The sequence below is a fragment of the Corylus avellana genome, chromosome 10 (genome assembly GCF_965113065.1).
Source record: "Corylus avellana chromosome 10, dhCorAvel1.hap1.2, whole genome shotgun sequence".
NCBI lineage: Eukaryota > Viridiplantae > Streptophyta > Magnoliopsida > Fagales > Betulaceae > Corylus > Corylus avellana.
This window is the reverse complement of record NC_142499.1, coordinates 19,267,944-19,332,867: the sequence shown is the minus strand read 5'-3', so window position 1 is coordinate 19,332,867 and position 64,924 is coordinate 19,267,944. Positions and strand designations below refer to the sequence as shown.

Sequence of the window (64,924 nt, the reverse complement as noted above, 5' to 3'; positions counted from 1 at the left end):
ACCCAGCCACCTACAGTGGCGCACGGCCAACCCCCATCCAGATCAAGGGTGGCCCAAAGGTGGCTGGGGGTGGCTCACTGGCCACCTCCTCTACCAATGGGGTGGCTATCGGTTGGCAGCCACCCCCCAAATTTTTTTTTTAATATATTTATTTATTTTTAATTAAGAATAACACGTATAATCATTCTATTGGTGATGACGTAATACTCAAGTATTTTGACGGAATTTGATTACATGGATTAAATTGTTATTTTGGCTTATCCTGATAATCTTTGAATTATTATCATTATTTTTTTATGCTACACAAATGAATTTTGAATTTATCACAACCATATCGACTGATTTTGCATTTATATATTTTTTAGTTTAAGTCATTTTTAACTGTTTTTTAGTTTTTTTTTTTTTTTTTTTTTTTTTTTTTTTTTTTTATTCACCTTTTATTTTATTAAATATATTTGTAAGTTTTTTTTTTTTTATTTTTAAATTTTAATATATTTATATTTTTTGTTTTAATTTTTATTGGGTTTTTAATTTTATTTTTTACTGAAACTGGGGTATTGATGCATTATATATATATATATATATATATATATATATATATATTTTAATTTTAAGGGTATTATATGTAATTTTTGTTTAAAAATTTAGGTTATTTGGGTCATTTCAAGTTTTTTTAACGCGGTTGACTAACAGAATGGGATTTTTGGGAAGTAAATGGTAATTTGATGTGGTCGGGTAGTAAATGTGGTAGTTCATGGGGGTATATCGACATAGCGTGGTAGTTCATGGGAAAAAAGGTAATTACCCTAATTTTTAATTTTTTTTTTAATTTTTATGTAGATTAATAATATAGAACCCTAAAAGGCTAGTGATATTAATGATAGCTCTTAATTCATCCCAATGACTAATCCTAACCATTCGAATTAGGATCCTCTCTATTTCATTTGAACTAGATAATCTTCAGTTAATTATAGTGGATGAGTATTTTTGTCTACTCAAAAAATAAAAAGGCAAAAATACCCATTTCACTATAACTAACTGGATATTATCGAGTTCATTTGAAATTGAGAGGATCCTCTTCCTAACCATCCATGATAGTAAACCAAAAAAGAGTCAAACACCCATAATCACAGTGAGTTGAATCTTCATGCATCTACTCAAAAAATTGGACAAGCTAAAAGGTAGGACGGCTTACTTACCAAATGTAGAATTAATAGGAAGCAAATAGACTAGCTAGGAGGGCTACAAGTAATCTTGGAAATTTATGTAAGTACATTACTTAATTATATGATTTCTACCAAAAAAAACGTAAAGGATGAAGATTTTTCACATATATATGCATGTTAACTAATCCTAACATATTATAATTCATGTCAATCCTAACCATTCATGATAACAAACTAAAAAGAGACAAATAGCCGTAATTACTTACGGCTTACGTACCAAATGTAGAAAAGTATAGCATGCCAATTTTTCTCCTTCAAGGATTTATGGCCACCTTTGACTTGTGAAAGGCAAGTCATAACCAACACAAGATAGAAGCCATCGCCACAAACTAACCCCATTCCAGCAGCAATTTTTTTTTTTTTTTTTTCCCTCAAAGCAAGATAATTAAGGGAAATTCTTCTTCTTCTTTTTTTTTTTTTTCCCTAATTAATTTATCAATTATGGACCGTCATATAAGTTTGTAAAAAAATTGTGGTACTCTAAGAACATGTTTGACATTGTGTTTGAAAAATATTGCTTTTAGTGGCCTAAATAGGTGTGCGTATGAGGGGATTAAAAGTGTGTTTAACACTTAAAAAGTCCATTTGAAGAAAAAAGTAACCGTTTGGTAAAAAAAATTGAAAGTGATTTTAAGGGTCAAAAAAGTCAAAAAAAAAGGGGCTAAAACGTACTTTTGGCAAAAGCTTAAAAATGAAGTTTTCGCCAAAAAATTATAACTTTTTTTTACTTAAAAGCTCTATTTTTCAAATACAATACCAAACACGCTTTTAAGGGCTGAAAAGTTAGTTGCAACCATTTGAATTACTCTCTTATGACAACCCTATAAATATTCGCAAGGAATTCAAAAGGCTCATACCAAACGAGAGACATGGCCGCCGGCACCGGCCATGTTCTGGTGCTACCATTTCCAACACAAAGCCACGTGAACTCCCTTCTGCGTTTCTCTCGAGAAATGGCAAAACATGGCCTCAAAATCACGTATGTAAACACGGAGATCATTCACAAGCGTGTGGTGAGTGCAATGCCCGACGGCGACGAGGGCAGCCTCTTGGATTCGAACATCAATCTCGTGTCTATCCCAGATGGCTTGGAAAGCGACGATGAAAGAAACGATCTGGGCAAGAGACTGGAAGCCTACTTGCGCACCATGCCAGCAAGGCTCGAGGAGCTCATACGAGGTATTGACGCATCAAACGGCGCCGACGATAACAACAACATTACATGTATTCTGGCCGATGGGTCGATGGGTTGGGCCGTGGAAGTCGCCAAAAAGATGGGAATTAGAGCCGCCATCTATTGGCCTACCGCCGCCGCTTGTCTCGCCTCGGTATGGAGCGTCCCAACGCTAATTGATGATGGGATTCTAGATGATGATGGTAAATATTTGCTAAATTCTGAAATATGTATGATTTATTTTTCATGATAATATGTCATTAATTTCTTTCGCCTTGCAAAGGATTCTCAACCGGAAAAGTAGAGCTGATTCATCTGTCGCCGGGCATTCCCGCCTTCGAAATGATACATCTTCCATGGGCCAAGATACCCGACCCGACCGCTCAGAAGGATTTATTTCATTACATCGCGCGAAGCACGGAAGCTTGCAAAGTAGCAGATTGGTCGCTTTGTAACACAGCTTACGAGCTTGAGCCTGCAACATTTGCTCTGTTTCCGAATCTCCTGCCCATTGGTCCGGTGCTGGGAAACGACCAAGCTGGGCAATTCCGGCGACATGACTCGTCTTGCCTCAACTGGCTCGATCAACAAGCAACTCGCTCGGTCGTATATATTTCCTTCGGTAGCTACGCAGCTTTGGACGCTAGCCAATTCCAAGAACTGGCTCTTGGACTTAAGCTCATCAATAGGCCTTTCCTTTGGGTGGTGGATCAAAGAAACATCGACAGGGCCAAGAATGCATTTCCAGATGAATCTCAAGGAGCTTCTACGAAGATTGTCGATTGGGCACCTCAAACGAAGGTCTTAGCTCACCCCGCCGTTGCTTGTTTTCTTAGCCACTGCGGCTGGAGTTCTGTCACAGAAGGTATTTTCAATTTAACAATTTTCATTTATTTTAAAAGCTTAAGTTTATAAAAGACATTAATTTAATTAGTTAATTTATATTATAATACATTTCCTTACGTTATGGGCCGGGCTTAAAATTTCACTTATATATGCTCATTATGTTTCAAAATTCTATCGATTATACTTTTAAAGTTTAAAAATTTGCAATGTCGAGTTGCCAAGTTTTGAGCTTTACAATGTCGTACTGTTTGATTTGAGGTTAAATCCGATTGTAAAAGAGTGAAATGTCCCTTATACTCTTATAATTTTATTTATTTTTTAGATTATCCTAGTTAAATAATTATTATTATTATTTTTTTTTTAAAAAAAAAAATTGCAAAAAAGGGTATTTAGAGAATTTTCACGTCCTTAGTTAGGATTCAACAAAAAATTCTAACGGACGGATGACGGTGCAAAGTTTTAAATTTAGCGACTAAATACTGCAAAATTTTAAACTATGAAAGTATGATTAAGAAAAAGTTGAAACGATACGGTTTGAACTGAATACTTTGTTCTGATACCATATTAATTTACTATTTATCTAAAAAAAAATTAAATTAATAAAAATAAATGAATTAAATAATTTAATTTATATTCTTACTAGGTATAAGCAATGGCGTGCCTTTTTTGTGCTGGCCTCAATTAGTTGACCAATTCCTCGACAAGAGCTATATTTGTGATGAGTGGAAGGTTGGACTGGGTTTTGAGATCGCTGAAAACGGCATCGTATTGCGGGAAGAAGTGGCGAGGAAGGTGGAGCAACTGCTTAGCAATGAAACTATAAGAGCAAGAGCGCAAGAGATTAAAGAAATCATATTGAAAAGTAGGGCAGAAGGTGGCCAGTCTTCAAAGAATTGCAACAACTTCATCAAATGGATCAAGGAATAGAGATGCCAGCTCTTTCTACTAATTGCTAGTAATTTAGTCGGTGATCAATTTCCTCACCCGTGGGTAATAATAAATCAGGAAATGAATAAAACTTGAATATATATATATATATATATATATATATATATATATATATAATCTACAATTATATGAATCTAAGCTTTAAAAGTACAATTATATATTTGTATTTTCACAAATTCTACATATAAAAATGCATGTCCCAAGAAGTGAACGATTCGAAGGGTCATGACTTCTAATACTGGCAGCAATTTTCTAGTTTGCCTCAAGTTTTTGAATTTTTTTTTTTTTTAAATTTTAGAAATAGTTGTGATTCTTGTGTTTGTTTCCTTTGCGACCTATTATATTGCATTGCATCAAAAGACCTTTTGAATTTAGGTTTTTTTAGGCAAAATGCAATGAAAACTATAGAAATATTGATGCAGCGTGGCGTAATGAATCATAAAGACAACAATCTAACCAAGAATTACAACTTCCTCCCCACCAGCTCTTTCTATCACTCTCTGCAGAGACTCAAAGTCAATTGAATGGTCAGTGGACTTTTTTCTTTCATTTTAGTGCACCCTATTAAAAACTTTTCTGGCCTAAGGGGAGGATATGGGCTTGGATTCATGGAAAGCCGATTTGTCCCACACAAAACTTTTCAGGCCCAGAAGAGAATGCCAACAGAGAAACATGAATTGGGTGTAGGGACAGAGCCAGCTATAAATTTGGGCGAGACTCAGGGCCAAAATTTTTTTGGAGAGGGATCAATTAGCAAAAAATACCTTAAATTATTATTTTTTTAGTTTAATTTTCTTTTCTTTTTTTGCCTTAATTTTTTTTTTCTTGTAATTTGGGGGGACCAAAGCCATTGCCGGTCGCCCCCTAAATCCGTCTCTGATTGGGTGAGTGAAGATTAGCCTAAAGTCCAATCTTACTAAGAAATTCTAAAGAGAAATCAAATAAGGGCTCTTAATCCAATCCTTAATTAGAATGATTCCTAGATGATTTATAATTATTACAAATAAAACTCCTATTTCTAAACTGATTTATGAGGTAAGTGTTAATCAAGTGGTCGTAGTTCATTGGGGCGAAATGATAATTATCCCTAAAATTTACAAATTAATTTATTTTTTTAAAAAAATATGGGTTGGTTGCTGGTTGGTAGCCACCCCCTTTGGGGGACGAGGTGGCCAAGGAGCCACCCCAGTGGCTTGCTGCCACCCATGACCCACTGGGGTGGCGCGCGGCCACCCCTGGCCACCCTGGGGTGGCTTGCGTAACACCCCGCAAGTGGGGTGGCTGTTGGGCCACTCCCAGATTTGGCTGGGGGTGGCCCGTGAGCCACCCCTACGCCATGGGGGTGGCCGTGCACCAGCCCCTCCCCCGCCCTCATTTTTTTTTCTAATATTAAAAATAATTTATATATTTAATATATTTATTTACTTTTAAATGAGAATGACATGTATCTTCATTATATTGGTGATGACGTGATACACTAATGGAATCCGTTAACTATTTTGACGGAATTTGATTACATGAATTAAATTATTATCCTGATAATTTCTGAATTAGTATTATTTTTGTTTTTATATCACATAGATGAATTTTTAATCTAGACAACAACATTAAGTGATTTTGCATTTATATATTTTTTAGTTTAAGTCTCTTTTAATTTTTTTTTTTTTTTAGTTTTTAGTATTTACTTTTTATTTTTATAAATAAATTTATAAGTTTTTGTAATTTTAATATATTTATATTTTTTGTTTTTGCGAGCGGGAACTTAATTTTCCCTCTGAGTCCTCAGCTCCCGCCTTGGTACTTAATTTCTCCCTCAATATATATTTTCCGATCCCTAGCCTCTCCCCTCTCCCTCAATACATATCGATCCCTATCTCTCTCTCTCCTACCACTACAAAAAAAAGGGGGTTTTCTGACGTGTGCTACAGTGTAATTTTTTTGCCACCTCAGCAATTTTCTGTCGTGTTATATATAAAACGTCAGGAAAATTTTTCCTGACGTGTTACTATTCACACGTCAGGAAAAATCTCACGTGGCAAACACCACAACGTCGGGAGGTTCATTAATTTTCTTAAAAATAAAAATTGAAAAAATTGCTGACGTGTGAGGACGTACCACCTCAGAAAATTGCTGACGTGGCATATCGCCACGTCAGAAAATTCTGACGTGGTGCTATGCCACGTCAGTAATTTGCTGACGTGGCATTTCGCCACGTCAGAATTTTCTGACGTGGCGATATACCACGTCAGCAATTTTCTGACGTGGTAATTTGCCACGTCAGAAAATTCTGACGTGGTGATATACCACGTCAGCAAAATTCTGACGTGGCATATCGCCACGTCAGCAATTTTCATATTTCTAAAATCAGATATTTAATTGGTTTTATTCTAAAATCAGAATATCTAAAATCATTATATATATCAGATATTTATATTAAAATTATATAAAATTATCAGATATTTTAATATATATATATATATATATATATATATAGCTATAATTATACCTATATATGATATTATAGGTATATATATATATATAGTAGGTATAATTATAAATATATATATATATATATAAGGCATTCCTGGCCGGCGTACGTCAGGATGGGACGCTGAAAGGCCAGCGCGCCATGCCTCTTAATTAAGAGGCTGGCGCGCGATTTTTGAGTTCTATTTTTTTTTTTTTTTTTTTTTTTTTCTTTCCCCCCAGCTGGCACTTCCGCAAGCTCTCTCTGTTCTGCAGCCTGCTTGTATTCCCCTGTTTTTCTTTCTTTCTTCCGAGCGCCATTGCTGACCTTGGAGAATTTTTTTTTTCTTCTGCCCAAACTCTTCCTTTATTAAGCTGAGCATTTTTTTCTCTTCTCCACCGGGTACTCTCTCTCGTGTAAGCTATATATAAGAAAACGCTCACGATTGCACTGTAAGAAAAGGCCCGCAGCGCTGCCCGCCGCCCGTCGTCCTCTCTAGCTACCTCCATTTTTAGCTGCTACACGTACAGGTATATATATATGTACATGCTTCCTTTTACTTATTTATTTGTTAGGTTTGGATTTGGTGTTTGCATGCTAGCAGGTTGGGTGATGTTTGTGCTAATCTCGTATATGATATTTTTTGTTTCACTGCTTTGGTTCATTATATTATGTATTTAGGTCTTCAAGAGTCCTTTTGTATATTTTTGTGACTTTATACGATATTTTTGTGAACCCAAAACAAATCAAATATATCAAACATTTTGCATATATAGGCATTATTTTGAATTTGAGTGAATTCTCATGCTGAGCATGCTATGAAGATGAATCCATCTGCAGTGAATCCATGCTATTCAGTGAATGTTGAAAACTAGGAGGTAGATTAGATTTTCATAGAGAATCCATCTGCAATCAAAGAGAAATGATATTAGATTTTCTTCCAGCCTTTATCAATGATCCTGAATAGTCACATAAAGCATTTGCAGCTACTATACAGAAAAGCCAACGAGCCCCAAATTAATGTGTGTGTGTGTGAACCTTCTAACACTTGGATACTTGGAAACGTAAAAGAAGGATTGATCACAAAGATTTGTTTTTTATAAGTAGGATTGATCACAAAGATAAGCGTCTTCTAAACCCATGGCACATCAGCTACATTGGAGACAAATTTTTTGGATGACAAATTTAAATAAAAAGTTTAGTTGCCCTATTGTGAATTGTCCCACCCATAAGACATTAATTAGAACTCATTTAAGCTGATCAATATGATATATATTAAAGTTATATATATATATATATATATATATATATATATATACCAGATACTTCACTCAAAGTTGTTTTATGCATTATGTTTTGGTAACCTCTTCTTTTTTTTTTCTTTTTTTTTTTATTCCTTTTAAAATTAATCTGACTTTTAAAAATTATTATTGAATTAAATTTAGTAGTAAGCTTAAAGCCATATCAATTTTAAATAGATATAAGAAAGACTTAAATTTACTCATAAATGAGTGAGAATTTTAAGAGAAAAAATGTTAAGCTTACAAAATACTAAATGATGACTACTTTTAAAAAGGAGCAAAAAAAATAAAGGGTTAAAATTATTTGACCCGAAAAAGGAATCTTAAAAAGGATTATCAATCATAAGGCATAGCAGCAAAATGTTCTTAAGCAGTCACATGATCAAGCATTGATCAAGCGGATCCCAACTACCTAGTTAAGCCATCACATGATTTGGAGTAATTTTTCAGCCTAATTATCACATGTATTACACAAAACTACATTAAAAGACCTTGTAGGGTACATCACTCTTATCAACAACCACAAGTTAATTCAGTTGGGGAAAGAGAGAGAGAGAGAGAGAGAGAGAGAGAGTCTCAATGTGCCAAATCATGTATATCAAGTTTGACTTCTATAATTGAAGGAAAAAACAACAACGTTCGAAAACTCATGACATCTTTTTCCATTGGAGCTCCATCACTACATGGTCAAATGGTTTAATCAACGTATCAACTATATATGCATGAGATATCTTAGTCAAGCATCCATGTGTACTATAGCTCACACAACACCAACGAAGAAAATGCCTAAATTAAGCTCCTAATTAAACGAATGGCGTAACATTTGTATATTGTTTAGGTTTTGCCATATTAATTTGAGCCATGCTATATATATAAATATTGACTTTGTAACCAATCTAGATTAATTTTATTTGACTAGGGTCCTCAACATCTACCAAATGCATATATATGAACTTTTGGGAAAAAGTTATAGAACCTGAATGTGTATGAAGAATGGTAATAGCTAAACACCATCAAATAATGTAAATTAGATGGTCCCCATTTGGAATAGCTATTAATTCGTTTAAGTTTCATAAATTTTCATGACAAAAACAATTTACCAACAATAAAAGCATCTAATTAAGTTTGCATGTAAATTCCAGTTAATATGTATTGGTTTATTGAATACTTTTAAGTTGCGTATATTTCTCTGTAATGTCCGTAGACAACAATGGACAAGAGTTGGATGACAAAGCCTAGGGGTACGAAGGAATATAGAGACGGTTGTAGATTGTTTGTTGACTTTGCAGTTGGGAACTGCACAACACCTGATGGTAAGATTTACTGCCCCTGTAAGGTGTGTCGCCTTAACCGGCGCTATCCCCCAGGCGTAGTTCTCGCACACTTGACAGGGGGAAAAGGCATACTTCCTACATATAAAGATTGGATGTTTCATGGTGAGAAGCCTGTCCGGGACCATGTTGAACCGTCTTCGTTGAATCGTCCGGCCACATATGAAGCAGGTGGAAGCGGTGATCAGGGTGGAAATATGCATGCTAGGTTGCGTGATGTGTTCGGCATGCATGATATCAGAGAAGGCAACTGTGAACCTCAGGTCGTTGTGCAGGGTGATGAAGAGATAGTAGTCGAGGATGTAGAGGAGGTAGATGCCCAAAAGTATCACGAGCTGCTTAAAGAGGCAAAAACACCGCTACATGATCAGACCAAACACAGTAAGTTGAGCGCAACTGTTCATCTTTACAACTTGAAGTGTGTTGGTGGAATTAGTAACAAGATATTCTCATCTCTCCTTGAGTTCATCAATCAATTGTTGCCTGCGGATAGTGAAGGTTTGCCAGTTAATACCTATGAGGCAAAAAAATATCTAAGTGACATGGGACTCTGCTATGAAAAGATTCCTGCTTGTCGTAATGATTGCATGCTATTTTGGAAGGGCAACAAAGAATTAGATTCATGTACAGTTTGTGGCAAATCTAAGTGGAATGATGACATTAATTTGGACGAGGACGGTCAACCAATATCGTCAAGTAAGAAACGCCCAGTAAAAGTGTTGCGGTGGTTTCCACTCATACCAAGACTACAGAGATTGTTTATGTCGCAGTATACATCGCCCCATATGAAGTGGCATGCAGAGAACCGCACAAAGGACGGCAAATTGAGGCATCCGGCCGACGGTGAAGCATGGAAGTCATTTGATCAGTTGTATCCGGAATTTGCAGCGGACAGTAGGAATGTAAGGCTTGGACTAACCTCTGATGGATTTAATCCTTTTGGGAACCTTACTACATCACACAGCACTTGGCCCGTAATGCTTGTGCCATACAACTTGCCTCCTTGGATGTGCATGAAACAAACATCTTTCATATTATCCCTGATTATCCCAGGCCCGAGCTCACCTGGAATGGATATAGACGTTTACCTACAGCCCTTAATTGAGGAGTTGAAGGAATTATGGAATGTAGGGATACGCACATTTGATGTTTGCACTAAAACGTACTTTATGTTGCGAGCACAATTAATGTGGACAATTAATGATTTCTCGGCATACGCAGATCTGTCAGGATGGTCTACAAGGGGAGTAAAGGCATGTCCTTGCTGTATGCAATCAACCAGGTCCCGATGGTTAAAACACGGCCACAAATGGTGTTTTATGGGTCATAGGCAATACTTGCCCTTAGATCATCCGTGGAGGAAGAACAAAAGTAATTTTGACGGCAACCAGGAACTACAATGTCCTCCAGATGTGCTTAGTGGGGATGAAATCCTAAGACAGTTAGAGGGGATGCCATTTGGGGATGAGGATGCCGGCAAGTCAAAGCCAGACAGTAGTAAGAAGCAGGGAGAGAAGCGGAAGAAGAATACTCCCAACACAAGACCAGAAGCGAGCAATAATGTATTATGGAAGAAGAAGAGTATTTTCTTTAGGTTGCCGTATTGGAAGGATAATTTACTACGGCATAACCTTGATGTGATGCACATAGAAAAAAATGTGATGGACAATATTCTTGGCACAATACTCAACATAAAAGGGAAAACAAAGGACAACCTTAATGCTCGTAAAGACTTGCAAGAGATGGGATTGAGACGTCTACTTCATCCATTTACGACGAATGGAAAAAACTATTTGCCCCCAGCATGCCACACGATGTCCAATGAAGATAAAATCAGTTTCTTGAAAGTGCTTCGGGATGTGAGGGTGCCCGATGGTTATGCATCGAATATTTCCAGATTCGTACGACTGAAAGACCGTACGATGATAGGTTTGAAGAGTCATGACAATCACATTCTGATGCAACAACTTCTACCTATTGCTTTACGTGGGTCATTGCCAGGTAACGTGGTCAGACCTTTGGTTGAGATGAGAACATTCTTCTGGGGCATATGTTCAACTACGCTGACACTAGATAATTTGAACCGACTCCAGAGTGAAGTCTGCGTGACTTTGTGCAAGATGGAACAAGTATTTCCCCCAAGTTTTTTCACGAGCATGGTTCACGTTGTCGTGCATCTTGTCCGTGAATGCATACTGGGTGGACCAGTTCAGTATAGGTGGATGTATCCGGCTGAGAGGTAAAGTTTGATCGTTAAGTTATTATTATTAATTTTTTCCCACAAATAAAAGACAGTGAATCACTACAATTGTTGATTGATTTTTATATACAGGAGCCTTGGGGGGTTCAAATCTAATGTGCGCAATAAAGCGGCTCCCGAGGGATGTATTGCAGAGGGCTACATAGCAACTGAGTTGGTGACATTTTGCTCGATGTATTTGGACGACACACCGATGTTCTATAATAAGGCCCAACGAAACCCTGACGGTTGTAAGGGGGCGGGAACACAAGTCATCCTCAACCGTATTACACTGGCACAAATTCATCGATATATATTGTTTAACTCAGACGAGTTCTTACCGCTACGGACATAAGTCATCTCTCTAGCACTTACCATACCATTCCTTGTACAATCTTAATTTCGACAAGCACTATATCGAATTTAATTTCAAATTGTAGGATGCACATGGAAACGCTTAGAGGGCGAATAGCGGACAATCAGTTGGAAAGCGAACATTTCGAACAATTTGTCGATTGGTATCGTGAATACGTAAGAATAATGTGCTCTAACTAGTTAAATGAGGTGTATACATGTTTCCCTTAGAAATCCTACATACACCAATTTCAATTCATATATTGCCCTCCATTATACGCAGGTCAATAGATTGGACGACCTACGCAGACAGGAGCTGGGTGAGAAACTGGTAATGCACTGTAGGGGGCCAAAGGAAAGGGCAGTCAATTATAACAGATATGTGGTTAATGGGAAGTTGTTTCGCACTCTGCCAGCTGATATCGGGAAAAGGACTCAAAATAGTGGTGTGTGTGTGCCGAGTACTGATGGCGAAACTTATTACGGGAAGGTAACCCAAATAATTGAGGTTGAGTACTACGATAGGACAAAGTATGTTTTGTTCAAGTGTAATTGGGCGGACAACACGAGGGACAGGGGGTACAAGGTTGACGAGTATGGCATAACGCTTGTGAATTTCAAAAACCTTATCCACACCGGAGAGAGTATTACGGATGAGCCGTTTGTGCTAACTTCACAAGTTGACCAAGTATTTTACGTCGAAGATGAAAGAAACCCAGATTGGGCTTGCGCTGTAAGGACTAAACCTAGAAACGTATACGATGTTGGTCAGGGTCAAGGGTCCGACGATTCTAGTAGCAACTACCATGAGATTGAGCCCCTCCTCTTGAGTTCCAATCATGATCATGTTAACGCACCTGATGATGTCGATTACGTCCGACCCGACTTAGAACCAATCGAAGCGTATGTCATTTAATAAAATTGAAAACATGTTTATCTTTTAAATGAAATGTTTGTATTAATTTATAATTGCTTTTTAGGTTGGCCATTAAATTTATATGTAGTTTGTGTTGACGTTTTATATAATTAATTGAGTAACTAGTATATGTTTAAAATTTTAAAAGTGTGATTACTTTACATATATTTGTACGTATTTAATTATTTAAAAGACTAATTCGTTTCGCAACGTATTTTGCAGGGAGACATGAGTTGTAGGGGAAAGAGAAAAGCACAGCGGCAACCTAATGTACGGTTGACATCCGCCGCCCATGATTTACATTCGTCCCCCCGGGCTAATATGGAGCCAGAAGGGTATAGACCGGTACTTCCACATCATGTGGAAGAGCACACCGATGCAGGGCGGGATGTGGGATGTGGTGATGACATTCATGTAGATCCTCAGCGTTCTGATGTGGCAGAGCCGGGCACATCTACACCGTTCACGCTTGACTTCACGACGTTGAGCGATATGGGGATCGTTTCCCATGGCCATTTCCAGCGGCACCCATACCCCAGTAGCGGAGTACATGTGGATGATAGTGATGAGACACAGCCCCCGGATAGCATTGAGGGTGATGAGGATGGTGTCGCGCATGACAGGCATTCCGATGATGCCGCTACACCCCCGTTGACGGTGGATGAGGTTCGGACGATGAGTAAGTACATGTGTTAAAATATCGGAATATGTATTTTATTTCATTTTAATATGTGGTTAGTTTAATTAAATAACTAACTTGTTCAAATTTTTAATGTATTAGGTGTAGATCAAGATGGCATCACCCACTACCATATATTAAATGTCAAGTCATGCCACAAGTTGTGGGAGATCCCGGATGGCCAGAGGATCGTGTGCGAGTATAACCCTGCGTGGCAGCCTGTGGGACAAAGTGCTTCCAAATTTAGACGGATGACCGGAGTGTTCGTTAGGAGCAGTACTTATGTCCGGATTAGCGACGAGTGGAAGAAGGTATCAGAGCGTAAGAAGGAAGATATTTGGGATGCGTTGATGGTATGTTATAAGACAATTAATTATTGTATTTATGATAATGATTTATATATTCATATATTTATCTCAAATAGATGGACAATATTGTTAATGTATATATATATATATATATGTGTGAATATATGTAGAAGCACTTCTATATCCCACCTGACTGCGATATCGCGGCCATAAAACGGGACGCTTTCCTTGATATGCGAAACAAGCATACGACTTGGAGGTATGACTTGAAGCATAGTCTTCACATCACATCGGACGATACTCCGGCGACAGTGAAGGCTAGGGAAGGAGGACAATTATCCACGTACAATAGAGAGGACGTGGATATATTATTGGAGAAATGGTGTTCGACAGAGAATCAAGTAAGTCACATTTTAGTGAGTTTTGTTTAGTTTTATTAAGATGAATGTGTAGCCTAAAATATTAACAATGTTAATTGTGTAGGAATATGCTGCATATATGAAAGGAATTCGGTCGAAGAACAAGGAGCCTCACTGCACCGGATCAAAGAGCTATGCCAGGGCTACACAAGAAGAAGTATGTTTTTTGATCAGATATATGTATGACTTATGTTGATTGTGTTTATGTTTAAATTTTTGGGGTTTTTTTTGTGTATGTAGTTCGTAAATACGGGGATTCCGCCAACACGAGCGCAGTCTTACATCAACACACACGTGAAGAAGATTGGCGGATATCCAAATGACTTGGTCAAGGAAAGATGTGTACGCTACTAATGTTCAAGTGTTTTGGTTAATGTATATTTATTTGTAATTTTATTTAATATTTATAATTGCTTTTGTTAATGTGTACTTTACAGGAGAGGATGAAGGAGTTGCTTCCCACTGACTCAGCTGCTACACAATCTGTCACCGAGGGCACCGTACGGTGGGCGCCCGATGATGCGTATGCACAGGGGATGGGCAATAAGCCGGAGTATGCAGGTCGGGTTCGCCAGGTTGGAGCAGGTATACTACCTGTGCGCGGTAGCATCCACTCCTACTATAGACCAGTCGCGCCACGCTCACAGCCTCCCGGGAGCTCTGGTGTCCCAGAAATGATAGAAACTGCACTACAAGCTGAGCGGGAGAAGCACAAGCAGGAGATGGATGCGCTGCTAGAGACACAGCGAGAGCAGGCAATGGCGCAGCAAGCTGAACGGGAGAGGCACAGGGCAGAGATAGCTGCGCTGTTAGATGCACAGCGAGTGGCGGTTGATCAGCAGGTTGCTGTGCGGCTAGCTGAGACCCGGGCAAGTATGACCACTTTGTACGAGGCACGTTTTCGTCAACTCGAGCACATGTTGAAGTCGAGGTCCTCATCCGATACGACTCGAGTTAAAGATGTAACAGAAAAAGAATCTCCAGCCCGTTTGGTGGTGAAATCGTTAGTGGGGAGTGAACCAGGTAATGCAATTTGTTTTTTTTTGCTTTGGGTTTTATTGAGTATATATATGTATGTATGAATTTTATGACGTTGCAAAATGTTTTGTTCTTCATTGGTTTGGTGATACATTAGGTTGGACAGTAGGAATGTTTTTTATGCTGTTAGTGTTGATAGCGACCTCGATAATGTTTGTTATTATTTCTACTACTAAACGTTAGCATTGTGTTTGTGTCTAATTTTAGAAGGAACTTATTTTCCAGTCGGAAGATATATATATATATATATATATTGCATTGATGATGATTTATAAGTGTACTTATTGCTTCCCGATAAGAAAGACACTTATTGCTTCTTGATTGATTGTTTTATAATCTCCAGGTATTGCGGAAAAGTTGTCGAATGAGGAAGCCATCGACCTAGATTGAGCCTTGTATGTGAGTTCGTAGTTGGTAAACATATTAAGGGCATTTTGTTATTGTTTAGTTGTGTGAAACAAAACAATATTTGCTCACAATAGTTATTGGAAGTATATGATTGACGTATTGACTGCATGTTTGTGATAGATATTTTGTGATAGATATATCTATATGATAAATAGTAAGTTGCATTAAATGGATGTTTAGTCAATACTTCGTTTGACGTTTAATATATAGGTTGGGTCTCTTGTAACAATGTGAAGTTTGAAGTTTAATATATAGGTTGGGTCTCTTGTAAGTATGTCAAGTTTGAGGTTTAATATATAGGTTGGGTCTCTTGTAACTATTCCAATCGCTATGTATTGCCTGCATTTTACGATTCCGATCGAATGTTATTGTTTACTTTAATGATTTGTATGTGTTGTCTGAATTATAAGTTCCTCACTGTTGCTTTATAAGTGGTCAAGAATTATATAGGTGGATTGGAATATAAGAAGAATATATATGGCCATTTAGCATGTCAAGTTTAAGAAGTTATACATTCTTGAATCTGATTTATGAAGCTAGGCCATGGAGGAAAGGTTATACTTTATTTAGTATTGTCTTACATAGAATAGAGTAGAGTAGAGTAGAGTAGTTCTTTCTATTTGTAGAGTAACATCTTTCTTTGAATTTATTTCTTACCGCAGATTGTGAAGAAGCTTGTGGATGTTGTTGTCAGTATACATCAAGCTATCTGGGAAACTTTTGGAAATAGCGGTATGAGGAGGTCATGGATGGACATAGGACGTATTAGATTGGTTTGATTTGATTTGATATGATTTTGATTTTGATTTTGATTTTGATTTTGTTTTCGACTTTGGTTAGACATATTGAATTGACTCAATGACCTATGATCGAATTCTATTATATATGTAACTGAATTTCTGGACATGTTATAATGATTTTATCATGCCATTTGTTTTTGTTCCTAGTATATCCTTAGGAAAGATGACATGAGAAAATTGGTTTTTTTTGTACAAATTAAATTGAATTCAAGCAGGAAAATCTGGAGTAAATTGAATTGTATAAACTGTATATATTGAATTTTGGAATAAATTGAACTCAGGAAAACGATGTTGGAACAATAGAATATTGTTTGTTGGATTTTGTTTTCGACTTTGTTGGATCTAATTGTTTGCCAATTCAAATGGAAATGTTTCAGATTTTTTGATTATTCCTGAATATTTGCAAATGTTTCGAATAATCTGGAATTAATCTGAAAAATCTGTACACATTGAGAGAAAATTTGCACCTGCTGTGTTTCCAGGTTGTTTTCTTTGTTCCATCACAAAACAACTCTGATTGATTTCCAGAAATGCAATCTGGAAACACAGTGAAAGCAAATGCATGAAAGTAGGAAAAATCACCTGCAATCTCGAAACACAGGAAAAAATGTCTCGAAACACAGTAAATTGAATTGTATAAGCAAGTGCGTGAAATCATCTGCAGGAAAAAAAAAAAAAAAAAAAAAAAGGCCCAAATTTCTGACGTGGCGGAAACACCACGTCAGAAATTTCCTGACGTGGTGTTTCTGGCACGTCAGAAAATTTCTGACGTGGCATTTCTGCCACGTCAGAAATTTTCTGACGTGGCCAAATCGCCACGTCACAAATTTTCTGACGTGGTATTTCTGCCACGTCAGAAAATTTGCTGAGGTTTCAAATCCTAAACGTAATAAAAAATTTTGACGTTGCATTATGCCACGTCAGAAAATTTCTGACGTGTTGAAAATGCAACGTCAGAAAAAATTTTCTGACGTGTCAGTGGGTAACACGTCAGAATTTTCTGACGTGTTGCCTACTCACACGTCAGGAAATTTTTTTTCCTGACACCTACGTTTCTGACACTCGACACGCGTCAGAAACGACCCGTCAGAAAAATTTCCTGACGTGTCGGACACTAGAACACGTCAGGAAACTCATGTCAGGAAAAAATGGTTTTTTTGTAGTGTACGCCTAGTGACCTGCGCTGCCCACCAGTCCCCCCGGCCTCTCTTCATCTCCATATTCCTATCTCTCTCTCCGACGCCTAGTGACCCGCGTGGTTGGCCATCCCACGGGCCATCTTCTCCAGTCGAAACCAGCCGGCCTCTCTCTACGGAGGTAGTCCCCCCTGTCTCAATCTCCATATCCCCATCTCTCTCTCTGGCGCCCAGTGACCCGCACGATTGGCCAACCCACTGGCCATCTTCTCCAGTCGAAACTGGCCGGCCTCTCTCTACGACACCAGTCCCCCTTCTCTTAATCACCATATCCTTATCTCTCTCTCCAGCACCCAGTGACCCGCACGGTTGGCCAACCCACCGGCCATTGGTGTGTTGTCGCAGGCAACCAAAAATAAATCCTATACTTCTAAAAATACATGTAGTAGTGCGAGTAAGGGTTGTTCCCACGGGGAGTATTTAGCCTAGTTTTATGCTACGTGAACACGGATGGGGGGTTTGAGTATAATGAAAACAATTTTAAAAAGAACAACTAAGGAACAATTTAAATTCAAATATTGAAATCAATCAAAAGAATAAACATTGGTCTAAGTCAACATCCACCATCGGAATTTTACAATTGATCATCGATGCAAATATATATCAATTCATACCTTGAATATTCACCATTGGAACTATTTTCGTATCTCTCCTTAGTCGCAGTTAATTAGAAAACAAACGATCTAATTAACCTTAACTACGAAACAACCCAAGACAAGGGCTAAAGGTTTAATCTAGTAGCAGCCTTAAGAATTAGAGAGATCGATGAAGCTAAACAACACAAGCACAAGCGGTTGCATTTAATTTCGTCGAACGTTCTTCCTAAGATCTAATAATTTCTGATGCAGCAAATCATTAAATCTTAGTTGCTTCACAAATTGGAGGGATCAAACAATTAAGGATTTGATATCTAACCTAGCAGTAGATTTTAACGAATAATAAACTAGTAGGCCTCCTAGTAATTAAACAAGACAATCATGAAAATAAGCATAGAAGAACATCCGATACTCAAACATAAATTGAACAATAATAACAAATTAGATCTCATAGTTTTATTGATTCTGAGGCTTCCGTTTCCTTCGACCAATTGTGAAAGTTTTGCCGCACAGGGCCATGATTAAAACTCAAAGGAGAAGTTAGAGAAGAAGGGAGAAGATGCGTGTCTAGTCTGATGATTCTCCCCCTCTTTATACACGTTCATGCCCTATATTAGAAGCCTACAAAATCTCCTAAAAAAAAAATTCCAAATTTTATCATAAAATAACAATATCCAAATCTAACTAATTAAGGAAAATATTAAAAATAAAATAAAGGCCAGTGATGGTGGCCTTCGGGCCACCCCTGATCTGCCTTGGGGTGGCCCAAAAGGCCACCCCCACACCCTAGGTGTGGCCCGAAAGGCCACCCGCTCCCCCAAGGGTGGCTGCCAAACTGGCAGGCCACAACCACTCCTCTATTTTTTTTTTTTTTTTAAAAAAAAAAATTAGTGGATGAAAGATTGAGAAATTTTGAAGCTATTGGGTGTGGGTGGTTGTTATAAACGCAAAATTTGAGCACCAATATTTTCAAAATTGGATAGGTTTGAACAAATTGTGTTATCGTTCAAACATCGCTATTCACGCATGAAAGACATCAACGTTTGAACAATAAAACGCCGTATTTTAGTAACGTTTTTCAAAGACGTCACTAATTGGACCTTTTTTTTTTTGGTAGTGAATTGAGATGAATCTTCATGCATCTACTCATGAAATTAGGACCTACAAGCTAAATGGGGATAGTACAAAAGGCAGGGCAGCTTATCAATTTTTTTTGGGGTAATTACATTTTTTCCCCCATGAACTACTAGGGGTGCAAAGGCGGGCGGTTAAAAACCGCCCGCTAACCGCTAACCGCTATAACCGCCAACCGCCTAACCGCATTAACCGCTAACCGCCTAACCGCTATAACCGCCTAGCGGTTAGCGGTTAGCGGTTATTGGGTCTACTAACCGTAACCGCTAACCGCTAACCGCCTTTTATATAATATATTTTTATAATTATAATTATAAAAATATTTATACATATAACATAATCACTTGATCATTAAATCACAATTTTTTTTAAAAAATAATTAAATAACAATTTGAGTATTAATGTATTATCACTATAATTTATATGATTATATCATATAATCACTTGATCATTAAATCACAATTTTTTTAAAAAAATAATTAAATCACAATTTGAGTATTAATATATTATCACTATAATTTATATGATTATATCATATGAGATTGATCATTAAATCATTTGATTATATAATAACAAATTATACATATATAATATGACATAACTCATAAGTATACCAATTCATACTAATACAACAATTAAATATCTAGAGACTTATTTCCAATGTATGTTATAAACTTATAAGTCTATATATATTATAAGTCTATATAAGTCTACATATGTATATGAATAATATAAATGTATAATATCAATACTTAATCATATGATTCAATGACAATTCAAATACTTTATTCAAGACTTCAAGTGAATCATATTATTAATGTACAATGATGATATGATTCGTATAATATCAAATTAAGTAATTGACATTGGATTAAACAATGACCAATGTGTTACTTATAAACACAATTTAAGTATTAATGTATTATCATTATAATTTTAGTAATTTATATATTATCACTATAAATGATATGATTATATCACATGATGACTTAATCATTAAATCATATGATTATATAACAATAAATAATACATATATAATATGACATAACTCAGAAGTCATAAGTCTACAAGTTAATCATATAATTCATGTACAATGATAATCACAATTGATTCAATTGAATTAAACAACATATTACTTATAACTACAAGTCTACAATTTAATTAAAACATTATTAGATACTTTAGGAATTTAGGATTTAGGCGTTTGAACATTACCATTTACTATTAGATATTAAATTCAATTTAAAGAAAAAAGATTATAAGTAAATATGATAAGAATTTAAATAATTAACCAGTTATGATTTAATATTTAAGGAAATTTTTTTGAAGTACAAGTAAATGTAAATTTTGGGTCAAATATTTTTTATTTTTCAATATGGGTTCTTTTTATAGCAATTCGGCCCAAGAAGATATTAAAAATACAAGAAAAAAAAATGAGGGTAAAAAAAAGCCCAAAAAGCCCTAAAGAAAGCCCAAAAAGCCCAATTTTAAAAAAGCGGTTAGCGGGCGGTTATCTATTTCGCTAACCGCTAACCGGCGGATAACCGCTAACCGTTAACCGCTAGGCGGTTAGCGGTTTAACGGTTAGCGGTTATGGTTAGTAAAATCTACTAACCGCTAAGGCGGTTACGGTTAGCGGTTATTGCCACTAACCGCTAACCGTAACCGCCTTTGCACCCCTATGAACTACCACGTTTACAATCCAACCACATCAAACTACCATTTGCTTCCTAAAAACCCCATTCCTTCAGTCAACCTAGTTAAATCGGATGGAATATTCTCTTTCAGACGTTAAATCTCATTAAAAAGATAGAAATACCCCCAAATAAAAAATTAAACAAAAAATATAAATTTATAAATATATATATATTTTTTAAAAATTAAAAGAAGGCCGACCCACCCTAATGGTGGCCAGGGTGGCTCACCGCCACCCCTGGACCCACTGGGGTGTGGCGCATGCCACCCCTAGATCTGGCTGGGAGTGGCTCATGAGCCACCCCTAGGCCATGGGGGTAGCCACCCACCACCCCCGACCACCTCTAGGGTGGCTGGGGGTGGCGCGCGGCCAACCCCTAACCAGATCAAGACCCGAAGGCCACCCCCACCTTAGCACACAAGCCACCCTAGAGGTGGCTAGGGGTGGCCCATGAGCCACCCCTAGGCCATGAGGGTGGCCACCCACCATCCCCAACCACCTAGGGTGACGCGCGACCAACCCCCATCTAGATCAAGGGTGGCCCGAAGGCCACCTCCACCTTAGGGGTGGCACACAAGCCACCCCCAGAGGTGGCTGGGGGTGGCTCGCTGGCCACCCCCTCCACCAATGGGGTGGCTATGAGTTGGCAGCCACCCCTCAATCTTTTTTTTAATATATTTATTTATTTTTAATTTAAAATAATACGTATCATCATTCTATTGGTGATGACGTAATACTCAAGTATTTTGACGGAATTTGATTACATGGCTTAAATTGTTATTTTGGCTTATCCAAATAATCTTTGAATTATTATTATTATTTTTTTTTTATATCACACAAATGAATTTTTAATTTATCACAATCACATAGACTGATTTTGCATTTACAATTTTTTTTTTTTTTTAGTTTAAGTCATTTTTAACTGTTTTTAAGTTTTTTTTATATTGACCTTTTATTTTTATAAATTAATTTGTAAGTGTTTTTTTTTTTAATTTTAATATATTTATATTTTTTGTTTTAATTTTTATTGGGTTTTTTATTTTTATTTTTTTGAAACTGGTTACTAATACATGAATAATATATATTTTTTACTTTTAAGGGTATTATATGTAGTTTTTGTTTATAAAGTTAGGATATTTTGGTCATTTCAAGTTTTTTAAAGCGGTTGAGTTACGGAATGGGGTTTTTGGGAAGTAAATGGTAGTTTGATGTGGTCGGGTAGTAAACGTGGTAGTTCATGGGGGTATATTGACATAGCGTGGTAGTTTATGGGGAAAAGGGTAATTACCCTAACTTTATTTGATTTGATTTGATTTTTTTTTTATTTTTATGTAGATTAATAATATAAAACCCTAAAAGGCTAGTGATATTAATGATGGCTAATCCTTACCATCCGAATTAGGATCATTTCTATTTCATTTGAATTAGATAATTTTCAGTTAGTTATAGTAGATGAGTATTTTTGTCTACTCAAAAAGTGAAAAGACAAAAATACTCCTTCCACTATAACTAACTGAACATTATCCAATTCATTTGAAATGGAGAGAATCCTGTTCCTAACCATCCATGATAGTAAACCAAAAAAGAGTCAAACACCCATAATCACATTGAGTTGAATCTTCATGCATCTACTCACAAAAAATTGGACAAGCTAAAAGGTAGGACGGCTTACTTACCAAATGTAGAATTAATAGGAAGTAAATAGACTAGCTAGGAGGGCTACAAGTAATGTTGGAAATTTATGTAAGTACATTACTTAATTATATGATTTCTACCAAAAAAAAAAAGGTAAAGGGTGAAGATTTTTCACATATATGCATGTTAACTAATCCTAACATATTATAATAATTCATGTCAATCCTAACCATTCATGATAACAAACTAAAAAGAGACAATACCCGTAATTATTACATACGGCTTACTTACCAAATGTATAATTAATAGGAAGCAAATAGACTAGCTAGGAGGGCTACAAGTAATGTTGGAAATTTATGTACGTACATTAATTACTTAATTATATGATTTGTACAAACAAAAAAAAAAGGTAAAGGATGAAGATTTTTCACATATATGCATGTTAACTAATCCTAACATATTATAATTCATGTCAATCCTAACCATTCATGTATGATAACAAACTAAAAAGAGTCAAATACCCGTAATTACATTGAGATGATCGAATCTTGATGCATCTACTCATGAAAATTAGGACGTGCAAGCTAAATGAGGGTGGTACACTAGGCAGGGCGGCTTACCAAATTTTTTTTTTTAGGTAGATTAATAATAAAAACCCTAAAAGGCGAGTGATAGAACCCTAAAAGGCTAATGATATCAATGATAGCTCTTAATTCATCGCAATGGCTAATCCTAACCATCTATGATAATAAACCAAAAAAAAAGTCATACACCCATAATTACATTGAGAAGAATCTTCATGCATCCACTCACATAATAAACCTAGCCAGATAGGTATAAGAAGGAGGTATTACAGACTTTATATATAATTTGCAATTTGGCACCCTCACCACAATACATTTGAATGCATATTGTGAGTGAGGAATAGAGGAAATTCAAAATGGAGTACTTGAATTTTGTGTGTTTGATTGTTGCAGGTTTATTGAGTGGATGGGCTTTTGTATTTAGGTTTCTCAAGAGTGTGAACGAGTGGTATTATGTTGGCAGGATGGGAGAAGTGGCACTCTCTCTCCCACCAGGTGATTTGGGATGGCCTTTTCTTGGGAACATGTTGCCTTTCATCAAGTCTCTAAGTGCTGGTGACCCTAATTCTTTCATCAATAGCCTCGTATCCAGGTCTCTCTCTCTCTCTCTCAAACATTGTTTGGAATATGTTGTTCTCTCTTAAAGACTTCAGACAAGATCTAGATCCCACTTTATATGTGATAAAGTTGCACGAATGTAGTACTAGTATTAATTCATAATATTCTAACAAATTCTTCTTCTTTTTCACTTTAGATAACTAAGCTTGCATCCATATTTGAAGATTAATTTCAGATTATAAGTTTTGGATACATTTCGAGACATCTAATTATTTCAAAATCCTAGATAATATATCTATAAATTTAAGTAAGAAAAAGAGTATACTTTTTCATAATTCTTCCAAATCATTTTTAGTTAAGAATTTAATTCACCCAAACAAACTTATATATTCAAATTATGAATTAATCAAGTGATATCTTATTCCCTCACTAAAATTTAATACTATTCATCTAAAAGAATCACAAAATGACATATGTCTTTAATTAATTGGAGATACAGATACGGGAAGACAGGCATCTACAAAACCCACTTGTTAGGGAGCCCAACTGTCATCGTTTGCTCGCCCAAATTATGCCGGCTTGTCTTAACACATGACGAGAATTTCAAACCTGGTTATCCTAAATCCACCAGTATTTTAGCAGGGAGAAAATCCCTACATAATGTTTCAAGCGTAGAACACAGGCGTCTGCGCCGTCTGCTCACAACTCTCATCAACGGACACCAAGCGCAAGCAATATATGTCGAACATATAGAGGACATTGTTAGTAATTCCTTGGATGAATGGGCTAGCATGAACAAGCCATTTGAGCTCTGCACAGAAATGAAGAAGACTATCTTCAAGGTCATGATGCACGTTTTCATGGGTTCTGTTAGTGATTCTACTTTCTCAACAACACAGAATCTGTTTAATGACTTTTTTAAGGGAATAGTTTCCTTGACCATTGATATCCCGGGGTTTGCTTTCCATAAAGCACGCAAGGTAAAATTTCTTTGTTATATGAATCATTTACTTAAAACAATGTATTCTTGAAATTCACTACATCATTTCACGATTCATCTGTTGATCATGATACTTTAAATAAAATATGAATGGAACGAATATTTTAGTTAGGATGGAAATCAAGAGGAAAACAAAGAGAAGATGGGTAGAAAAAATTGTGTATAAATTTTTCTAACCCCCTAGCTTATTTGTAGGCATCCATGCAACTCTTCATGAAGAGTTGCAACCCAATGAATAGTAGCAATTGTATGAAGAGTTGTACCTCTTCTCTTCTAACTTTCACCTTCCATGAAGAAAGTGTGAGGATGACCACATTGTTACAGTGTGATAATCTCATTCACATCACCATCTCCCACTTGATCACACTATAACATTAGGTAATAAACTTAATTAAGCATGATTAATTACTTTGGTATTAATACTTTTCCCATGTCAACTCTCATTTGTGAGCCTCCACAGATCAACATCAGATCATGGCCGGCTATACGTATGCACACTTTGCCATTTCCTTATCTAATTATACCATTTACCATATGCTCTCCCACTGACAACATATTAGATGTGACTTTCTTTCACTATTTTCCAAGCAAATGACATCAATTCTCTATTGTTTGGAACATAGTACATAACCATACCATAATTGATGACTTCAACCATAAATAAGCCCATGTGTCGACCTGGGTCGAATATTCGATCAAGTACTTCCTCTAAAGTCCTTATTCTTGAGGTTTTTCTTGATACACCGTATCAATGTCTTTTACACTTTCTCAACATAGATATTACCTAATCTCAACGTGATGCCTTTTACTAAAATTTACATTCATCAGAGTTTTAATATTTGTACCTCATTAATGCCATCTGCCTCAATTGATCAATCATTTCCCTACCATGCAGAAATGCATAGCATCGTTCATCCATGCATTTCTAGATCCTTTCGACTATGCGCTAACTTATATGTAGCTATCACCTAGGTGTTTCTTAGTCCTATTGACACCCCTCTAAATTTATCCAGAGACAATTCCTTAGTCATAGCATTGGCTACCATCTTAGTTGAGGGAATAAAGTCAACTTTAATTTCATCGCTTTCCACTATATTTTTAATATAATGATAGTTTAAATAAATGTCTTTGCCTTCGGAGCTATGTGTTCCACTTTTTACTAACAAGATAGTGGACTTAATATCACAAAATATATTGATTGGTCTGCTAGGTATGCCAAAATTTAAATTGTTGATAAAATGTTTAATCTAGGCCACATTACTTACCATTGTGATGCACAATATACTTTGCAACACAATTACTTTTCATACTTAACCAAGAAATAGTCATTCTACCAAACAAGAACCCATACCCGGCCACGAATCAAATTTGTGTCATTTGCATAGCCTACAAAGTCAGCATTTGTATATCCTCTAATTCTAGATCAACCAATCCATAACTTAATTTCTATATTACCATTATCCTCCCTCATAGGGTGGATATTGTCACCTTTTCTAACCCAAACTTGCTTAACTGTGTATGGTGGCCCTATGACTTTTAACCTGTCTTTGTTTCTTTTTTCCAACACATCAATCTTAGTCAAGACATCCATAACTAACCTGGACAACCCCTTTTGATTTTCCTTAGAATAGGAATTCTCATGCACAAGGTCATGGGGTCTCAACAAGAAACAATATGGTCGGATATGACTAACCTTACCACAATGATGACAAGTAGAAACAAACCTAAAAGTATGTTGTCTTCTAGGAGGAGGAAGTGACTTGGGCATAGGCAAACCATCATCAAGAACAATCTTCTTACCTTTATTAGCAGTAGCAGAAAATAATGTGATATTACTTTTAGTGATAGAATGGGTGTCTCAGGTAGAAAGAACATAATTAAAACCCAAATCTCCCTTGTCACTATGAGGTTTTTGTAAATTCAACAGACACTCAAGTTTTTTAGTAGAAAACTTTTTTCAATTGATTTTTGGACATTTGAAGTTCGTTCTCAAGTCATTTAACTTTTTCATTTAATACACAATTTTCATATTTCACTGATTCAATCAAAGCATGTGAATCTGACAGTTTAGCAACCAAAGGCTCGTTTTCATGCTCAACATCATTTAACTTATTAAATGTCAATTTATTAAACTTTTTTCAATTTGGTTCATTCTTTAAAAAGCTTATTATAAGCCACATACATATCGACATCCTCATCGGAATCATCATGAGATGACTCATTTTTTTTAAAATGCACCCCCCTTATATGCGATTTATATATATACATTTTTTTTAAAATGCACCCCCCTTATATGCGATTTATATATATATATATATATATATATATATATATATATATATAAAAGGTGAAGGTGGTATGAACCACGTACTTTTTTCGAGAGCTGTACATAGAAGTATATATTTCTCAAATGGTATCCTATGACCCAATTAAATTAGAATTTTTTTTTTTTTTTTCTCAGCTATGAATCAAATTATTTAGATTGATAATGGCTTAAATGCATATCAGGCAAGAAAAGAGTTGGTGAAAATCATTCAATCTATCTTGGACAAAAAGAGGATGACGGCTAAAAGTGACGATCAACACAAGGGAAAGAAAGATATGATGGATTTGCTAATGGAGGCTGAGGATGAGGATGGTCAAAAATTGGAAGATGAGGATATCATAGCTTTGCTGCTCGGTTTCTTCTCAGCTGGTTTTGGGAGCACGACAACTAATACATTACGGGCAATAGTAAACCTAGCAAACCATCCTGAAGCCCTAAAACAAGCTAAGGTAGTTGGTTTAAATCTCAAAGGCCAACATAGCTTCTTATATATGGTTGGAAAGCATAATTTGATATAATCCATTTTCCAGGAAGAACAAGAGGAGATCACGAAGAGAAGGCCATCTACCCAGAAAGGATTGAACTTAAAGGATATTAGACAAATGGAATATCTTGCCAAGGTATGGAGTTTTGACTTTTTCATTCCTTCTGTTGATGCTCTTTTCCGATGAAGCATTTCATCCATTTATCTGACTTGGCGTAGCTCATATCATAAAAAATATAAAATATAGGGTAAAGTCCACATACTCCCCTCAAACTACCACTCAATTGACAATGTTCCCCCCAAATTTTTAATTGCGACAATGTACCCCTAAACTACCAAAATATTGTCAATATACCCCCCAAAGCTAGCAAAAAGATCAAAATGTCCCTATATATTTATCAATATGACAAAAATACCCCTAAAATTCAAAAAAAAAAAAATTAAAACAAAAATTTTAATTTTTTTAAAAAAATTGTTTTAATTTTTAAATGATTTTTTTAAACCGAAATTTTTATTTTCAAAAAAATCAATTGTTATTTTTTTAGATTTTTTTAAAATATGTTTTAAAAAAAACGAAAACTTTTTTTTTTTTTAAATGAAAATATTTTAATTTTTTTTTAAAACGGAAATTTTTATTTAAAAATTATAAAAGAAAACATTTTTAAAAAAAAAATCGAAATTTTTTAATTTTTTTTTCTAATAAAAAGATTTTTTTTTTTTTTTAATTTTAGGTTTTTCCATAAATTTTAGTATTTTTTTAAAAAAATTTTACTAAGGGTAGTTTCGTCAATGAGGGGGACATTGACAATGTTTTGGTAGTTTGAGAGGTACATTGTCGCAATTTAAATTTTGGGAGGAACATTGTCAATTGAGTGGTAATTTGAGAGAGTATGTGAATTTTCCCCTAACATATAAAAGTTAAATTCTATTTTAGTACCTATATATGCTTTGTCTCGTTATTAAATAGTCATTTCGGTTGGCAAAAGTGTCATAAATAGCACTTGTGGACATCTTATAATAGCTGTCGATACTTTCGTCCATAAGCTTAACGACCAACCATGTCAAGTGCTCTCCCATGCCACATCAACATTATTTGAAAATTAAAAAAATTTAGTGGTGGAAGAGATCTACCCCGCCACCCACCTGCGGGGGATCGGATGTCACCCCTCCATTTTTGTTAGTATTCTAACAAAGTACGTAGTTAATGCCACATGGCCACTAGGAGACTAAAACCAATAATATGTTGACATGTGACAATCTAACATAAATTACAAAACTAAGAAAACAAAAGGCAAAATTTATTGCTTAAAAAAATGAGGATGAGGCTGGCCTCCCGTCATAAGAGAGGGACAACCTTCTGTGAGCAAAGGCCAGCCACACATTTCTTTCTTTTTTTTCTTCCAAAAGAATTTTATTTTATTTTTTTGTTTATAATCCATAGATTTGTAATTTAGGTTAGAATGTCACCTGTCAATATATTATTGGTGCTGATCAATCTAAGTGGCCACGTAACATTAACTTTCTTGGGCTTGGTCTGTACTGGCTCTAGATGACTAGACCTGAGAAGTGCATGACATCAATGACTACTTTTTCCTTCTTTAATAGAGAAGTAAGCCACACAAATCTATTCTATAAAATTCAAACTACAACAATTAATTTTTTTTTCTTTTTTAATAGAGCGCAAACCACATGCATGGATTGATTTTGCAAAAAAAAAAAAAAAATTCTAAGATAAGGGAGACCTTCTACAAGTGTGTTTCTAATACTCATGCTTAGAAGCTTAGTAAAACCCTCAATATGTGTACCAAGCTACAAACTCTTCTCATTTCATGATATCTTCTCATTTCATGATACAGGTAATTGATGAGATGTTGCGCATAACAAATGTCACAGGGTTATTCCGAGAGGCAAACGACAATATTAGCATCGATGGTAAGTAGACATGGCCAATATTTCTTCACTATTTATTTTCCTCTTGTTTATAATATATTGCTCATTAGGCAAAAGTTATTTATTTTCAGGCTACACAATACCAAAAGGATGGAAAATTTATGTCTGTCTTGGACCTATTCATATGGATCCTGAAACTTATGAAAGCCCACAAGATTTTAATCCGTCAAGATGGGATGTAAGTGGTATACTTAGATATGTAAAACATTTTTTTATTTTTTTTCAATTATTTGGTACATATTATGATTTTTTTTTTTTTATATATTTCTTTGAAATATTTCTCGAAATAATTGAATAATTATTTCTCTTGTAATAGAATATACAAGTCAAAGGAAGGACTTTCCTTCCCTTTGGAGCAGGAAGCAGATCTTGTCCTGGAATGGACTTGTCCAAGCTTGTCATGGCCGTTTTCCTTCATTTATTTGTCCTTAACTACAAGTGAGTTTCCTCAACCTTTTCAATATGGCCAACTTTCTCTTCTTCTTTTTCTCCAAGGGAATGAAACATCATCACGAACAACATATATATGCTCGATCTATTAGACCTCCCTAGAAAGTTAGTTGGCAAAGGATCGGAATTACTTCAATTTTGTTAACATAATCTTCTAACAAAGTATCTTTATATTTTTTTATTTTATAAATATTTAGTACTTTCTATTCTTAAAATGGTTTACTATTACGAGTGCAGGCTCAAGCGACTTAATCCAGAATCTCCACTACGTCACTCAATGATGGGACCAATGGCCGAAGACAACTACCTCGTTGAAGTTATAAAGATCCCATAAACCATCCTAATATCTACATGTGATGCTTTGTTTTGGGTCATGTTTTACTTGCTTTATTAATAAATGCCTTGCACCATGTAATAGTGTGCATGAAAATGTTGTTAACTTATCATATATATAATCATATTAGCCTTCTATTCCAAAGATGAGATGCCTTCAATCTTATTTACATCCCTTACATTTAAGCTTTTTGAAGTTCTTACTTGAATTGGGAACTTGATACAATATGATGTGAAAAACGCTTAACAGGTTTAAATATCACAATTTTATGCGGAATTAACGGATATTTAAATCTAAGCAAACAATCACCAAAAACAAGTAAAATCAAACACAAAGATTTTGGCGACGAAGAGGAAACATTTTAGAAAACATTCTAAAAGTAAAACTTCTCTGAGACAGCAAAACCCAGGAAATCACTATCAAAAGATTATCTAGAGATTACAAACACTAGGAACACTTACACTTTTTTGGCATAATAGGTAGGGGATGTCCGGACAGGTTAATGGGCTATCCGGACAGGGCCTTGAGGAGCAGAAACACAGTTTTTAGAACTGCTGTCCGAATAGGGACTACAGAGGGTGAAAATCAGAAATCATCAGCAATTTGAAAATTTCGTTGGTTCTTGATCAACAAGTTCAATCGATGGGTGTTTGTGGTCCGATTGAGCTGAAACTTTGCAGGGACAATCATGACACATGAATCAACATTATGAACGGTGGAGATATGATTCTGAACATTTTATATCAATGTTTGAGCCCATAAACAGTAGCCTCTGCATTTTGGAACCGAATTGAGCCAACAAAAATACTAACAAACTCCCCCTTTGGCAATTCGGTGACAAAACCTAGCAGAATCCAAAGACAACCAAAATGTAGGATATCCATGATAAATGGTTGTTGTCAATCCAATTTTCTTCCCCTTTTTGTCACAAATTGACAAAAGGATTCTTGAAACACTTCACAAAACATATCAAACGTATGGAGAACAGGAATAAGAGTGTCATCAACACAAAAATACTCATGATCAAAACTTAAAAAAAAAAAAAAAAAAAAAAAAAAAAAAAAAATACAAGAAGTATAAAATGCAAGATCATGAAACACATAAACAAAACTCTCCCTCAATGCATGACTTAATAACAAGAAGAAACTTGAAATGAACAAGACTTCTCCCCCTCAAAAGTCCAATGAACACACATGATACACATATCAACGATTCATGTATAGCACAATGAAAATTTCAAATATGCTCCAAATATGCAAAATATATATGAGACTAGAAATGACAAGAAACTCATATTGCTTAACACAAGCAAAGAAAAATGTTACATTCAACTCATGCTTGTGTGGTGTGTGTGTGTAAGCCATTCAAAGAGAAAAATGGTCAACTTACAAAATGAGGAGAAAGTTTCACCACCATGAGGTTTTGACAAGTATATCAAATCAAAAGTCAAACCTTATCATACTAGGGCCTAGTCACTCTCATCCTATACATTTCTATTTATAAAACAATTTGCACAAGTTTGACACAGTGAAATAAATTCATTTTGGGATATGATCTTTTGAGTTTATTTGTTTCATTATTTTGTTTATTTTTCTCTATGAGAAAGTGTCCTTACACTTGTGGTGTTGATCACAAAAGAGAAAGCATTAATTTATAAGCCCTAGGTTCAACTAGCAAATTTGAAAAATATGACTAGTTAAAAACCTCATATGGTTACCTAACAGACCTCACAAATAAAGTGAAACAAAACCTCAATTTAAAGCTTAAATGTGCACAAGGGATAAAGCATAGGCAAAATGTACCATATAAGCTCATGCTTTAGGTAACTACAAAAACAAGTCCATTGGCACAAATTTTCATCTCATGCATATTAAGAACATTCCAAGACGCAATGAATTAAATCCATAAAAGCAACATGAGAAATTAATGAACTATCTAGGTGCGTAAGACAAAATAAAGAAAAGAACAACAACCAAAGTAAAATATTTTGTCTTTTTGTTATTTTTCACAAAAGAAATGCACACACACAAAAGACAATTTCAAAACAAATAAAACAAAAATGTAATGCAAAACGAAAAACAACATGCTCTAGGATATGCAAAGATATGCAAGAAAATCAATCCTAGGCATGTGAATGACTCACCTAACATAAGGTGAGATCATCACCACTCCCCCTCAAGGGGTGAATGGTATCATCCTTCCTAACCCAAACTTGAGAAATCTTAAGTCTAGACTTATGACTTTGCTCAAACTTATCTAGCCTATATAGCACTTTTCTCATCATTATAACCAAACCCTCACTTTCTTTCCTAGAATAAGAATTTTCATTTATATGCACATGAGGTTTCAAATTAAAACAGTGAAGTCGAATGTGACCCACTTTTCCACAGCGATAACATGTAGGGATAAACCTTTGAGAAGGTAATTTCCTAGGAGGATGCACGACTCTAGGTGTAGGGTAAGATGCATGAGGCTCAATGTAGATTTTATTACCTTTCTTACCTTGAGGAGTCAAAGCAACTACTTGATTTTCTTCACTTGAAGATTCTTCTACTTTCACTGGATTAAAACAGTCTTTGAAGTAAAAGCATGGTTAGAAGAAAAAGAAACAGTTTTATCAAATCTTAAGCCAGATCTGTCACTAGAATGCTTTTGAATATGCAACATTTTATCAAGCTTTTCACTAGAGAATTTACTCAAGTGATTTTCTAGATGCAATCAGATCATTTTGAAGGGATTTATTTTTAGCAATTAACACATGATTTTTAGATTTGAGAGTATTGCAAACAGCATCTGAATCACTCAAAGATTTCAACAAATTATCCCTTTCAAGCTCAAGATTCTAACATCCTTAACAATTTTCAAGTTAGTATTTCTAAGCATAAATAACTTTTCCATTAAATTGTTAAAGGCGTTTTGAAGATCATTAACCCTATTTGATTCATTATTAGAGACAGACTTAACATCTGATTGATTAGAATCATCAGAATCATAGGATGCAACAAATGCCACATAATTAGGAGTTTCTTCCTCATCGGTGTCACTCAAGGTAATATTGAAGGCTTTTTGATCTTTTGGCTCATTGCTCTTGAGGTTAGAACAATCCTTTCGCACATGACCATAGCCAGAACACTCATAACATTTTGGACCATATGGGTCTCTTTCATTTCTATCCTGAGTACTCGCTTTTTGTTTTCCAAATTTCTTGAAAATTCTATGTTCATTCCTAAAATACCTTCTAGCTATCAATGCAAGTTCCTCATCATCTGGTGAATCCTCATCAAATAACTCATCAGAGTTCTTCCTAAGAGTTCTAAAGGCAATATCCTTATTTTTCCTAGGTTGAGGTAAGGAAAACTCATAAGTTTGAAGAGCACCAACTAACTCATCTATCCTCATAGTATTAAGATCAATGCATGACTCAATAGCAGTTACCTTCATTCTGAATCTTTCAGAGAGTGATCTCATAACTTTTCTAATAAGCTTAGTGTCAGAAACTTTCTTTCCTAAATTTATCATGAAATTTCTAATTTCACTAAGTTTACCAAAAAATTCATTGAATGTCTCATCCTCTAACATTTTAATATCCTCAAATTGAGAAACTAACATTTGAAGTTTTGAAGCTTTAGCAAGATTAGTTCACTACAAAAAATCATTTTTTTTACTCACCAGAGTTTTCTGACATGTCATGGTGTCTAACACGTCAGAAAAGTAGCTATGGTGAAGGTCAAAAACATAGGAGTTAGTAAATTTTTTTTACTGACGTGTTACTATTTGACACGTCAAAATTTATTGACATGTCATTGTTTAGCACGTCAATAAATTTTAAAAAATTATTAAAAAAAATAATTTTTTTTTTAAAAATTTTTTTTTCAATTAAAAATTTTATTAATTTAAATTATTTTTCAATTATATATATTAATTTTTTTCACCATCATCTCTATCTCTCTCTCCCTTCGTTTCTCCATAGCCAAGCCATTTCACTGTCTCTCTTTCTCTCGATCTCTACAACCCCTTGCTTCTCTTTCACTTCCTCTTCCGAACTCTAGATCTCTGCATCTCTCTCTTTCACTTCCATTTCTCTCTCTACAATAATTTCCTTCTTAGTAAAAATTTTGTCAAAAAATTGTAACTACATATAGTAAAAGCACCAGAACCCAACTCACTATCTGCAGATCAAAAAAACCGACCCAAAATCAAACAAAAAATTGGAAACCCAATCAAAATCAAAGAGCAAAAAAAAAATCCCTAACCCAATAAGAGAAAAAAAAAATCAAAATCCCAAACCCAGTAAAAAAGAAAGAAAAAAAGAGAGATGGAGAGGAAGATATAGAGCAGGTGGGGAGGAAAGAAAGAAATTAAAAAAAAAAAAAAAAAAAAAAAAGAAAGGGAGAGGAAGTGTTAAAACTCAAGAATTTCTACTTTGCTACCTTCCCTTCAATTGGTATAGGCAGTTTTTATATATAAATAAAATCTATTTACAATGTAACAGCATGTACTTGCTCTAGGATTACAATCCTATCTTTAACTAATTACAAAATGATATTATCTTATCTAAAGAGATCGTATTTAAACATTCCTCTTATCTTGTATATCTTGAACATTTGAATTCAAAACTGTTGATGATGGTTGTAACAGAGGTGATAAATGGATCATATTCGGATCCAAGTCCTCCGAGGAGGAATGCCTGTTGCTCCAAATCAGTAAGCGGTTTATTCACGGCAGCAAGAGCATCATTGAGGATCTGAAAATAGTGATAATAATCAGCAATTGACAAATTTCCTTTCTTCAAAGTGGATAATTTTAATCGCACTTGTAGGAGACGAGCATTGGATTGAGACTTGAACAAGGTTTCCAAGGTGGTCCAAGCATGCTTGGATGTGGTGCAGCGCGTGATGTGAGAGATCATCTTGATTGAGAGGGCAGAAGTAATAGCCCCAAGAATGACCTGGTCTTGCATGTTCCAATGCAGAAACGCTGGATTTGGTTCAATAGAAGAAACTCCATCTTTTGTAATGGTTACAGTAGGTGGTGGGCAAGGAATGGTGCCATTGACGTAACCAAACAAATTGCCACCTTTAAGATGAGGGACAATTTGAGGTAGCCATGTAGGGTAATTGTCTTGAGTGAGCTTAATGGGGTTGAAATATGTGAAGGTGATAATCGTAGAAGTTGTAGGAACAGTGGATGCCATGAGAGGTGAGGTTTGCAGAAGAAAAGAGGAAAAACAGGAGAAAAAAAAAAAAAAAAAATTGGCGTTGGTCTTTTAGAGCTCTAATACCATGTTAAAACTCAAGAATTTATGCTTTGCTACCTTCCCTTCAATTGGTATAGACAGTTTCTATATATAGATAAAATATATCTACAATGTAATAGCATGTACTTCCTCTAGGATTACAATCCCATCTTTAACTAATTACAAAATGATATTATCTTATCTAAAGAGGTTGTATTTAAACATTCCTTTTATCTTGTATATCTTGAATATTTGAATTCAAAATTGTTGATGAGGGATTATCCTTTACAGGAAGAGATAGAGCTGCGCAGAAGGAAAAAAAGAACCAGCTCACCATGCTTGGGCGGGAGAGAATTAGAAAAAGGGAGGGAGAGTTAAAAAAAAAAAAAAAAAAAAAAGAATACATTTAAAAGAGAGAGGGAGAGGAAGAGATAGAGCTACACTGGGCAGAAGAAAATTAGAAAAAAATGAGAGAGAGGAAAAAAATTTAAAAGGCAAGAAGAATGGTGCATGCATGATATGATGGCGTTGCAGGGGATGGGACGTCGGGCAGGTTCTGATGGCACTCCATGGAGTACTTCCCAATGCAGGTTTGATGTTGCACGTCAATAATTTTTGGCGTGCTACATGTGGCACGTCAATAATGGGCTTAAAAATTGAATATATAATTAAAAAAAAAAAAATTTTATATATAATTTAATTACTGACCTGTGAAAAAACGTCACATCAATAATTTATGACATGGCAATTTCACACGTCAATAAATTCTGACAAGTGAAATTGGCAGGTCAAAAAATGTTGACCTACTAATTTCACACGTCAATAAATTATTGACGTGTTAGTTTGACACGTCAATAATTTTTGACGTGTTAAAAATTGCAAGGTCAGTAATGTATAGAATTATAAAATACTAAAAATGAAAATTAATTTAGCAACGTGGCAGTATCTACACGTCAAATTTTTTTGACATGTTGATATTGCCACGTCACTAAATAGTGACGTGGCAACATCAACATGTCAGAAAATTTTTTATTGACGTGGCATAAATTGACATGTCACTATTTACTGACATGGCAGAAATTATGGTATTGTAGACAGAAAACTTCCTGTTTTTTGTAGTGGTTCCTTCATACGTAGTTTCTAGGATCTCCCATGCATCATTGGCACTATCACAATTCGAAATTCTGGAAAACTCTGTTTGTGAAATTGCCAAGTATAGAGCATTCATAGCTTTGTCATTTGCCATACGAGTTTGTTTTTCAACATTAGACCATTCGACTGTCAGCTTATCTGGAGCTTTAAATCCATATTCAATGACATGTCAAACGTCTATAGATTTTAGGAAAATCTCATACGAGACTTCCAATAGCCATAATTTGATCCATTAAAATTAGGCACAGTGTTAAGGGTTTGAGACATCTTAAACAAGAAACAAAGATCACATTCAGGAATTTAATCCTTCACGGAGTGAACCTGCTTTGATACCAATTGAAAAACACTTAACAAGTTTAAATATCACAATTTTATGCGGAATTAACGGATATTTAAATCTAAGCAAACAATCACCAAAAACAAGTAAAATCAAACACAAAGATTTTGGTGACGAAGAAGTAAAACCTCTCAGAAGCAGCCAAACCCAGGAAATCACTATCAAAAGATTATCTAGAGATTATAGACACTAGGAACACTTACAACTATTTGCCAAACCTTGGCTATGTAAGATCAACAAGTTTCCAACTTGTCTCCTCGCTCACAATCTTCTTTAACGTGATTCTCCTTTATCGAACCCTTCCGATAGACTTCAATTAAGCACACAATCAAAACTAACAAAAATCCTCTAAGAGGAATCAATTTGGCTCACAATAAAATAATCACTACAGCACAGCCTCACATGAATTTTAGGGCTCTAAAAATTCGTGCCTCTCTTCTATAATGATGTATATATATATATATATATATATATATATATATATATATATATATATATATATATATATATATATTAGTACATCAAACCCTAGACCTGAGCCCACTATAAAACATGTTTTTGAGCATAATAGGTACTGGGTGTCTGGACAAGTTAATGAGCTGTTCAGACGGGGCCTTGTGGAGCAAAAACAAAGTTTCTAGAACTGCTGTCCGGACAGGGGGAGGGCCTATCTAGACAGGGACTACAGAGGGTGAAAATCAGCAATCTGAAAATTCCATCGGTCCTTGATCAACAGGTTTGATCGATGAGTATTTGTGGTTCGATTGAGCTAAAACTTTGCAGGGACATTCATGACACATGAATCAACATTATGAACGGTGGAGATTTGATTCTTAGTATTTTATATCAGTGTTTGAGCCTATAAATAGTAGCCTTTACATTTTGGAACCGAATTGAGCCAACAAAAATACTAACATGATGTTATATGTCTCCGTTTGCTGCAAATTTTTATTTTATCATTGAGAGGTGGTGACTTATTTTTCTTCAAATTTGAACAATTCGTTCAAATTGGACAAGCTAAATGAGGTCCTTGCTATGAAGAATAGGAAGCAAGAAAATTACTTATATAAGGACTTGGGACAAGCCAAGTCTTTTGTGCCCTCCATAAGAGAGTGACAACTAATTAATTAAGCATAGAACACTAAAGAGAAGATAGACAAAAACACTGGATCAAGTCCTATTTCTCTCTCACTCATTGTTAAAAACCCTTTTCTAGCTCATATTCTCTTAAAAAAGAAACACCCAAACAACTTCAGCCAACCACTCTCTGGATGACCCACCAACATCAGCCAAAAGCCACCGACGATGTAAGTCAAACTACAAACATCCACACAGATAACCACAACACGAAAATACCACTGATTGGATCATAGGGTTACAGGATCTAGAACGGTCAAGATAATATTTTCATCAGTTTGTCCATGACCATTATATGTAATAGTTGTCATGCTATTGGCATGGAGAAGTGGATGTTAAAGCTATACCTCATGATGCTTCTCACGACATCTCATATGCTTCTCAAGACAACATAGCAAACTCTCAAGCTCCGGTTCCTTGTTTTATGCTGTTGCATGAGCTCATGCTTTCTTGCATATAGTCTTACGGTTGTGCTATGACTGGCTTCTGATCAACCTAAGATAGAAGTCCCATCTTTTCCTTTCTTATGGTTTTCATTTGTTGGGAGATAAAACAATTATAGATTTTTTACCAAGAGTACATTAATATACATAGTTGAACACTACTCTAGCCCAAAAGCCTAACCTAATGTGCTTGGGTACATTAATATACTATTTTTCTTTATAATTTCTCAATGTGGGACTCAACACTCACGTCACAAGTGCACTCATAATAATCTTCCTCTCACTTGGAGTCTCTTCATATTGACCAAGCTTCCTCTTGCTTGTGAAGTCTTTTTACATTTTCAATAGTGTCACACATCAAGAGTTGCAGACGCAAACACAAATCCAAACCTGAGGCGTGCAAACACCCGTCTAGACACCTAGTCATATGACTGTTAATTAAGATAAGACAAATATTCAAAAATACGACTGTTAAGAAAATATATATATTTTAAAAAAATATATGAATGTTAGGATAAGAAAAATATTTAAAAATGAACGTTAAGGAAAAAGCAAAAGTTCAAAAATACAAATGTTTAGAGAAAGAATAAAAATATTTTTTTGAAAAATACTATTAAATATAATAATGAAAGTGGATAGCTAAAATTTGTAAGGCGGCTGTAAAAGGTTTAAAAAAGTTGATAACTAAAGTATAGAAAATTTGATATTAGCTAATAAAATTTCTTTTTGGCTATTTTAGCTAATAAAATTTGATAAGACTATTAAAGATGCTCTTAACTCTTATGAGAGTGAATGTGTTATTATGTTGGCAGGGTGGGAAAAAGGGCACATGCCCTCTCCCTCCAGGTGATATGATCGAGATGACTATTTTTTTTTGGGAACATAACCCGTTTGTTAAATAATGTTCTTCCCCTCCCCCTTTATTACTGCATGTAATTGATAGAGATTGATTTGGTATAAAATTTTAATTTTTTTGTATTGAAAGGTAAAAAAGTTTTATTTTGTAGTGATTTTTTTATTTAAATAATAATAAAAAGTTAATGATGTGATATAAAAAGAAAAAAAATGATAATGCTTTGATGTTAATTTCTTTTAGAAAAATGAGTGTGAATAGTGATAAGTGATCCCTCTTACATGGAGACCACATGGGCTATAACAAAACAAAAGAGTTTTGTTTTTAAGTATAAAAGAAACACTATATGTGTGTTTCTTGTGCGAGACAAAAAGAAGAAAAAAAAATTGGGGAAAACTTCACTTATCCCCTCATGAATTTATGCGCCTTCTGCAAACACACCCTAATGTTCAAAGTCTCTCACTTTAGTATATCCAACTTTCATTTAGTTTTAAATACCCTTATTGTTAGATATTGTAGTTAAATCAAACGATAGAATGAGTAAAAGACCTTTATACCCCTAAAATTTTTAAAAATTTCAAATTTATCCTTATTTATAAATAAAAAATTATTATTATAATTATTATATTAAAAAAAAAAGGTGACCCACCGTGGGTCACTCGTCTTCTTTCTCTTTTTTTTTTTAAATAATAATAATAATAATAATAATAATATGACTCATGGGTCACAATACGGGAACCTGGGGTCAAGGTTTTTTTTTTTAAAAAAAAAAAGAAAATTATTTTTTAATAAAAAAAATATGGGCAGTTTAGGTATTTCACACCACTCCTTTAGGATTTAACAGAAAATCTTAACGGAATGGGGTAACTAAAACGAAATGAAAGTTTGATACATCAAAGTGAGAGACTTTGAACATTGGGGGAGTGTTTGCAAAAGGCGCGTAAGTTCATGGGGAGTAAGTGAAGTTTCCCCAAAATATATAATAAGGAGAAGAAAGGAGAGTGAGGCACTGTAAGGAGAGAGGAAAAAAAAAAAACAAAAAGGTGGGAGTTTAGCCTAATCACATCTATCAGAGATTGGAATGTCGTTTGTGGTCCGATCTTGATGCAATTTTAATATGTTGTTCCTCACAACGAGTGCTAGTATTGATTAGTGTCGATCGTTAGACTTCCTTTCCAATTGCTTGGTTGTTAATACTTACTCGGTGAGATCTATCTTTATTCTCATTGAAAATTTAGAATCCACTTTTCTTTTCTTTTTTGTTAAATTCACTTTACCCCTCTGAACTTTCAGGAGTTTTTCAATTCGAACCCCAATGTTTAAAAATTGGCAATGTACCTCCCTAATGTTTCAAAAATTTTCAATTCAGACCCTCTGTTACTAATTTCCGTCTAATTGGACCGAAATCATCCCACATGGGATTTTGATGCCCTCTATTCCAATTTTGCCCTCATTAAAACATATGAAATCACGTAATTACCCTCAATTTCATAGGTTTTAATGAGGGTAATTACGTAATTTCACAGGTTTTAATGAGGGCAAAATTGAAATAGAGAGCTTCAGAATCCCACGTCAGACGCACGTGGGATGATTTCCGTTCAATTAGACTGAAATTAGTAACGAATGATCTGAATTGAAATTTTTTGAAACATTAGGGGGGTACATTGTAAATTTTTAGACATTGAGGTTCAAATTGAAAAACCCCTGAAACCTCACGGGGGTAAAGTGAATTTTTTTCCTTTTTTTTTTTTTTTTTTGTAATAAACTGATATCCATTGAAGCATAAGAAAGTTACAGGAGAGACACATAAAAGCTAACAAGCTTAGACAAAAAAACCCAATCCAAACAGACTACAAACTCTTCAATGCAGGTGAAGATGGTATACATCTGCGAATGTAGTCCGAGAAAACCCTTGCCGCAGCGAAATCTGATGGACATAACCATCAGGAGTACGAATACTCCAAAGATGAATCTAAACAAACTTTCAAAAAAGCCATGGAGATTTAGATGCACAATAATAGTGGAAAAAAAGTTTCCAAAAACAAAAAAAAAAAGATTTTCACTTATAAAGAGTCTAAAACCTAACCGGATTGGGTTTAACAAAGAGCAACACAAACATGTTACAAAATAACAACACAACAACAATACAAAATAAAAAAGCAAGCTAAAAAGTAGAGTAAAATGTCCAAAAAACAACAACGAAGGAGTAGTCAGAGTAGTTGCACAGGGCCATGAGCCAGTGAGGGAACCAGAAGACCTGCATAGGAGGTGGAGTGGCGAGAAAAAGGCCTCACGCATCGGCGCTTGGAGGACACGCGCCCGCAAGTAAGATCTACTCGCAGGCGCGTGGTGGTCAGATGGGTGGGACGCTGGTGGCAGAGGCTGGCGGAGATGGCTAGGAACCCATTGGAGTGGCTCGTGAGCATCCAAGACTTCCTGAAAACAAGAGAGCAGATTTTGAAAATAAATACCCAAAAATTTCAAGAAGAGAGGGATACCCAGACTTGGAGTGACTGAGGATGGCAGTGGTCAGAGGTTTTGCAGTGGAGGAAGGGGCGTTGCAATTTTTGGACAGAGATAAGGCCTCTGAGGATGAAGCTAGGGTCTCTAAAGAGACATTTTTGGCCTCTGATGAAGCAAGAAAAGGAGGGAGAGGAAGGAAAATGGAAAAAGAGAAAAAAGGGGGGAGGAGGGAGCTAGGAAGCCAACAGCTTCATCCTCCATGGCTGCCGAAGGTGAGTTTGGGAGATTCTAGAGGAGAGAGAAGAGAGCGTTTGGCTCTCTGTTGTTTTATAAGTATTGATCGTTGGAATCCATGTTAGGGTAATGAATTTATGCTTAATCCAATAATGCATATATTCTTGATATGGTGATAACTTCTAGATATTTCTATAGAAAAAACAATTGTAAACTCATTATTATTGATAGTGGAAGATTTGACTGTACTAGGTTCCGTGGTTTTTCCCTTCGCATTTGAGGGTTTTCCATATAAAAATTTTGGTGTCTTGCTTGATTATTATTTTGCATTGGGAGTTTATTTTTGGGCGCTAGTGTGACTATTTAATTTGCACAGAGAGATATAGATTAATTCCACTATATATCTGAAATTGGTGTTCACCCCTTATAAATAGTGTTGAGGGGAGAAAAATGGCTTAACAAACGGGACTGTTAACGTCTCTAATCAAATCTCTAAGATCTAGTGACCCTTCTCCAGGTCTCTCTCCCACTTAAATTATCCGGCCATTCATAGAAAATGGGAGTTAGAGTAAAAACATATAAAAACAATCAAGTGCCAATATTCGAATAACTTCTTCTTCTTTTTTGGATCTTTAGAAGATAATTAATTATATAAGTTGGTATTTAAATTTGAGAATTTAAGATTATAAGATTTCAATACAATATGAATTGTTTGACATGAATTTCAGTTATAAGAGAGTGCGGTCATAATGAAGTCAAACTGAACATATATTTCTTATTCTTCTTTTTTCACTTTAGTTTGAGGATTAATTTCAGATTATAAGTTTTGGATACATTTCGATATTAATTGTTTGATGTGAATTTAAGATACATATGGGTGTTTTAAATTAAGCCGAGCTCACTGCTCATATAAGTTGGAGTAGTTGAATAAATAAATTAAACTTTAATAGTCTGTTTGGTTTGCGGAATAGACCTCTGGAATGGAATAGCTATTCCCATGGAATAGTCATTTCATTGTTTGGTAGGGGTCTAATCCTGGGATTAGTTATTCCTATAGGAATGACTAATCTCATCCACACAGGAATAGTTATTCCTCTAAAAAAATAGATGAATAGTTATTCCTTATGGAAACGACAAGATTTTCCCAAAAAAACTTTTTTAATTTTTTTAATCTCAAACTTAAGGAATATAAATTAATTAATTAAAAAAAAATTATGTGGGTGGCCGACCACCCCAATGGGTGGTCAACCACCCACAAAAGGCCTTCTGGTGGTGCTGCCACCCTTGGAGAGCCACGCTGTGGACCGACAAGGCCCTCTGGGAGTGGCGCGGCCACCTCGGAATCTCACAGGGGGTGGCCAAGGCCATGGGTGGTCGCACTACCCCGGGTTCTCCTCGGGGGTCCACCCCAAGATGCTCCGGGGGTGGTGCGACCACCCCCAGGTCATGCAGGGGGTGGCCGGCCACCCCTATAATTCTAGGTTTTTAATTTTTTTTTTTTTTGAAAAAAAAAAAAAAGGTGGGGTTTTTGGTAATTTTCGTTCAATTTCTATTAGAATACATATGTTGTTACCAAACTAAGAAATAGGAATAACTATTCCATTCCGCCCTCCTCTATTCCTAGTAATAATTATTCATTTTATTAAGTTTGATTCATTTAATTGAGTTTAGATAAGTCTGAATTTAATTGAACTGTTCATGAACAGTTCGGATAGTTTAGTTTACAACCCTGCAAGGGAGAAACAATATTATATATGGTGGTTGAAAGAAAAATGACTTGCTTTGATAAAATTATATGAGTTATACACTTAACACAAAATCTGATATCTAATTATTTCAAAATCCTAGCTAGGTAGTATATCTTACAAATTTAAGAAAGAAAAAGGGTATACTTTTTCATAATTCTTCCAAATCATTTTAGTTCAGAATTTAATTCATCCAAACAAACTTATAAATTCAAATTACGAATTAATCAAGTGATATCTTATTTCATCACTAAAATTTAATACTATATATTAAGATCTAAATCCGAAAAATTTGGAAACCAAAATGGCTCTTTTGAAAAGAGCAAGCGAGAAACAAAATAAATAAATAAATAAATAAATAAAAAGTAAAAGAGAAACCAGTTCAAAAAAGAGAAACCCATGTGTGGCACGTCAAAAACTTATAATAAATAATTTCAATACATTTTATGTTATTTAAATTATATTTATTTTAATTTTATTAAAATTATATTTACTCTATCATATAATTTTTTCCTCTTATACAACACATTGTCCAATTACAATTAATATTCTACATGTATAGATAATTAGATGTATCCATTGACCGACCACATATGTTGTGTTTGCCGAATTCATGTAAGGTTTGCGGGTCTTATAAAATAAATGGATCAAGTAAGTTTTATATATTTTTTAAAAAATAATATGGTTAGCTATCATATTAATATTACTAGACTGATCGATTTATACATGCATGATATATATATATATATACTAATGATAATAAACTATAATTTATACTAATGATAATTTTTAAAAAAATTATCATTACCAAGTAATTTATACTAATGATAATAAACTATAATTTATACTAATGACAATTTTTAAAGCCAATTAACATTAATAAACTATAATGTTAAAGCCAATTAACATTAATTGTTTTTTAATACACATTTTTTTATATCAAAATTAATGTTAATTTTTTTTTTACAAAAAAAAAAAGAAAGTAATTACGTGTTTTGACGTGTGTAATTGACACGTCAAAAAGTTTTGACGTGTGGATTCTACACGTCAAAAACTTTTGACGTGTCAATTACACACGTCAAAAGTTTTTGACGTGCCAGTGTGACACGTCAAAACTTTTTGACGTATCAATTTCACACGTCAAAAACTTTTGACGTGTTACAGCACGCCATGTCAATATATTTTGACGTGGCAAACATAAGTTACTGTTTGCCACGTCAAAAAGTACCCTTTTTTTTTGTAGTATGGAAAAGTGCAACTTTCTATTTTACCTATTGCTTAATTTTTCTATACACACTTCAGATTCTCAATTATATTATATAATTTATTTTAAATATTATTTTTTTATTATATTTTTTCAAACACTGTTAGCTTCATTTGCAAGAAGAAATCTCGAAACACGATTATTTTGAGATCGTTTTCTCTTTTTGATAATACAACATTCATTATGAGTGAATATTATTACTAATCTATCAATGATATGTTACTGAACATGGTTTTTAATTTAGTCGCTAAAAACGCGTTAATGGTTTTACCCACTTGTTTTACTCACTTCCAAAATAAAAATGTCCAATCCTTCTCCGTTTCCAAGCTACTGCATAAACTAATGTTAAAGTATTAATTAAATAATTAAATTTATTTATTTTTATCAATTTAAACTTTTGGAATAAATAGTGATTTAATTAATAGTCCTATAAAAATGAGCAAACCTTCGTTACGAGCTCTCTCATTACCATGCCAACTAGCAAGGTGCTGATCATTCGAATAAATTTAACCATATAGAATACACTAAATAAATAAATCATATATATGGTATACAATGCAACCAAAAAAGTGCACAAATATTCCAAATGTCTCGTATATTTCAAATGATGCATAATATAAAGGGGACTCCAAATGTTCGATGGGAATAATTCTAGAAATTTCTCTTATGTCCCTTTTGAGTCCCTCCAAAAATGATGTATCTATTAAAATCACCATTTAATCAATTCAATAATGATCAATCACAAGTCCAATAGTGATTTTAATAGTCATATCATTCTTGGAGAGACTCAAGTGGGATACAAGAAAGACTTGTAGCATTACTCGTTAAATAATGTTACATATTACGAGCATGTTTGGGATTAATGTGTTTGACAAATAAAGCTTTTTAAGTCAAAAAACGCTTTAATCAAGCTTTTGCCAAAAGTAGATTTTGGCCATTTTTTTGGCTTTTTGGGCTGTTAAAAGCGTTTTCAATTTTTTTTAACAAACGGGTACTTTTCTTTTTTCAAACGGACTTTAAACACATTTTTAGACATACACACCCAAACAGGCCCTAACCCTCATGATCAAAAGATTGATTGCAAATTAACTCTTTATCTTTGATGATATAGGTAATTGATGAGATGCTGCGCAAAACAAATCCCTTGTCATTCTTCCGAGAGGCAAAAGCCGATGTTAGCATCAATGTAATTAGTCATGCATGCCCAATATTTCTCTTGCAAATTAATATATTTTATGGCTCATCAATCAGGAGAAAAGTAATTAATAATTATTTGTTGTCAGGATACACCATACCAAAAGGATGGAAAGGTTTGGTCATATGGATCCAGAAACTTATGAAGACCCACAACTCTTTAATCCGTCAAGATGGGATGCAAGTTGTGTACCTGTATGTAAAATTTTTTATGTTTTCTTATTCGGTACATATTTATGTATTTCTCAAAATAATTGAATCGTTATCTCTCTTGTAATAGAATATAAAGACTTGGGCAGGTGTATTTTTTCTTATTCTTGTAATAGAATCGTTATCTCAAAATATTTATGTATTTCTGGACATGTAGATAGGTGTCTGTTAGGAAATTAATCCTATTTCCCAAGACCCGTGAGATGCAAAAAATAAGAAGAATGCGGAATAATAAAGATTAGGCAATCACACACGACACAAAGATTTAAGTGGTTCGGCTTAAGAAGCCTACATCCACTGGCGGAGACAACCCGGAGAAAATTCACTATCAAAAGATGAGTACAAGAGAGTAACAGGGTGAGAAAACCACTCAAACCCAAAGCCTCAAATACACCCAATTCTCACTTTACCCAAAGGAGAATAATAACAAAAAAGGGCAAAAACACTCTCTTTCTTACTCTCACTTTTTCTCTCTTTTTTCTCCTCCCTTTGGTGCTTCACGTTTTTGGCACACACAAATTCACCTTGTGCTTTGTTCCTTATATAGAAGCTTAACTCTCCTTTTACATGTTGGTCTAGGACTTCTATTATAAGTCAAACAAGGAGTCCTATTACACATAGGAGAAGGACTCCAAAACCCACATGTAAAGGAGCAAACCAGTTGAACCAAAAAACCTCTCCTACTTGAAGAAGGAGACAAAATATTGGGTCCCACCATGACTTTTAATTCAAGTCATACTTAACAATCTCCACCTTGACTTGAATCCCATCAAGTCTACCAAAACGTGTCTCGTCTGATTGTCTCCGCCTCAGCCCCTAAGGGCAATCACACTCCACAAGTGTCACTCAAGTCCAAGTGCCTCTTGAACTTGAGCATAGGACTTGGTTTAGACATAACACCATGCCTCCCTATCAGCCCCGTCGACCGTACAGCTTTCTCCGATGACTCTTTCTTCCTGTAGACCCATCTGCACCCTTTAGCCTTCTTTCTCTTGAGTAATTCTGCCGATTCCCAAGCTTTACCATTCCGTAGTGACTCTACCTCTTTCAGCGTACCATTCTGAACAGACGATGGATCTCCACTACTAGCTGCTCGAGCAAAAGAAATCATATCCTCAAAGCCATACCTCTTTGTTGCTTTTCGATCACATTTCTCTTTGCCTTTTGCTAAAGAATAAGACTCTTCCCGATGCTGTAAGTTTCTTGAAGATTTTCTGTCATCACATTCATCCGTGAGTGAACACTGTTTATCAAACTCCACCTCCACGAATTGTTTCTCTTTCTGCACTGTACTTTCAGAAAGCTCATCTAAGTTAACAAACTCAGACTTCTTCGGTTCATGCTCTGTAACTTCAGGTTCTGCACTTGACTCATCCTTGTACATAGCACACTCATTAAAAGTCACATTCCGACTTCTAATAATCCTCCGATTTTGATCATCCCAAAATCGATAACCGAAGGCCTCATCTCCATATCCAATGAAGAAACACTTACTAGATTTACCATCTAGTTTTCTCATAGCATCAGACTCAACATGGACATACGAAGCACAACCAAAAACTTTCAGATGTGAAAGATTTACCTCTTTTCCACTCCAGACTTCTTGCGGTAGTCTATGGCTCAGGGGAACGGAAGACCCCCTATTTATCAGGTATGCAGCAGTGCTCACTGCATCAGCCCAGAAAGTCTTTGGTAACCCAGGATGCAACCTCATACTCCTAGCACGCTCATTGAGAGTTATGTTCATGCACTTAGCCACGCCATTCCGCTACGGCATTCCCGAGATAGTTTTCTCCATTCTAATCCCATTCACTGCGCAAAACTGTTTAAACCCCCTATCTTCGTATTCTCCTCCATTGTCTGATCTCAAACGCTTGAGCTTCAAGCCCGTTTCAGTCTCAACCATGGCCTTCCATTTCTTAAAAGTCTCAAATACATCAGATTTACTTTTCAAGAAATAAACCCATACCTTCCTGCTTGAGTCATCAATAAATGTGATGTAATACCGCGAGCCTCCAAGAGATGCCACTGGTGCGGGACCCCACAAATCCGTGTGTACCAGCTCCAGCTTTCCAAGCTTCGGTGCTTTGCCAACTTCCGCGAAACTCACCTTCTTCTGCTTCCCTAGGATGCAGCCTTTACACAAATCAGAATCAACTGACTTCAACCCCAGTAGTTTCCCTTTTGACATAAGTACCTTCATCTCTTTCTCGCTCATGTGCCCAAGCCTTAGGTGCCATAGTTTTGAGTCAGCAGTCGTATCTACAACAGCATCTGTATCCTTGCTGTTCGTGGTCATATAGAGAGTATTTGTCTTATGACCACGAGCCAAAATCCTAGCTCCCTTGCTGACCTTCCACTTTCCACCGTGGAAATGAATTGAATGCCCTTCCTCATCAAGCTGTCCTACTGAAATCAGATTCTTCTTCAGCTCCGGAACATGCCTGACCTTCTGTAGCTTCCATACCGAGTCACTGTGAACTTTAATGCGAACATCGCCTAAGCCTACAACATCCAGCGTCGTTCCGTCAGCCAAATACACCTTCCCGAAGTCTCCACCAACATAGTTCTCGAGAATTTCACGGATCGCTGTCGTATGAAAAGATACTCCTGAGTCTAAGACCCAAGAATCAAGGGGACTGTCAACAGATAGAAGTAGGGCATCATATACTTCTTCTGTCACTACGCTTGCATAATCATTCTCAGTCTCCTTCCGCAGTTCCCTGCAATTCTTCTTGTAGTGGCCAGTCTTGCCACAGTTCCAACACTCAGGTTGTTGGCCGAATCTGAATTTGCTTCTCCCTTTTCTGGAATTTGATCTACCTTGACCAGAGTTTCTATTTTGTCCTCTGCCCCGAGTCTCAAGGTTTAAAGCAGCACCAGAACAAGAGGCTTCACCTGCATCTTTTCTGCGAACCTCTTCACTGAGAATCAAATCCCTGACGTCTTCATAGCTTAGTTTACTCTTTCCTACAGAGTTACTCACAGCCATCCTCACTGCTTCCCAGCTGTTAGGCAAAGATGCCAAGACGATCAACGCGCGAACCTCATCATCAAAATTAATTTCCACCGAGGACAATTGATTTGTGATGGTGTTGAACTCATTGAGATGATGTGCCACCGAAGCTCCTTCCGCCATGTTTAGGTTGAACAATTTCTTCATCAGATGCACCTTGTTGTTAGCCGACGGCTTCTCATACATGCTTGACAAAGCCGCCATTAGACCTGCTGCGGTCTTCTCCTTTACAACGTTGTGTGCAACTGATTTTGACAGTGATAACCTGATAACTGCTAAGGCTTTACGATCAAGCAGAGCCCACTCGCTATCATCCATGTCGTCAGGTTGTTCTTCCAAAAGAGGTTGATGAAGATCCTTCCCATAAAGAATATCTTCAATCTGTACCTTCCAAAACCCAAAATCTTTGCCATCGAATTTCTCGATTCCTATCTTTCCTTCTTCACTTGCCATCGCTCTCACTCGAACCAACAGCTCTGATACCAGTTGTTAGGAAATTAATCCTATTTCCCAAGACCCGTGAGATGCGAAAAATAAGAAGAATGCGGAATAACAAAGATTAGGCAATCACACACGACACAAAGATTTAAGTGGTTCGGCTTAACAAGCCTACATCCACTGGCGGAGACGACCCGGAGAAAATTCACTATCAAAAGATGAATACAAGAGAGTAACAGGGTGAGAAAACCACTCAAACCCAAAGCCTCAAATACACCCAATTCTCACTTTACCCAAAGGAGAATAATAACAAAAAAGGGCAAAAACACTCTCTTTCTTACTCTCACTTTTTCTCTCTTTTTTCTCCTCCCTTTGGTGCTTCACGTTTTTGGCACACACAAATTCACCTTGTGCTTTGTTCCTTATATAGAAGCTTAACTCTCCTTTTACATGTTGGTCTAGGACTTCTATTATAAGTCAAACAAGGAGTCCTATTACACATAGGAGAAGGACTCCAAAACCCACATGTAAAGGAGCAAACCAGTTGAACCAAAAAACCTCTCCTACTTGAAGAAGGAGACAAAATATTGGGTCTCACCATGACTTTTAATTCAAGTCATACTTAACAGTGTCACACCTTGATTTTGAAGAAGTGTCGCAAGTAAATATTTGCAAGTGACTAAGCTTATGTCAGATAAATGAAACCACGAGTGCAGAATTGATGAGTGTATATCACACTAATTTTTAATAGGGAGATGATGAGTGCAGAATTGATGAGTGACATCTTGACTAGGGATAGCAGAATCAAGACTTGGGCAGGTCCTAGTGAATATTCCAGTAAAAAACACACAAAGGAGCAGAATCCAAAAGCAAAAACTAAACATATATGAAGTTAAACACACACACACAAGATACTGATCATAAGCTCCAAAATATTCTAACGTCTGTTCCCCAGTAAGGAAGGAGTAAAACAAATACACTATAACATATATATATATATATATATATATATATATATATATATATGAAGTAGTACATCATGAAAAGGAATAAATATATGATACCAAAGTAAAACCAGACATGGAAGTATTGTTATGGTGTTGAGATATTGACAAAATACCTTTTCTCTTATGAACGAAAATTAATTCCAATACCGACCAAAGAAAGCAGGGCCTAACTACAGCCATAATTGATATACACTAACAGGGCTGTATAAACACCTAAACAGTTTGGTTTTCCTCAGTTTTGGCTCATTAGTTTTAACATTAACTACGAGATTTCTTTTTTTTTTTTTCTTTTTTACAAAAATAAAAAAATAAAATAAAATAAAATTCTCCTGACATATGTGTATACACCACGATAAGTGTGAATTTTATTATCATATCGTTTATTTTTCTGGCGTATTCTATTATTTCTGACCTGTTTAAAGATGGACAGAAATTTCCTCCAAACCAGTCCGGAGGAAATATCCTTCAACCCATGTAAAATAGTGTCAAGTGTCTATAAACATTTAAAATGCACATTAAATTTAGTACAAATTAGTAAACTGCTATTAATAAAGTTAAAAAATTAATGTACATTTTAAATGTTTATAGACACTTGTTTTACCAAAAAAACTATGAGATTTCTTATTAAAAAAATAAAATTAAAATTTTTTTTTAAAAAAAAACCTATTTCCTGGTAGATATTTCCTGGTAGATGTGTATACACCACAAAAAGTGTGAATTTTATTATCGTATCGTTTATTTTTCTGGCGTATTCTATTATTTCTGGCCTATTTAAAGATGGACAGAAATTTCCTCCAAACCAGTCTGGAGGAAATATTCTCTAACCCATGTAAAATAGTGCCAAGTGTCTATAAACATTTAAAATGCACATTAAATTCAGTCTAAGTTAGTAAACTGTGATTAATTAGGTTAAAAAATTAATGTGCATTTTAAATTTTTATAAACACTTGGTAATTTCTGTCCTTTAAAGATATGCCAGCTTATTTTTCTCTTATTTCCATCCTATTGAAAGATATACAACAAACTGTTGTTTTGCCTGGCATTTATAAAAAAACCCCGGGATACATTATACCGCTAAAGCACCCCTTTTTTTTTGTAACGGCATCCGTGATATATATTAATAAACCAAAAAAAAAAGTCAAACACCTATAATTACATTGAGATGAATGTTCATGCATCCATTCACATAATAAACCTAGCCAGATAGGTATAGGAAGGAGGTATTACAGACTTTATATATAATTTGCAACTTGGCACCCTCACCACAATACATTTGAATGCATATTGTGAGCGAGGAAGAGAGGAAATTCAAAATGGAGTTGAATTTTGTGTGGTTGATTGTTGCAACTTTCTTGTGTGGATGGGCTTTTGTATTTTGGTTTCTCAAGAGAGTAAACGAGTGGTATTATGTTGGCAGGGTGGGAAAAATGGCATACCCAGCTCTCCCACCAGGTGATATGGGATGGCCTTTTCTTGGGAACATGTTGTCTGTCATGAAATGTCTAAGAGCTGGTGACCCTAACTCTTTCATCTATAACCTTGTCTCCAGGTCTCTCTCTCTCTCTCTCTCTCTCTCTCTCTCTCTCTCTCTCTCTCTCTCTGAAACTTTCTTTGGAATATGTTGTTCTCTTTTAAAGACTTCAGAAAAGATCTGGATCCCACTCTCTATATGTAATAAAGTTTCATGAATGCTTGCCTCCTTGCGATTTCTTTGGCTCAATTTTCCAATTCTTTAATTATCATTACTAGCTAATATTGCAAAATATTCTAACAAATTCTTCTCTTTTTTCCCCCTTTAGATAATAACTAAGCTTGCATCCATATTTGATCAGGATTAATTTCATCAGATTATAAGTTTTGGATAAATTCTGATATTAATTGTTTGGTATGAATTTAAGATACAAATGGGTGTTTTAAATTAAAAGAGACTAGGCTACAGTTGAGTCAAACCAATTAAGCTAAATATTAAATGTTCAAGTTTAACTTTTATAATTTTATTTCGAATACTAGTAGAGTTTAAGCTGAGCTTATATATATAAGTTGAATAAATGAACTTAAGTTTTTATTTAAGTTTGATTCCTTTACAGTTCGGATAGTTTACAAGCACCCTGCAAGGGAGAAACAATATTATATATGGTGGTTGAAAGAAATTTCAGATTACGTATTCAAGTGATATCTTATTTCCTCACTAAAAATTACTACTATTCATCTATAAGAATCACAAAATGACATATGTTTAATTGGAGGTCATACAGATACGGGAAGACAGGCATCTACAAAACCCACCTGTTAGGGAGCCCAACAATCATCGTTTGCACGCCGGAATTATGTCGGCGTGTCTTAACAAATGACGAACATTTCAAACATGGTTATCCTAAATCCACCCATATTTTAGCCGGGATAAAAGGCTTACAAGATACTTCAATCGTAGAACACAAGCGTCTGCGCCACAAAATCGCCAATCCCATCAACGGACACAAAGCACTAGCACTATATGTCAAACATATAGAGGACGTTGCGATTAATTCCTTGGATGGATGGGCTAGCATGAACAAGCCATTCGAGCTCTTCACAGAAATGAAGAGGGCTATCTTCAAGGTCATGACGGACATTTTCATGGGTTCTGTTAGTGATTCTACTTTCTCAACGACACAGAATCTGTTTAATGACTTTTTTCAAGGACTAGTTTCCATGGCCATTGATATCCCGGGGTTTGCTTTCCATAAAGCATTCAAGGTAAAATTTCTTTAATTATTATATGAATAATTTACGTAAAACACTGTATTCTTCAAAATATCATCATTTATGCATGTTAGAATTGAAATTTAGAGAAAAACAAAGAGAAGATGGTACGAAAGTGGGGAGAAAGTGTGGGGATGACCACACTGTAACAGTGTGGTTATCCCATATACATCATCATCTCCTACGCACTTAATCACACTATAACATTATGTGATAAACTTAGTTAAGTATGATGACTTTGGTACCAATACTTAACCCATGTCAACTCTAGCTTGTTTGTGAGCCTTCATAGATTGGCATCAGATCATGACAGACCCTATGTATGCATATATACTTTTTCACTACCTTATCTAATCACTGAACCCTTTATCATCTACCTTCCCACTCGCAGCATATTAGATGGACTTTGTTTCACTATCTTCTAAGAGAATGACATTGATTCTCTGTGACTGGGAACATAGTCACACTCATACCACAATTGACGACTTCATTTGTACACAAGTCTATGTGTTAACCTAGGTCGAATATTTGATCAAGTGCTTCCTCTAAAGCTCTTATTCTTGAGATTTTCCTTAATATACCTTATCAGCATCTTTTACACTCTCAGAGCATAGATATTACCTAGCTAGTCTCAACCCAATCCCTCTTAGTGGAATTTGCATTCATGTGAGTTGTAATATTCGTGTAAGTACCTCGTCAGTGTCATCTGCTTGCCTTTAACCAATCAATCATGCCCCTATCGGGCAGAAGTGGATAACACCATTCATCCAAGCATCCTCGGATGCTTCCAATTATGAGCTAACCCATGCATTTGGCTATCACATAGGTATTTCTTAGTCTCATTGCCACTACATGCGCACTGAATTGATCCACAAGCAAACCCTTGGTCATAGGATTGGCCACCATCTTGGTTGAGGGAATATAATTAACTTTAATTTCACTTCTATCTACTATATCTTGAATATAATGATAATTCAAATCAATGTCTTTGCCTTTGGAGTTATGTTCTTCACTTTTTGTAAATGAGATAGTGGAGTTCTTGTCACAAAATATATTGATTAGTCTTCTAAGTATACCTAAATTTAAATCGTCGACAAAACATTTAATCCATATTTCATTACTTAATATAGTGATGCGCAATATATACTCGTTCTTCATTATGAATTTTGCAACACAATTATGTTTCTTACTTAACCAATAAACAATCATTCCACCAAACAGGAATATTGAACATATATCCACTAGTGGACTTTATGTCATCTGCATCTCTTGCAAATTTTGCATCTGCGTATCATCTAATTTCTAGATCACCCAATCCAAAACCTAATTATTTTTTTTTCTTTTTCTTTTTTTTTTGTCTTGAAAATATCTAAATATTCGTTTATCCTGCTTGCCAATCTGTCCTTCCTTGATTTGACTAATATCTACTCACTAATCCTACCGCATTACAAATATCAAATCTAGTACGTACTTATCATGACATACATAAGGTTACCCATAGCTTGGGCATAATGGATTGTTTTTATTTCTTCAATTTGTGTCTCTGATGTAGAACGACATTTATCCATATTTTCAGTGAAAACGAAAATAAGAAAAATATCAAAAATATTTGAGCAGTGCTGCTTGATCATAATTTTACCCGTTCTCGGATAATGGAAGTGCAAAAGGAAATATTTATCACGATTCCAACTTATTGTCAATTTTAGATTAAGATTTTATTTATAAAAGATTTTATTTGATTAGGATTTTATTTCCTTTCCTTACTTTGATTTGATTTACTTTAGTTATTTCATTTCATTATTAGGATTACGTTTACTTTCTCTACAAGTATTTCACTTCTATATATATGTAGGTTTGTTAATGTAAAACACATACTCAATTGAATTATTATCAAGTCAAATAATTTCTCTCAAACACGCTGCGGAGTTTATCTTTCTTTTAAGCATGCGGGCTTGTTTTATATTTTGGTCAGAAAACGCATATGCTACTGATTGTTGTTACTTAGTCTTCCACTCTGCTATGTCAGTCTCATCCATAAGACACATGTTTGACCCTTGCAAACATGTGTCACATGCTTAGTGGTTTACAACTATCCATGGCAAGCATTTTAAACTCCCTTTTCATTTACTTTTTTTTTTTTTTTTTTTTTATCCAAGTATAATAACTTAGAATCTATATCTCTAGAAATTTTTATTCCCAAGACATAGGTAGTTGCAGTCATATATTTCATTTCAAACTTGGATGCCAAAAATGATTTTATTATTTTACCATTTTTATTATTATTTTATAACCCTGGATGTGTCCAGGCGGATCGGAAGCATTTACAAACGGATCTTTCTGTGACGTTAATTTAAACCTTGTGTCGTCTCGAAGATGTGGCTCAATCGGTTAGGAATCACGCCTCATAAAATAGAGGTCATTAGTTCGAATCTCCCCTCTCCCTCTTGTGCGTTCATATCCAAAAAAAAAAATTAAACCTTGTGTCCGCAAATGTGCGGACAGATTTGCAAATGAACCTTTATGTGATTCCAAATTCAATGTTGCATCCCAAGAAAGTCTAAAAAAAATTTGACTTCTTTTAATATATATATATATATATATATATATATATATATATATATATATATATTATATTCTATTTCATTGCTTTAATACTTTTTTTAATATAAATGTTTGTGCATTCAATGTGTTGTACATACACTTGTGAGATTTGTGTTCCCACATTGATAAAGTATAAAGAAAAAGAAGTAGTTAATATACATAAGTAGACTCAAGCCTATTATCTTAAACTTTTGGGCTAGAAGTGATGTCGTAATATATATATTAACTTACTCTTATTTGATATATAAGATTTTTTTTTTTTTTCTCATCTAACTATGAATCAAATAATCAAATAAGATTGATAATGGCTTAAATGCATATCAGGCAAGAAAAGAGTTGGTGAAAATCCTTCAATCTATCTTGGACAAAAAGAGGATGACGGCTAAAAGTGATGATGAACACAAGGGAAAGAAAGATATGATGGATTTGCTAATGGAGGTTGAGGATGAGGATGGTCAAAAATTTGTAGATGAGGATATCGTAGATTTGATGCTCGGTTTCTTCGCAGCTGGTTTTGGGAGCACGACAACTAGTACATTATGGGCAATGGTACACCTATCAGAACATCCTGAAGCCCTAAAAAAAGCCATGGTAGGCATCCAATCTGAATAATAAAGAGGCAATAGAGCTTAATTCTTATATATAGTTGGAAAGAATGATTAATATAAACATTCCATCGAAAGTTTTGTATTGCATTGAAACTAAAGATCCTAGCTAGATTCAAATCCCCCTCCATGAGGATGCTCACTGGTATAATCCATTTTTCAGGAAGAACAAGAGGAGATCATGAAGAGAAGACCATCTACCCAGAAAGGATTGAACTTTCAGGATATTAAACAAATGAAATATCTTGCTGCGGTATGGTTTTTTTTTTTTTTACCTTTTTTGGATCCTTTTGTGGATCTCCTTTTCTCATTTTGTCCATTTATTTGACTTAGCCTGGCGCATATCTTTAAAAAAATAAAAAATAAAAAATAGAGATTAAATACTTGTTCATTTCATATGCTTTGTCTCGTTATTAAGTAGTCATCTCAATTTACAAAACTGTCACAAATGGTACATGTGGACATCTCATAAACGTAAGTGGTACTTTTGTCAATTTTTCATCCAAAAACCTTAATGACCCACCATATCAAGTTCTCTCACAATCGGAAATGTCTCTCCCATGTGACATCAACATTATTTTAAAATTAAAATATATAAAAAAAATTAAAGAAATAAATTAATAAATAAAAATAAGTTGTTAAATAATATCAAATACTAGTGATAGGCTAAAATAAATAAAGCTATATATAGCAAAATAACCATATAAATAAAATAAATAATATCAAATGCTAATGAAAGAATGGATAAATACAAATGTCTATCATCAAATGCGGCATAAAATAAAGAAAAAAAAAATGCAAAAGCAGCCAATGTGATTGAAAATTTTATAAAATGGATTTTTGTGATTTTGTTTCTACATAAAAATTGCAATGGTTATTTATTATTGTGATGATGTATAGTAATGCTAGAAGTCCTTCCTATATCTCTCTTGCGATATAGGAATTTATCATCATGGATCAAAATCTAATAGTAATTTATCATAAATTTAATGATGATTTTAAAGTCACATCAATTTTGGAGGGACAGAAAATGAACATATTGAGGACTATTTGCATTACTCGTTAATGTGTCTAAGTAGCCACGTAACATTGACTTTTCCTAGAAATGCTAACAGAATTATCCCCTTTTTTTTTTTTCTTTTTTTTCTTTTTTTTTTTAAGTGAAGTAAGCCTTAGAAACCTATTTTATCAAATTCAAATCACAATGACTAAAGTTACACAGTTGCAAATTATAACTACGGATTGATTTTACATTTTTTCCTGGCCTTGTACAGTGGTGTTACTAACCCTTATGCAAACACCTATATTTTCATGATATAGGTAATTGATGAGATGTTGCGCACAACAAATCTCTTCGGGATATTCCGAGAGGCGAAAGTCGATGTTAGCATGAATGGTAATCACACATGGCCAATAATTTCCTGACTTTATATTTTCCTCTAATTTATAATATGGGTCATCAGGCAAAAGTTATCTAATTTCAGGTCACACAATACCAAAAGGATGGAAAGTTTTGGTCTGGTTTGGAGTTGTTCACATGGATCCTAACATTTATGAAAACCCACAAGATTTTAATCCGTCAAGATGGGATGTAAGTGTTATGCTTAGATATGTAACACATTTTTTTCTTCTAATTATTTGGTACATATTGTGATTTTTTTTTTTTTAATTTCTTTGAGATATTTATCGAAATAATTGAGTAATTATTTCGATTGTAATAGAAGTTAAAAGCAGCCAAAGGAGGGACTTTCCTCCCCTTTGGAGCAGGAAGCAGATCTTGTCCTGGAAGTGACCTGGCCAAGCTTGTCATAACCATTTTCCTTCATTATTTTCTCCTTAACTACAAGTGAGTTTCCTCAACCTCTTCAATATGTGCAACTTTATTTTATATATATGCTCTATTAAAACTCCCTAGAAAATAAACTGACTAAGAAATTAATTTTACTTCATTTTTAGTTAACATAATCTGCTAATGAAGTATCTTTTTCTTTGGTTTATTTTTATAAATATATACTACTTTTTATTCTTAAAAAGGTTTACTATTATAAGTGCAGGCTTAAGCGACTTAATTCCGAATCCCCGCTAAGTTTCACGGGGGGACTCATGTTCAAAGACAACTGCCTCGCCAAAGTTACAAAGATCCCATAAACCATCCTAATAGACATGTAATGCTTTGTTTTTCGACATGTTTTCCTTGCTTTTTAGTAAAAAATGCCTTGCACTATGTAATAGTATATGAAAAAAATGGTTAACCGATATATATCTTCAAATTAGCCTTGCATCCCAAAGATGAGATGCCTTCAATGTTATTTACATCCCTTACATTTAAGCTTTTTAAAGTTCTTACTTGAATGGAACTTGATACAATATGATGTTCTCTACATTATGATGTCCCATTATTGTTAATTCTTCTTGAATTTAACTTCTATACACTACAAAAAAACAGGCATTTTCTGACGTGGTTACAGTATCATATTTTTTGCCACGTCAGCAATTTTCTGACATTTAAAATTTAAAACGTCAGAAATTTTTTTTCTGACGTGTAAAATATTTGAACGTCAAGAAAATATTTCAGATTTTAAAAGATAAACATTTATATAATTGCTGACGTGGTGAGACCTACCACGTCAGAATTTTGCTGACGTGGTAGTTTGCCACGTCAGCAAAATTATATATATATATATATATATATATATAGATAATTATTTATTATTTTTTTGAGTAGATTCCTGACGTGCCATGTGTGGCACGTCAGAAATTCCTCACGTGCGACACCTGGCACGTCAGAAAATCACCAAAAGTGGCCCAACAAAACTCAAAAAATAGGCGGGATTTTAAACTTTTTTTCCCTCTTTTTATTTTCACCCTCAACTTTTTCTCTCTTCATTTATTTTCCCCACACATGTGCATTCTCTCTCCTGCATGTCTGACTGCACAGCACCGACTGCACAGCACCTCTCATGAGAAGGGAAAAAATTGAGAAGCATATGCTTCTGCAGCAGATCGAAGCAGAAGAAGAAGAAAAAGAAAAGGAGAAGAGAAGAAGAAGAAGAAGGAAAAAAAAAAAAAAATGGAGAAGAGAAGAAGAAGAAGAGGAGATCGAAGATCGGTAAAAAGATTTTTTGGGTTTGTTAGATTGATTTTTTGATGGTTGGTTTTAATTTTTTGAAGATTTTTTCGGTTTGAGTTTTTGAAAATATTTTCAAAAACTCAAACCTGCAGAACTGCACCATGGAGATCGAAAAGAAGAGGGAGATAGTGAGAAAATGGAGAAAAGGGAGAGCTCATGGAGAAAAGAAGAGAGCTAGCTAGAGAGAGAGAAAAGAAGAGAAAAGAAGAGAGGGAGTGGCCATGGCAGATCCATGGCAGATCTGCACTACCGTGCAGAGAAATTCCCAAAAAAAAAATAATAATAATTTAATTAAAAATTAATTTTAATTAAAAAAAAAAAATTCCAGAAAAAATTAAAAAAACGAAAAATTAATTTTTTATTTAATTTATCAATTTTCTGACGTGGCAGTTTTACCACGTCAGGAAATTTTCTGACGTGTGGGACAGTGGAACGTCAGAAAATTCTGACGTTTTACCCACTGGCACGTCAGGAAAAAAATTTTCCTGACACCTATGCTTCTGACAATCGACGCACGTCAGAAGCGCCACGTCAGAAAAAATTTCTGACGTGTCAGACACCCCAACACGTCAGAAAACTCACGTCAGAAAAAAATTGTTTTTTTGTAGTGATAGGACCTGGCATAAAAACGTATTGTGTACCCTCCAATAACAGCTTGCCACATCAAATTGGAGCACCAAAATACTTTAAGCTGAAAACATCATATCACACAAAACCTATTAACCAAAAATCTTGAAGTTCTTTTCATATTCTTCATAGCCCAATCTGGTTGAAGCTTAGTTTGCAATTTTTAAGCTAAACCATTGAATAGAACTGTTATTTTGAGTGGTGGTCCGATCCTTACGTGCCTATTATAGTGTTTTATTTAAGGCATTATTTAAACGATTTTGAAATTGTTTTGGGTCTATTTTAGTGCTTTTTCTTTTTTAAAGCTCTAGTGTTTTAGAAGAAAGCCATATCTTTATTCCACATTACAATTTAAAGGTAATTTTAAAAGCCATATTAGTTTTTAAAAATCACCATTGGATCAAAATTCAAGTATAATTCATCTAAAATTTAATAGTGATTTTAAAAGCCACATCAGTTTTAAGAGAATAAAACTATGATCCCTAACATTACTTATAAAAAATTAGATTTAAATACAAATACCCCATGATGAGAAAGACAAAAACCCTAAAGTAAAGATAAACCTTATACCAAAATGATGTTGTTTTGGTGATTTTTTTTTTTGTTTATATATACATATATGATACCAAGGGGTGATGGGATGAAGCATGTACCAATAATGATATAATTGATAATGATACGCAGAAAATTATCAAAGGAAAATTTTAAGAGTAAGCGCGAAATTGGAGCAGATAAAGGAGTAATAATAACAAGATTTAATAATTGCAAATTTATTAATAACTCAGAAGATAACACTTACAGAAGTAATAACTGGAAGGAATACAAGGAAAGGAACTAAAACCAAAGCAAGATACAAAAACAGAGAGCAAGGCAAATGCAGAATGAGTTTAGTGTTTGGCTGAAAACTTCTGCCTTGCAATGAGGAGGAGACTCGTCTTTTATTGAGGAATTATAATAGGTAAAAGAAAATTTACAATAAGAAAATTAACATTGTATTGTCAGCATACAAAAGACCAATAGTAAAGGGCAGAGCAGCAATCTTCAATAGTGAAAAGTAGAACAGCAGTCTTTGATAGTAAAAACAACAATAATGTCTTCCGAAGTGGCATCTTTAATAGTGAAAAGTAAAGCAGCAGTCTTCAATAATAAAATCAGAGCAATAATACGAAGCAGCAAGCATCGCCAATAGTGAAAAGTAGAGTATTGATAATGGCTTTAGCTGTAACACCCCTGTTCCAAATGGTATGATATTGTCTACTTTGGGCCAAGCCCACACAGTTTTATTATTGGGTTTACCTCCAAAATGCCTCATACCATTTAGAGAGAGTATATTCCATATAAACACATCATCTTTTTCATGCCTAGGCAATGTGGGACGTTACAATCACCCCCTCTTAGGATCCAGGGTCCTCGTTGGCGACCTTCATGGGGCTTGTGCACACTCCCCCCATCTCAGGCTGAGCTATGACTCTGATACCATATGTAACACCCCTGCTTCAAGTGGTAAGATATTGTTCGTTTTTGGCCAAGCCCACACGGTTTTATTATTGGGTTTACCTCTTAAAGGCCTCATACCATTTAGAGAGAGTATATTCCATATAAACACATCATTTTTTTCATGCCCAAGCAATGTGGGACGTCACAATCACCCCCTCTTAGGACCCAGTGTCCTCACTAGCGACCCTCATGGGGCTTGTGCATGCTCCCCCCATCTTAGGCTGGGCTATGGCTCCGATACCACTTGTAACGACCTAGGGAAAAGCGCTAGCCATATCTGCGCTATCACCCTAAAATGACTAGTCAATTTGGAGCTTTCCTAGAATTTATTATAAAACCCAGTTTCACCTAGTAACTAGGCAATGTGGAATTTAGCACTCATGACGATCTTTATAAACCACCCACTCTATGTGGGCTTCTTCTCATCTTCCCAATATGAGACCGAGGTGTTACATCAGCAGTATGAGCAATTGCAGTAGTGGAAGACATAGCAATAATAATGTTACAGATCTTCACGTCCAGAAAAATAATCATCAGGGCCATAACCAGAATTCCCAAACCATTCCCGTTTGGGATCAACAATAGCTTTAGAACTTCAGAATCTTCTTCACCATCTTCATCAGAACTATCATCGAGCGATTTCAAAAAGGCTTTTAATATCTCCTTTTTCTTAGAAGACTTTTCCTTCGAAGAACCAGAGGAAGTAGCAACAATAGCAGTATCAGCAGCAGTGATCTCCTTGAGAGTAGGAGAAGATAAGAAAACACTGGGGTTACTAGTTTAGCCGCAATATTAGAAGGTGAAACTTGGACTTTTGGCATCTGGGCCAATTTTTTAACGATATCAACAATAGCATTAGTCTGTGGGAATTTGTCCCACCATTTAACATACCAATGACGATCTAGTTTGTCACCAAATATTGAACTGATCATTCTGCATTTTTTGCATACTTTCATATACACTTATTTTATGTATCATTATCAATTATGTCATTATTGGTACATGCTTCATCCCATATATATATATATATATATATATATATATATATATATATATGAATTTTTTCAACCTCTATCTTTATTTTTTTTATTTGGGTAGAAATGATATAATTGAGTAATGTACCCACATAAATTTTCAACATTTAGCCATCCCTATAGAAGTTAAACACAGGAAGAATTAACAATAATTAATATGACGTTTCAACTAATTGTTCAAATTTGAAGAGAAAGAAAGAAGTCACCACCTCTCAATAATAAAACAAAAATTTGCAACAAATAGAACATATAACATCTTATTGTATCAAATCAAGTAAGAACTTTAAAAAGCTTCAATGTAAGGGGTACGTATATGAAAATAAGATTGAAGGCATCATTTTTGGAATACAAGGCTAATATGATGATATATATTATAAGTTAACCACAGTTTTTCATACGCTATTACGTAGCGCAAGGCATTTATTACTAAAAAGCAAGGAAAACACGTCGCAAAACAAAGCATCACATGTATATTAGGATGGTTTATGGGATCTTTGTGACTTCAGCGAGGCAGTTGTCTTCGAACATGAGTCCCATTATGAAACGTAGCGGGGATTCTGGATTAAGTCGCTTAAGCCTGCACTTATAATAGTAAACCTTTTTAAGAATAAAAAGTATTATATATTCATAAAAATAATAGGGACCCAACTTTTTTGCCCAACAAAAGTCCAACTTTTGCCTTATTTATTTTTAAAAAATAAAATAAAATAAAAAATGAAAAAAATGTTTGAAGCAACCCTATCTATTTTTTGTCTTTCTTTTATTTGGTATTTTTTTAAAAATGAAAAATGGTATTTTTTTTTAAGAAAATGTCATTATTATGAAGAAAAATACTATTTTTCATTTTTTTAAAAATACTAAATAAAAGAAAGACCAAAAATAGATAGGGTTGCTTCAGACATTTTTTCCATTTTCCATTTTGGTTTTTTTAGAAAAAAAATAAAAGGTAAAAGTTGGACTTTTGTTGGGGAAAAAAGTTGGGCCTTTAGCATTTCTCTAAAAATAAACCAAAGAAAAAGATACTTCATTAGTAGATTATGTTAACTAAAAATGAAGTAAAATTCCTTAATTAGTCAATTGATTTTCTAGGGAGTTTTAAATTTTTAGTAGAACACACACACACATGTATATATATATTGTGCGTTATGATGTTTTATTCCCTTGGAGAAAGAAAAGAAAATAAAGTTGTACATATTGAAGATCGAGGTTAAGGAAACTCACTTGTACGTAGTTAAGGAGAAAATAATGAACGAAAATCGTTATGACTAGAGCTAGCTTGGCCAGGTCACTTTCAGGACAAGATCTGCTTCCTGCTCCATAGGGAAGGAAAGTCCCTCCTTTGGCTTTTATCTTCTATTACAATCGAAATAATTACTCAATTATTTTGAGAAATATCTCAAAGAAATTAAAAAAAAAAAAAAATTATAATATGTACCAAATAATTAGAAGAAAAAAATGTTTTACATATCTAAGCATACCACTTTCATCCCATCTTGACGGATTAAAATCTTGTGGGCTTTCATAAATGTCAGGATCCATATGAACAGTTCCGAACCAAACCA

The 64,924-nt window shown here is 34.9% G+C and overlaps 6 protein-coding genes across 6 annotated transcripts in view; 5 read left to right on the top strand and 1 right to left on the bottom strand.

Moving 5' to 3' along the window:
* Nucleotides 1–2,101: 2,101 nt before the first annotated feature.
* Nucleotides 2,102–4,432, top strand: LOC132161707 (UDP-glycosyltransferase 83A1). Its single transcript, XM_059571882.2, has 3 exons — nt 2,102–2,603; nt 2,684–3,265; nt 3,890–4,432. The coding sequence occupies exons 1-3, from the start codon at nt 2,180–2,182 to the stop codon at nt 4,171–4,173; spliced, it is 1,290 nt and encodes a 429-aa protein (XP_059427865.2). The 5' UTR covers nt 2,102–2,179; the 3' UTR covers nt 4,174–4,432.
* Nucleotides 4,433–9,172: 4,740 nt separating this feature from the next.
* Nucleotides 9,173–12,802, top strand: LOC148583466 (uncharacterized). The gene is made up of 4 exons (XM_088511428.1): nt 9,173–11,532; nt 11,626–11,883; nt 11,973–12,063; nt 12,170–12,802. The coding sequence occupies exons 1-4, from the start codon at nt 9,173–9,175 to the stop codon at nt 12,800–12,802; spliced, it is 3,342 nt and encodes a 1,113-aa protein (XP_088367554.1).
* Nucleotides 12,803–13,123: 321 nt separating this feature from the next.
* Nucleotides 13,124–16,408, top strand: LOC148583465 (uncharacterized). The gene is made up of 8 exons (XM_088511427.1): nt 13,124–13,481; nt 13,584–13,834; nt 13,960–14,190; nt 14,273–14,365; nt 14,449–14,550; nt 14,646–15,231; nt 15,590–15,645; nt 16,317–16,408. Exons 1-7 carry the CDS (start codon nt 13,124–13,126, stop codon nt 15,634–15,636), a joined length of 1,668 nt encoding a protein of 555 aa, XP_088367553.1. The 3' UTR covers nt 15,637–15,645; nt 16,317–16,408.
* A 7,207-nt stretch (nt 16,409–23,615) lies between these two features.
* Nucleotides 23,616–30,543, top strand: LOC132161623 (beta-amyrin 11-oxidase). The gene is made up of 8 exons (XM_059571782.2): nt 23,616–23,887; nt 24,353–24,833; nt 27,362–27,628; nt 27,710–27,799; nt 29,520–29,595; nt 29,685–29,791; nt 29,930–30,051; nt 30,301–30,543. The coding sequence occupies exons 1-8, from the start codon at nt 23,652–23,654 to the stop codon at nt 30,395–30,397; spliced, it is 1,476 nt and encodes a 491-aa protein (XP_059427765.1). The 5' UTR covers nt 23,616–23,651; the 3' UTR covers nt 30,398–30,543.
* A 21,896-nt stretch (nt 30,544–52,439) lies between these two features.
* Nucleotides 52,440–58,924, top strand: LOC132162422 (7,8-epoxymelianol synthase CYP88A154-like). The gene is made up of 7 exons (XM_088511320.1): nt 52,440–52,675; nt 53,382–53,862; nt 56,794–57,060; nt 57,238–57,327; nt 58,395–58,470; nt 58,559–58,665; nt 58,799–58,924. The coding sequence occupies exons 1-7, from the start codon at nt 52,440–52,442 to the stop codon at nt 58,922–58,924; spliced, it is 1,383 nt and encodes a 460-aa protein (XP_088367446.1).
* A 2,948-nt stretch (nt 58,925–61,872) lies between these two features.
* LOC132162420 (7,8-epoxymelianol synthase CYP88A51-like) overlaps nt 61,873–64,924 on the bottom strand; it is a 10,757-nt gene continuing 7,705 nt past the window's right edge. Inside the window, 2 exon segments of the mRNA XM_088511426.1 lie at nt 61,873–61,968; nt 62,782–63,103. Of these exon segments, the coding sequence (XP_088367552.1) occupies nt 61,873–61,968; nt 62,782–63,103 (418 nt within the window).

Bases quoted from the DNA above. Each gene is read 5' to 3' on its own strand.
- LOC132161707 (XM_059571882.2), top strand. From the start codon at position 2,180: ATGGCAAAACATGGCCTCAAAATCACGTATGTAAACACGGAGATCATT. The intron at 2,604-2,683 runs GTAAATATTTGC...CGCCTTGCAAAG, and splicing joins TGGGATTCTAGATGATGATG to GATTCTCAACCGGAAAAGTA. The intron at 3,266-3,889 runs GTATTTTCAATT...TATTCTTACTAG, and splicing joins CTGGAGTTCTGTCACAGAAG to GTATAAGCAATGGCGTGCCT.
- LOC148583466 (XM_088511428.1), top strand. From the start codon at position 9,173: ATGGACAAGAGTTGGATGACAAAGCCTAGGGGTACGAAGGAATATAGA. The intron at 11,533-11,625 runs GTAAAGTTTGAT...TTTTATATACAG, and splicing joins TGGATGTATCCGGCTGAGAG to GAGCCTTGGGGGGTTCAAAT. The intron at 12,064-12,169 runs GTAAGAATAATG...CATTATACGCAG, and splicing joins TCGATTGGTATCGTGAATAC to GTCAATAGATTGGACGACCT.
- LOC148583465 (XM_088511427.1), top strand. From the start codon at position 13,124: ATGGAGCCAGAAGGGTATAGACCGGTACTTCCACATCATGTGGAAGAG. The intron at 14,366-14,448 runs GTATGTTTTTTG...TTGTGTATGTAG, and splicing joins CCAGGGCTACACAAGAAGAA to TTCGTAAATACGGGGATTCC. The intron at 15,232-15,589 runs GTAATGCAATTT...TATAATCTCCAG, and splicing joins GTTAGTGGGGAGTGAACCAG to GTATTGCGGAAAAGTTGTCG.
- LOC132161623 (XM_059571782.2), top strand. From the start codon at position 23,652: ATGGAGTACTTGAATTTTGTGTGTTTGATTGTTGCAGGTTTATTGAGT. The intron at 29,596-29,684 runs GTAAGTAGACAT...ATTTATTTTCAG, and splicing joins CGACAATATTAGCATCGATG to GCTACACAATACCAAAAGGA. The intron at 30,052-30,300 runs GTGAGTTTCCTC...TTACGAGTGCAG, and splicing joins TTATTTGTCCTTAACTACAA to GCTCAAGCGACTTAATCCAG.
- LOC132162422 (XM_088511320.1), top strand. From the start codon at position 52,440: ATGGAGTTGAATTTTGTGTGGTTGATTGTTGCAACTTTCTTGTGTGGA. The intron at 53,863-56,793 runs GTAAAATTTCTT...AATGCATATCAG, and splicing joins CTTTCCATAAAGCATTCAAG to GCAAGAAAAGAGTTGGTGAA. The intron at 57,061-57,237 runs GTAGGCATCCAA...TCCATTTTTCAG, and splicing joins AAGCCCTAAAAAAAGCCATG to GAAGAACAAGAGGAGATCAT.